This window comes from Pelodiscus sinensis, chromosome 22 (assembly GCF_052426305.1).
Source record: "Pelodiscus sinensis isolate ZL-2025 chromosome 22, ASM5242630v1, whole genome shotgun sequence".
In the NCBI taxonomy this organism is placed as follows: Eukaryota; Metazoa; Chordata; order Testudines; family Trionychidae; genus Pelodiscus; species Pelodiscus sinensis.
Genome location: NC_143073.1, coordinates 11132371 through 11202372, shown reverse-complemented (window position 1 = coordinate 11202372; position 70002 = coordinate 11132371). Strand labels below are relative to the sequence as shown.

The following is a 70002-nucleotide window of genomic DNA, read 5'->3' as shown; positions in this document are numbered from 1 at the left end:
GGCAGCTGCACAGCAACGTGTATGAAGCTGCAGAACACTGGGGCCAACTCCATGGGACTGTTACAACCATCACAACCTAAATTGTAGCATCACCAGTGGCACAGCGGCCCCTAGCGCCAAGAGATGGTATCGAATTACTGGCAACATCAACACTGCTTCCCTCCCCGGCTCCAACAGCCTCCAATATTAGGCTCCCCTGTCCTTGTTGGGCGGCTAGGCCCCATTTTCAGAAGAGCTGAGGGCCCAGCAGCTCCCACTGACTATATGGCATCCCTATTACAGTTCTATTTTCATCCTGTGCTCCTAGGGCAGTGGTCCCCAACCTTTTGGGGCTGCTGGGCGCCCAGGGGTGGGCCACTCACATGCCGGGCACCCGGGGGCAGGGCCGCACATGTTCCTGGGGCAGGGCTGAGCACACGCCCAGGGGCGGGGCCACCCATATGCTGCATGCCCAGTGCCGGTGCCACCCATGCGGTGCACTCCCTGTGCCGCACGCCCAGGAGCCAGCATCACCCGCACGCTGTGTGTCTGGAGCCGGCGCTGCTCCTGCGCTGCATGCCCAGGGGTGGGGATGCCCATATGCCGCACGCCTGGGGCTGGCACAGCCCATGCACCACATGCTCGGGGGTGGGGCCGCCCATGTGCTGCGCTCCCGGGACTGGCGCCACCTCTGTGCCACATACCCGGGGCCAGCGCCATGCCTGTGCTGTGTGCCCAGGGGCCGGCACCACCAATGCACCACGTGCCCGGGGGCGGGTCTGGCCCCGATCATTCGGCAGGCGCACAGAAATGGCCCTGTGGGCGCCATGGCGCCCGTAGGGGACCACTGTCCTATGGCATGGCCAAGAGACATCTCCTAGGCCACCGAAGCGCAGAAGAGGCACCTAGTGGTTAGAGCAAATTACTGGGAGCAAGGACACCTGGGTTCTATTTCTGATTTTTGCAACCAACTGACTGTGTGGCCATGAGAAAGTCACACTCTTCCTCCCTTCCCCCACTGCACAGTGCTTGGCTGGCGTGACCCACACTGCAGAGCAGGGGGATCAGTTCCCTTTTGTGGCTCACCAGTGTCCAGAGGTTTATCAGTCTGGTACAAAATTCACTCTGCTCCAGATGGCCCCTAAGCTTGGGCAGTAGAGGCTCCTGTTTTGGAGCAATCTATGCTGCAAAATCAGACCTGTGGCACAGCCACAACTGGCCTGGGTCAGCTGACAGACTGGTAGGCTTCGGCTGCAGGGCTAAAATGCAGCCCGGACTAGTGCCTGGGCTTTGAGACCCCATAAGTGGGAAGGGTCTGAGGCTGGGCTCCAGCCCAAACCCATATGCCTACACGGCTATTTTTAGCCCCACAGTCCAAGCCTTGCAAACCAAGTCAGCTGACCCAGGCTGTGAGACACAATGCCAAGGGAGTTTTATTCCACTGTAGGTGTAGCCTTAGAGCTAGAGGAGCTGGGTTCAATCCCCAGGTATAATAGATGCTAACCTGTATTGTACTGTTCAATGGCAAAGCGGCATTGTGTGTAAAATACCTTATTCAAATGCGCCTCAGCCAGACTTGACAGAACAGTAAAGAACCTTACCATGAACACAACTGGGATGGATAAGTGAGCGCTGTAGACAGGTCAGATCTGAGACAGAAGTACATGTCCCAGTGTCAGGAGAAAACTAAGATCAGAAACAGAAGGGAAACAGCAGCAAAGTTTATGGGATCTCATCAACATGCTGCTCTGTAATGCCCCAGAAAACCTCACCTTTGACAAACCTTCACAATGCAAGCAGAATTTGGCAAGATTTTGCATTGCTACCATGCTGCATAAGAAACTGGAACTCTATACATGTCTTTTTAAATTCATACTACAGGGAAGCAGGCAGAGCACATCTTTAAATTCTTTGACTTGACTGCGGGCAGTCACAAAAATGACCATGAACGGATTCTGGCTGTTTCTGTTGCATGCCTTACATCTCTGAGAAATGTGGTTTACAAAAGAGCATGTTTTCACCCAGAGAAGTCAAGGACCAGGGGAAAATGTTGAATGTTTTATAAAAGCTCTGCAAATATCGACTATGGTTTGGGGAATGCAAAACATGAACATATCAGCGACAGGTTGGTTATTGGGTTAACAGACAAAAATTTTTCCCAGAAGTGACTACTGAAAAAGAATTTTAACACTAATCACAGCTATTCAAATAGCAAAGCAGCCTGAGTTGATGAGACAGCAAAACCAAGCGCAATTTGCCAAACATGAAAACAAGAAATTGGCTTAGATGCCTTTAACAGATAGTGTATGAATGCTCAGTCATTCCTATAAAATCCCTGAGGCAAGGAGAGAGAACTCAAAGGGTATGTCTATACTACAACGTTAATTCGAACTAACTTAGTTCGAATTAGTTAATTCGAACTAAGCGAATTCGAACTAACGCATCTAGAACTAAAAACTAGTTCGAATTAGCGTTTTGCTAATTCGAACTAGCAAGTCCACATTGAGTGGACCCTGAACCGGGCTTAAGGATGGCCGGAAGCAGTGCCGGCAGGGCATCACAGGAGGACTTAGAGCGTGGAGATGCTGTGTCAGGCTAGCTGAGGGCTGCGCTTAAAGGGACCCGACCCCCACCCCGGACAGACAGTTCTCAGGGGTGCCCCGCTTGCAAACCAGTCCTGGCTTGGAGTGCCCGGAGTGCCCACACTGGGCACATCACACCACTCAGCCATCAGCCTGGCTGCACTTGCCGCAGGCTGCCATCTGGGGAGAGAGGGCAATTGGGGGGCTGCAGGAGAGCTTCCACCCCCAGAAGCCCGCAGAGCCATCCCAGTCCTCCCCATCGGGGGCTCGTACCCCATTCCTCCCTCACCTCCTTCCACTTACCCTTCCCTAGCCCCCCTTCCTGATGTACAAAATAAAGTACAATTGTGTTCAAAAATAGAATCTCTCTTTATTGAACAAAACTGGGGGAGACTGGGAAAAGGAGGTGGGAGAGGGGAAGAGAGAGGGTGGGAGAGGGGAGGGCAACTACAATGATCAGGGGTTGGGAACAGGTCCCATATGAAGAGAGGCTAAAGAGACTGGGACTTTTCAGCTTAGAAAAGAGGAGACGGAGGGGGGACAGGATAGAGGTCTCTAAAAGCAGGAGTTGGGTGGAGAGGGTGCATACAGAAAAGTTCTTCATTAGTTCCCATAAAGAAGGACTAGAGGACACCAAAGGAAAGGAATGGGTAGCAGGCTTCAAACTAGTAACAGAAAGTTGTTCTTCACAAAACAAAGAGTCAACCTGTGGAACTCCTTGCTGCAGGAGGCTGTGAAGGCTAGAACTGGAACAGAGTTTAAAGGGATGTGAGATCAAGTCATAGAGGCTGGGTCCATGGAGTGCTATTAGCCAGGGGGTAGGAGTGGTGTCCCTGCCCAAGGTTTGTGGAAGGCTGGAGAGGGATGGCACGAGACAAATGGCTTGGTCACTGTCTTCGGTCCATCCCCTCCAAGGTCCCTAGGGTTGGCCGCTGTCGGCAGACAGGCTACTGGGTAGATGGACCTTTGGTCTGACCCAGGACGGCCATTGTAAGCTCAGGGCTCAGGGTCGGGGGGTCTCAGTGGACTCCCTTGATTTTCATGCACACCTGCTCCTGGGTGGCCAGGCTGGCAGCTCTCCTGCCCTAGACGGCCACTTTCCTGTGCCACTTTCCTGTGCCTAGTGCGGAGATCGTGGACGAGCCGTGCCAGGTGCAGGGTCTGCTGGCTGGGTGCTGGCAGGCTTGCACCTGGCACGGGCACCATAGCCAGCCCGTGCCCCTTTAAGAGGTCCGGGGCCGGGAGGGGGGCAGACGAGTTTCCCTGGTGTTGGCCAGAGTGGCCACCAGGGAAACCTGGGGAGGGCTAGCCTCCCACTAGTTCGAATTAAGGGTCTACACAGCCCTTAATTCGAACTAGTAAGTTCGAACTAGGCTTAATCCTCGTAAAATGAGGATTACCTAGTTCGAACTAAGCGCTCCGCTAGTTCGAATTAAGTTCGAACTAGCGGAGCGCTAGTGTAGCGCCTATGAAAGTTAGTTCGAACTAACGTCTGTTAGTTCGAACTAACTCTGTAGTGTAGACATACCCTCAGGCTAATATGGGCAAATTCTACAAGTACAGGGTGAGGGAAAAGTCATACCCCGAGAGATGATGTATGTCTAGCCATGGTGTAATGAATGCATGAAATATGAACATTTTACAGCTGCTTGCCTCACCAAAGCGGACAGCAAGTCAACTCATATTACAATCCAGAGAAGTTATTCCTGGGATCTGTCACTGGTGACAATGCAGAGCTTGCCTGGAGAGTGAAACTCTGTATTCCTGGCAAGACCATTGACTTTGAAAATGACTCAGGTGCCAATGTCAGTCACCTCAGAAGAGCCCTACAATCACCTTCAACCTTTCCCATAGCTGAAGTCACTTGGCACAACTTTGACTAGCCCTGGCGGGATTCTGAACTGCATGGTCCAGTTCAGCATGGAACCAACCTACAAAAAGATAAAAGCTTTGCATGCAGATTGCGTGTGATCAAAGGATCAAAGACTACAGTCTTCTCAGACACAATGTGGCTGTCATGATGGGCCTGAGGAAGAACTTGATGGAGGATTTGATTATATTGGACTTTTGAAAGGAGATCCAGTACAAATCAATATGAGACAATGCTGAGACATACAGTGTACAAACATCCCAACTAGAGAGATCTTTGTAGTCACTAGCTGCAGACTTAAGGAAATTCAGAGAACATTGTTATCTGGTTAGTGAGGACTGCTATTTTTCCAGGTATACAGAAATAGTGCACTTGAAAGATATAACATGTCATAGTCTTATTAAGAAATTGAATTGCATTTTTTATTCCAGACAGTGATGGACAGAGGACCACAATTCACTGCAGCAGAATTTGTCTTTCTGATGAAATATGAATTTGATCATATTATTAGCACCCTTCATTATCCATAAATGAGTGGCGAGACTGAGAAAGCTGTACAGAAAACCAAGAAAACCAAGCCTACAGCAGGAAGATCTATTCCTTGTTCTTCGGATCAATAGTGGCTACAGGATACAATCTAGCACAGTTCTTCATGAGAAGACACCTCAGATCTACTGCTCCAGCCTTGTAAAATAATGTGTCTCCAAAGTGCCAGACATGAAGATGGTAAGCAAATGGGAGGAAAAGGCTAAAAGAGCTTATGAAGCCTTTTATACCCAGAGAACTGCTCAGCCTAGGAGCTCGTGATCATGTTCACATCTAATTGGATGGAGAAAAATTTGTCATAAAGAAAAAAAAATCAGCACCCATGTCACATGTGGTCAAGACAAGCAATAGAAAGTTCAGAAGAAACCATCAGCATTTACACTTTGTTCCTCAGAAGGAACAATCCACAGAGCAAACTCTACAGAGGGCAGATGCAGAACAAGAAGATACTTCAAGGGGGAGATGTCTCCGAGGGGTAGCCATGTTACTCTGTTTCTGCAAGATCAGCGGCGGATTTAGGGCAGGGCGAGCGGGGCGGCTGCCCCGGCCCTGCACTTCCCAAGGCCCCACGCATGCGCCGTGTCAAAGGAGGGGCCCCGCAAAATTTCGCTGCCCGGGGCCCCGCGGTGCTGCCCTGGGCTCCGCGGCACACTCATCCGCCCCTGTGCAAGCTCAATGAGGTTTCCTGTGACACCCTGAATATTAACAGATTTATTGGGACATAAGTTTTAGTGGGCAAAGACCCACTTTGTCAGAGGCATTCATCTCAAGGGGGAAATGTAATGGAACGTCAAACTGTATTACACTGCCGTGTTAGTCTGTAACTGGAAAAACTTTAAAAACAACAAATAGTCTAGCAGCACCTTAAAGACTAGCAAAACATGTAGAAGGTATCATGAGCTTTTGTGGGCACAACCCACTTCTTCAGATGAATGGAGTTAATAAAGGTCCAGTTCCAAAATAAATAGGGAATGAGGGGAGGGAGGAAAAAGGGGGAAAGAAATAGTCAGTGTGTTCATGTACTGTATTATACTATTTAGCCACTAGGTAGCGCGGTATGTACAATACAGTATTTAAATGAGCCTCAGCCATACTGGGCAGAGCATTAAAAGACCTGTGGCTGGGCCCAGCTGGGGCGGACAAGCAATGAACCAGGCCAGATTTGGTACAATGAAACATGACACTGCATGTTTGAGATCCGCAGGTGCAAGGGGTTGAAGGGAGCAGCGTATGATCAACCCAAGGGGGGTCTTTCATCTGTGTCCCCGCTGCCTCTCCCCCTCACCCTCAGCCTGGCTGGGAACTTTTGCTCTCCAGATGTTCAGGGCAAACAGTTTGGGAAGCACAGAGTGTCCTGTTCCCTACATGCAAAGGGCAGCAGGGGCTCTCAGCTGGGGACAAATGTTATTTCAGAGTAAGGAAAACAACAAAGAGAGGACATAGGTAAAGTCTCAGCAAGAGAGCTGATTCCCCCCACCATTCAGCCCCCCTCTTCCCCTCCATTTAAAGGGACAGACCCAGAGCCGCCTCCCCAACTAGCAGGTTGAAGAAACAAACAGAGAAAGGAATTGCCCAGAGATCTGGCCATTGAGCTATTGAGGGCTCAGCTTTCCCCAAGCACTCAGTTCCCCTGGAGGCACCCTAAGGAAGGAGGCCAGCTTCCACAAGATCTTCGGGCTCTTGAGCAGTCAGGAGGGGGCACTGGGCTGCTCTGAAAACATCGGATGGGAGCTGCTGGAACCGGGAGCTGAGCACTGGATCGGATCCTCCCCAAAGGCACAGCAAGGAGTCACCCTCATTGAGGTTCTGTGCCTTGGCTTTTCTGGGGGTCTTAATGGCAACAGAGGGGCAATCCACACCTGATGGAGGGTACAGAGCCCCTGGAAATCTGAGCGCTGAGCACTTTGGAAAACTCAGCTCACAGCACAATGCCCAGTCCCAGCACCATCTCCTAAGAGAGGCCAGAGCCTCCTGGTACTGGACAGCAGTGGGTCTGGCATCCATTGGAACAGCTAATGGTGAACTCTCTGGTGGCACTCGCTGTGTTCTGTGTCCAACATGCTAGCCACATGTGGCTATTTGGCAGGTTGCGTGTGGCTATTTGGCTTGAACAATGTGGGTATCTGGCCAACTGAGTGTGGCTAGTTCGCTATAACAGTAGCCACTATTGTGGCTACTGCTTCAGAACTGATTGGACACCACGGCTTTAGAAGCTCTTCAGTCTTCTTTGAACTTAACTATCTTGAGCGGGTTTGTATATGCAAATTTTCCACCTTACTGTTTACCCCTTTCTCCAGATCATTTATGAATATGTTGAATAGGACTGGTCCAAGTGTGGGGACCGTTGAAGGATACCTCTTTGCAGTCTGAAAACTAACTGTTTATTCCTACCCTTTGTTTCTTTTAACCAATTATGAGTCCATGGGTATGTCTAGACTACATGCCTCCGTCGACGGAGGCATGTAGATTAGCCAGATCGGCAGAGGGAAATGAAGCCGCGATTAAAATAATCGCGGCTTCATTTAAATTTAAATGGCTGCCCCGCTCTGCCGATCAGCTGTTTGTCGGCAGATCGGGGCAGTCTGGACGCGACGCGCCGACAAAGAAGCCTTTCTTGATCGGCACAGGTAAACCTGGTTTCACGAGGCATACCTGTGCCGATCAAGAAAGGCTTCTTTGTCGGCGCGTCGCGTCCAGACTGCCCCGATCTGCCGACAAACAGCTGATCGGCAGAGCGGGGCAGCCATTTAAATTTAAATGAAGCCGTGATTATTTTAATCGCGGCTTCATTTCCCTCTGCCGATCTGGCTAATCTACATGCCTCTGTCGACGGAGGCATGTAGTCTAGACACACCCCATGAGAGGACCTTCCCTCTTATCCCATGACAGCTATCTTTGCTTAAGAGCCTTTGGTGAGGGACCTTAGCAAAGGCTTTCTGGAAATCTAAGTACACTATATCCACTGGATCCCCCTTGTCCACATGCTTGTTGACCCCCTCAAAGAATTCTAATAGATTGGTGAAGCAAGATTTCCCTTTACAGAAACCATGTTGACTCTTCTCCAACAAATTACGTTCGTCTATGTGTTTGGCAAGTCTGTTCTTTGTTACAATTTCAACCCATCTGCCCAGTATTGACGGCCTGTAGCAGCCAGGATTGCCTCTAGAGACCTTTTTACAAATTAGCATTGCATTATCCTTCTGTCATTTGTACAGAAGATGGTTTAAAGGGTAAGTTACAAACCACAGTGAGTAGTTCTGCAATTTCACATTTTAAGTTCTTTCAAAACTTGTGGGTGATGCCAACTGGTCCTGGTGACTTGTTAGTGTTTAGTTTACCGAATGTACCTGCTCCTCTGCAGGGATGCATCAGGGGTATGTGGGTCCTGGAATGGCTGATTCCTGGGGGATATGGGGGCGGATTTTCACTCACATCTCGGTTAGGGGGAGATCCTGCTTTGGGGTTGGGAAGTACAGGGGTGCTTGGCTCAGCTCTGACGCTCTTCATAGAGCTGTGTGCTGCCTTTATCACTCTTCACAGAACAAACTGAGAAACTGTGTGGGCTAGGCTGGTGCTCCAATGGCCCCGAGACCTGACTGCGCACACACAAACTGCCTGGAGATGTGCATACGGCATGGCGCTGCCTGCCTTCAGTCCTAGGGAACACAGACACCGCCCTGAGAGAACTCACCAATTGTTTAAGGGATGATTTTTTTTCAACTGCCCTATCACCACCACACTCTAAAAAGAGGGGAAGGTGAAGTGGTTTGGCTTCCAAAAAGGTACGAAAATACTTGAAATGTGACCGAAAAATATGGCAAAATGGGCCCAGACTGAAATGGCTCGATTGTCATTATGACTTAACAATAATAACAAACAATCTTTTCCATTGGAGCCTTGTCACAGAGCGGGATTGCCAGGCGCTGTACAAACACAGAACAAACAGCCCCTGCCTCAAAGTCTAAGAAGCCATTTTGAACTAGAAACCCCAGCGGATGACCATTTCCCAGCTCTGAAATTCAGTGTCAGGGAGGGGTGGGGATCAAATCAAGACCTATCACTCCCCCTCGTGCTCTGCCAGCCCAGCAATTGGACTTCTAGAGAGGACCATGCCTGGCTGGGGCAGGCTGTGAGGCCAGAGCCACTTGGGTTGATACAGGGTGACTCTGTCTTACAACACCATACGGGCACAGCTGGGCTCAGTATAGACACCACCGCAAAGGGTGAGGTTCTCCATCTCCCGAGAGGCAATTGCTAGGTAGGCAGAAGAATTCTCCCATCTACCTAGCACTGTCTACACTGGGGTCAGGTTGCTATGGCTACACGGCATGGAGGCGGAGGGGCTGGATTTTTCACGGCCTTGAGAGGCCACTTTTCAGTGTAGCCCAGCCCTGAGAAGCAGCTGGGCCTGATCCCTACCACCACCACGCCCTCTTAGCCCAGTTGTTGTGCCGAGGTATGGGGCATGGGGGAGAGAGGCTGACGGGACCGGCAATGCCCTCACGGAGCTGGGCACATTCCTCTACCCACACATGAATGCAGCTGCCACATGCCCGGGCAGCCCACTGGGATTCCAGTAGCTTGCCTAGGATGACCACAGGCCATCCCTCCCTACAGCATGGCAGCAGGGGTGGCCCTAGACTAGCTGCCAGCAACTGGCGCCCTAGGCGAACCGTGGCCCCCACCTCCAAACCCCTCAATGATATTGCGCCACCATTTGTCGTCCCATTTAACTTGGCACCCTAGGCGACCGCCTAGTTTGCCTATATGGACGAGCCACCCCTGTATGGCAGGGACCCATTTCCACTCCGCTCCAGTGGGAACCTGCTTTGCACGGGCATGAGCGAAGGGAGGCAGCAAGGGTGGGGAGCTGGCAGGCCCAAGAGGCATTCAGCAGCTGTACCAGGCTGGCAGGAGACTCCCAGTGCCGATAAAGCCCGCCCAGCGTCCTGTGACGTGTGTCCTTAGGGAGCAGCTTGGGGAAAGGGCAGGCAGGGAACCAGGAAAGCTAGGCCCAATCCTGCCCTGCTGCCATTGTTGTGACTGGAGCTGGGCCCTGATTCAGCAAGGTTTTCAGGGCTGTCTTCAGTCAGACCAAGCCAAGTCCCCCAATTCATGGCATCAGGAAAGAATTTGGATCCTTCCTTAGTGATTCCTCGGTGGGGTTATAATAATCCATGGACACCTCCCCCCCCCCCAACCCATTTGCTGTTGAAGTGTCTGACTGGGAAGCTAAAGGCAGCCTCCTCTGTCATCTCAATATGCTTCACAAAGGGTGTAAGCCTCCCCGCAGCCCTGAGTGCAAAATGGGGAAACGGAGGCAGGAAGCAGTGGCGGGACTTGCCGTGACAGAGCTGGGAATCGAGCCCAGTTAAAATGTGAGGAGATTGTGGAGCCAGGAACCTCCAACACACACGGCGAGTGAGGGGAGCGGCCCCTCAGCCGTACTGGGGTTTGAGCTCTTTGCATTTGAGTGTCCACCCAGGAAATACAAGTCCCCTTTCCTGGTTCTCTGCAGAGCCCCAGAGCTTTGTACCCACCCTGGAGGTGTCCCCCCTGGGTTGGGGCATTATTATGGGAGGCTGCCACACTGGTCCCCTTCTTTGGGGTAGGAGTAGGAGGAAAGAAAGGCTCATGTGGGCCAGATATGCAGGATCCCACCGCCCCATCATCCCCCTGCCCCTGAGTGGCCAAGGGCAGCTAAGTCCACTCTGAAAGCTGCTCCTTTGCACTTGTGGATCAGGAAACCCTCAGGTAGGAGGGGCACTGTGGAGTGGGGATAGGTGGAGGAGGTAGCACTCCCTAAAGGGGAGAGCATGTCTGGGACCTAGTCACAGCAGGATTCAAGGAGGAGGGGGCATTAGCTCAGAAAATAAGGGGATAAATCCCAAAAGTTCCTTCACTGGATCGATCTATCTTTTCTCTCTGTCCTTCTTGCAGTTCACCCCATCTCCTCTAACCCCCACCACTCTACTGTTCCTCAATCCCTGTATCTCCCCAGCTCTGCCCCCCTCCTTCCAGTCCCTTCTGGGCCCTGCAACTTTGAGATGCCCTTGAGCTTCAGTGCTCTGGGGCCAGTTTCCATGGAGACTAAACCAGCTGAACTCCACAGGGAGCCAACACAGCCAGGAAATAAGGGAGGAGGACAGCCTGAGACGCAGGGAGGGGAACCGCATCACAGCCACAATTTTGTGGGTCATTTGACCCCTTCAGCCCCAGTGCTAGGTGCTATAATATGGCAGCATAGCCTGGAAATCAGGACTCCTGGGTTCTAGCCCAGCTCTGGGAAGGGGATGGTGGTGTCTAGTGGTTATTATTAGAGTGTGTCGGGGCTGGGATTCCTGGGTTTTTTCCTAGATTAGGGAGGGAGAGTGGGGTCTAGTGAATTAAAGCAAGAAGGGTGCCCAGTCAGGACTCCTGGGGTTCATTCCGAGCTCCAGGTGGGAAACAGGGCCTAGTGGTTAGAGCCAGTCCTAAGCCCAGCTCTGATGCTGATTCTCTGGGTGCTCTGGGGCCAGTCTCTGCCCATCCCACTGTGGGATGAGCTTGTGAGTACAACAGCCTGCCTGGGTTCTGCGTGGATGTTGGCATTAGCCCATGGATGGAGCTGGCCCTTTCTGAAGGAGTCTGAGCTGTTGGCATTGGTCCACCCCACCCCGCGGGGGCCCTGGGGAGACATAGCCTTTCTTGACAGCCAGAGCCTATTCTCACGGTCACAGAGCAGAGGACTCTCAAAGGAGGGAATTTTTCCTATTCAAGCTCAGTGAACCTGACAAGCATGAGGATGTTGGCTCGGGGGAGGGGAGGGACCTTCCCCCCTCAATCCTGCCAGTCCCCAACTCTTTGGCTCCTGAGCACTTTCCCTTCCTCCATCCTGAAGCCTCCACTCCTGCTGCCCCCTTGCCCTTTGCAGGGGCCAGGGCAGGGCTAGGAAGCAACTCCCCCACTGGAATATAGGGAGCATGAGCTCCAGTCTCCCTTAGATTTGTGTTCCACTCAGAAACGGGGGGTTGGGAACCTCCCTGCTTATAACCTGGAGCTGCCAAGGCTGCCGTGTCCTGGACAAGGCGTTTTCAATGGTCAGGGTGGAAGCGGCTTCATCTCCCAGCAAATCAGGCCTGAGTGTCTCTTAAAGTGACCAGGATCAAACCTCCTGCTTTAGGGCCACTATTAATGGAGGTCGGGGGGGGGGGGGGGGGGGGAGGGGGACTGCCTTGGAGCAGGTTCTCCATGCCCTGTGGTGGCTGGTACCAGTTACTGCCAGAGACAGGATCCTGGGCAGGATGGAGCCCTGCTCTGATCCAGTGTGGCATTCCCTGTGCCCCTCAATCTCCAGTCTTCCATTGAGTCCTCTGGGCTAGACAAGACCTCCATGTGAGGGGCCAGATCTTGCACAGATACAGCACAGGGGGTACAGCTCAAGGGGGAAGACTAAAGGGGGCTTTGGGCTGTGGGTTGCTGCAGAAGCCAGAATGCCCCCTAGTGTACGTTAGAACGGCCCCAGGATTGCTTTAGGCTGTGCAGCCTCTCAGAAGCCCCTTAGCAGTGAATGCTCTGACTAGTCCCTCTCGTAGCCCCACAGGGTAGCTTGCATCAGCCCTGTGCTTCTGCCTGGAAGGATTTCCCCAGCCTTATTTGCCTTCACAGCTGCCCAGGAGCCTGAATCATCACCCTAGAGAATATAAAATGCCAGTTGACTTTTATATCTCTGATAGGGTTGCCAGATGGTTGAAACAAAAATACTGAACATCCCTCCACACACCCCGCAAAAAAAAAAAAAAAAAAAAAAAACACCAGGAAAAAATTCTGTTGAAGAAAAAAGGGGGGGGAGAGACCAAAGTTGTTGGGGGGGGGGGGGGGGAGGGACTCCAAGGACTTATTAAGCCAAAAATAAAAAAAAATAAAAATAAAACAGCATTAAAACAGCATGCCCCCTTTAAGGGTGAGTGCAGGGATAGGAACAGGGGAGCGGTTGAGCACTAAGATCCAGGATAAGCATTCCCCTAGGTCTTTTGGCTGGCAGCCATTGTGTGCTAGCAGCCTTGGGGAACCAGGTAAGCATGGGGGCTGGGGTCAGGGGGTTGAGGGTGTTGGGGGCCAGAGAGGGTTCTGTGGGGGGGGGCTGGGCACTGAGTGTGTGTACGGTTGTCAGGTGCCCGGCATTTTCGCCTCCTGGCCGGGGATAAAGTCAGAAAATACCGGACATCTCAGATGGTATTGATCTCAGGCATCCAGACTCTACTGCCCCGTTAAAGAAATAACCAGCCCCAGGTAGCAGCTGAAGTAGGCTTTTATCCTCTGCTAGGGTGCTGCGGGAGGGCGACATGGTGCTGTTAGTGGGGCTGAGAGTCACAGGGTGCTTGGGTCCCAGCAGTGGGGCTCAGTACCCTCGCGGCATGAGCATAACCCTACCTGAGACTCCTTTTCAACTGTGAACCAAGAGCCCCCGAATGCCAACTGGCCAGGGCATCACAGGAATGATCAGGTTGTGGTGTGTCCATGCTGGCACAGGCAGTGGGTGAACCTAGGACTTAGGGAGGCAGCTCCCTAGCCCTGCCAGAAGAAGCCATCGGTCCCGCCATGTGGGGTTGCATGGGCTACGCACTGCTCACTGCAAAAGCACGCCTTGCTGTGGCTTATATTCCTGCTGTGTTCATCATAAGACAAAGCCACCCTCTCCACGTGCTGTCAGTGGTAATGCCTATGACAAACCAGGGCATCAGGAGAGATGCAGGGGAGCCCTGGGTTGGGATAGCAGGGGGCTATGATCGGGATCAAGAGGCACCCGCAGAGGTGTGTGAGCAGAGCATGCCTAGCACCTGCCAGCCCTATGCTTGCCTCTGCAAAGGGCTCGTTCTGACGGTCTTCAAGGCTGAACGCACGTCCCAGCCTCCTGCTGCTGCAACCGGACTGCAGGCTTCCGCAAAGGGCCAGGGCCGGGTAAACAGACACTCCCTGCCCCTGGGAGCCTCTGGCGCTAATTATAGACCCTGCCACATTTAGATTTGCTCTTTAGTGATGCACACAGAATCTGGCTGAGTGGTGTCTCCGCCCAATGACAGTCCATGGCACCTGTAACTCTAGCACCGACCCCTCCCAGGTGTATGCAGGGTGGGAGGGGGTCTATTGATCAGCCACATGATAGAGGCAGGCCTCCAAGTACCTGCCCCCCCCCCCCCCCCAAGGGTCGGAGGTCTCCTGAGCCCCTAGCCCATTAGGGCCAAAAGGCAATGGGGAAATAGTGATGAACTGGAAAAGTCCCAGGGAGCTGGGCAGGGGTGAAACAAAGGAGGATGGGGGGGAGGGCTCACCTTTGCCCTTTGTAGTTCCCTGCCCTAGTCCCAGAAGACCCCACATGTGACATGGCCCCAGTAGCTTCTGCTCCACCAGAAAGGCCCCAAAACTGCCAAAGTGGGAGGAGCTGGGTCAGGCTGGCGTGGGTTTGATAGAGCTCAGACAAGGGGGAGGCTTGGATGTGGGTGACAGAGCAGGGTGGGGAAAGCCACAGGCCAGCCTCCACCCAGCCCTCCGGGAAGATGAAGAAGAGAGAACAGGCCTCGCTCGAGGTGCTGGTGTTATCCTCTCACACACATCCCTTTCACCCCCCAACAACCTCACCAAACACGCACAATGCACGATTATATCCCCCAGACCGCTAGTACATACCCAACATCCCTTCCATCCTCACCGCACACTCGTATACGCCCTGTGCATCCCAGACTCTGCACACATCCAGCACCCTCAATACATACACAGACAACACTCCCCATTGCAGATACGTCCTCTGACCCTCCACGCTCATCCCCACAGCCTGCGAGAGAGCCCTAGCCAGGGCCCTTTGAGCATGGGATCCTTGTGGGGTGAAACACACCTCCGGCTGTCTCCCCCCTGCAAAGCATTTGGAGATTAAGAACCAAGTTTCCTCCAGCATGGGGGAGGGAAGCCTGTGGGGCCACAATACAGTCCTGACCCCTCAAGTGGTCCTATGGGTAGAATAGCAGCTGTGGCCTCTCTAGGCCCCAGGCAAAGGAACCATGTGAGCCATTCTGCAGGAGGAGATGATCATGCCACCCTCTGTGGGGTGCTTCTGGATCATGGCAAGGGGGCCCTGGGACTGATCAGCAGCAGAGCCTCAACTAAAACCTGGAGGTTCTGCAGCCCTTGCCCAGGGGCCCAGCAAGGCTGTTCCCTCTCCTAGCGGCAAGATAGGAGGCCAGATTTCCGAAAGTACTCAACACAAGAGGTTCTGCAAAGTGTGGCTTAATATGTTTAAATAAGTACCCACACAAAATCACCCAACTCCCTCTCCTTTGATAGGCTAACAAGATTATTGCAAGAAAGAAAGAAAGAAAGAAAGAAAGAAAGAAAGAAAGAAAGAAAGAAAGAAAGAAAGAAAGAATAAGGATCAGGGGATTACAGTGGATGAGAAGCAGGATATGAATCAACAGTGTGCCCTTGTAGGCAAGAAGGCTAACAGCATAATGGGGTGCATTAGTAGGAGCATTGCCAGCAGAACTAGGGAAGTAATTATTCTCCTTTATTTAGCACTGGTGAGGCCCCACCTGGGCTAGGTCTACCCTATAGCTGTTTTTCGGGAAAAGCTAGGCAAAATGCGCTACGGATTTTGTGAAGCTTTTTCTGATTTTTTTTCGGAGGAGGCTTTTCTGAAATTTGGCCCGTCTACACTGGGCCAAATTTCAGAAAATCCCCCTCTTTCGAAAGATCCCTTCTTCCTCATAGAATGAGGAAGACAGGGCTTCTGAAAGAGTGCATTTGCACTTCCACACGCACAAAAAAAGCAAAAGAGCAAACGTGTTCCCTGGATGTGGCAGAGTTTTTCCGGGCAGTGTAGACGTACCCCTGGAGTATGGCATCCAAGTCTGGGTCCCCCCTTTACAGAAAGGAGGTGCACACATTGGAAAGAGTCCAGCGGAAGGCAATGAAAGTGATTAGGGGGCTGGAGCACATGACTTATGAGAAGAGGCTGAGGAATTTAGGCTTATTTAGTCTACAGAAGAGAAGAGTGAGGGGGGTTTGATAGCAGCCTTCAACTTCCTGAAGGGAGGTTCCAAAGAAGATGCAGAGAGGCTGTTCTCAGTGGTGGCAGATGACAGAATGAGAAACAAAGGTCTCAAGTTGCAGTGGGGGAAGTCTAGGTCAGATATTAGGAAAAACTATTTCACTGGGAGGGGGATGAAGCACTGGGATGGTTTCCTTAGGGAGGTGGTGAAATTTCCATCCCTGAGGTTTTGAAGTCCCAGCTTGACAACTCCCTGGCTGGAATGATTGAGTTGGGTTGGTCCTGCTTTGGGCAGGAGGGTGGACTTGATGACCCCCTGAGGTCTCTTCCAGCCCTAGGATTCTATTATTAGATAGATAGATAGATAGATAGATAGATAGATAGATAGATAGATAGATAGATAGATAGATAGATAAGCAAAGGTTTTATTCTCATTTATGCTAAGAGCCCTTTGATCCAGCAATGTAAAGGGGGCATAAATTACCATGACACTCACTGTCAGGCCTTTGACACAGACAGCATAAAGAGTAATAGGGCCCCTCTGAACTGATGTTTCAAGCCGTAACATAGTACAAGCCAATATGTATTTGCTGTTTAAATTTGTGATCCTGCTGCTGCAGAGCCTCTGCAACATTTTGTGGATTTCACCTGGCTGTGCCATGAACACTGGTTGCCAGGCACTTCCCCCGCCAGTGAGAAAGGGCCGGGCCACTTTAGACATCCAACTCCAAGAGAGGGCTCACTGCTGTTCATATCAAGTGGAGGGAGATGCCTGCATTTCTTTGATTGTGGGACTTAGCCTCTCCCTCCTCCCCGCCCCAGCATTTCCTATTGGCTAGTTGTGGCAACTCCCCACTCAGGACTGGCTTGAGGAATCAGATTCATAGGTGTCCGACCCTTCCCTTGCATTGCACAGGGAGCCAAACCAGGGGCTGTCCTGGGCTGCTGGACACCTAGTCGTGGAGCTCCATCATGCCACGCCTGTGGCCCCTGTGTGGATCTGGCCCCCTGTGGCAGAGACCAGCTGAGATACTCATGGAGTCTGCTAGAAGAGAGCCACTTGGGCCCTCATGGCTCAACCCCCCTACCTCCCAGTATCCCATCATAAGAGCCCCTAAGCTTAAGCACCTGCCCTGCTCAGAGCAGGTTGGCAGGGGAGGGAGGAACAGCTATTTTGTAGCCAGGGGATCTCCCCTCCAGGAAGCTGTTAATTGCTTCCTGATTCCCGCCTCTGTCTCTGCTGGGATAGCAGGTGATGCGGGGTAGGGGAGGCCAGGGCTGGAGCAACCCTCAGAGAAAGGCAGTTCAGAGAAACCACAGGCAGCCAGTCCAGAGCTCAGCTGAACCTGAGCGGGTGAGCTTGTTCTGCTCTGCTTGCATTGGTGTGGCTGGGGGGCTTGCCAAGCCAGGCCAGCACACAGAGGATGATGAGCTCTGAGTAGTTTAATGCAGCAGATCAGAGGATGGGGCAGGATGGGCCAATGGTTAGAGCACTCTCTGGGGAGACCTGGCTTCCAACCCCCACCCCGCTGCAGATGCCCAGGCCAGAATGGCCACCAAGGCACTTGTGCTTTTTCCTCTTTCCTTTTCTAGTGAAAGAACTCCCTCTTCCCTGTCCACACCCACCTTTTTCTGAAAGAGCTCTTTTGGGAAAAGGCTTCCTCCTCGTAGAAAGAGGTTTACCAATGTCTGAAAAACCCCTCCGTTCTTTCGATATTTTTTTCGAAAGAACATGATTGCAGTGTGGATGTAGTGACGTTTTTTTCAGAAAAACTCTGCCGTGTAAACATTGGATCTGTGAACCTGAGCCCAGCTGCAATCACAAGCCACCTGCACCTTATGGTCATTGAAGTCAAATGAAGGAAGGTGCCCGATGCCCTTTGGCAAAAGAAAATGAGCCTTTTCCTAAGAGAGTTGCTGCAGGAGGCTGGGGAGGCTGGCACAGAGCTTGGCATGATGATTCTGTTTCCATCAGATCCAGTGGGCACTGAGCCCCAGTGCCAGGGCCATTCCCCTCCTTGAGTATTCCCAGCACACAGCGAGCCTTAATCCCCAGTGCTTGTTAAGCACTAATCTAAAGAGAGCCAGCAAGGGGCAGGATGGAAGAGGGATTCGTGCCAGGGCCCTTGGGATAGGAGCCTTTTGAAAAGCAGGGGCACGAGGCAGGGGAGTAAAAGAGTGCACATGGGGGTGGGGGGGGGGGATAGCCCATAAGATTAAGTTGCTAGCATACTTTTCTTGGGTTCATTTACACTAATTTGTCATTCGATCCTGCTGTAGCCGGATCATATTTTCGGGGGCCTTGTTTTATTCACCAGCTGGGCTGCGTCTAGACTGGCATGATTTTCTGGAAATGCTTTTAACGGAAAAGTTTTCCGTTAAAAGCATTTTCGGAACAGAGCGTCTAGATTGGCACAGATGCTTTTCCGCAAAAGCACTTTTTACAGAAAAGCGTCCGTGGCCAATCTAGACGCGCTTTTCCGCAAAAAAGCCCTGATCGCTATTTTCGCGATTGGGGCTTTTTTGCGGGAAACAAATCGGAGCTGTCTACGCTGACTCTTTTGTGCAAAAGCTTTGCGCAAAAGGGACTTTTGCCTGAATGGGAGCAGAATAGTATTTCCGCAAGAAGCACTGATTTCTTACAGTAGGAAGTCAGTGCTTTTGCGGAAATTCAAGCGGCCAGTGTAGACAGCTGGCAGGTTTTTCCGGAAAAGCGGCTGATTTTCCGGAAAAACTGGCCAGTCTAGACACAGCCCAGAGGTATTCAGAGTGATCCACAGGATTAGGCTGCCATGCAAGAAGCCTACAGGCCGATGTTCCTTGAGCTGCTAAAACACGTCAGTAAGTAAGTTAGTATAAGCACGTGTAACCTTTGGCATAGGCAAAAATGCCTACTGGTGGCTCCTAGACCTTGGAGTCCACAGTGGGGGAACCAAACTTAAAAGTGAGCCAGTTCATCTGGTGCCCAGAATGCATCAGTAACCACAGGGCATATGGCAGAGCAGGGAAGCTGCAAGGACGGCCAAAGGGAATGGTGTAGGGAATGAGACAGTCCTTATTGATATGTAGGAATTTGTGTCATACTATCTTAACCTATAGACCTGTGGTGTCCAGCAGGCTAGCCCCTAGCCACATGTGGCTATTTGGCCTGTTGAGTGTGGCTAGTTGGCTATAGCAGTATTTTCGCCTCCTGGCAGGGAAAAAAGATCAGAAAATACCGAACATTTTAGGTGTCTGGTATTTTCTGATTTTTTTTACGGCCAGGAAGTGAAAATACCTGACACCTGGCAACCCTAGGTTTGAATCCTTGGGATCGAGGCACGCCCCAACAGGAAGCAGGAAAACTGGAATTGGGGACAAACTCCTCGCTCCTACACTTTAAGTAACAAACTACAGACTAAAACTATTAAAACTACTAATAGGGTTGCCAGATGGTTTCAGAAAAAATACCTTGCATATGAATTTCCCTTGGCACCTTCCACTTGCACATCTCAAGACATTTCCTCAACAATTAGCCAGCTGCCTGGGAGATAAGTCAGTCTATGAGATGGAGAAACTGAGGCACAGACAGCAAAAGTGACTTGGCCAAGCTCGCATGGCAGTAGAGCTGGGAATAGAGCCCACGGGTTCCGGCTGTTGTCCTGCCTGCTCTGGCCACTGCCCCGGGTTATGTCCCTGAACAGTGCACACCAGAAGGAGAAAAGAACCACTGAGGGTAAGTCCCACCCATGTCTGTCTAGGAGCTTTTCATGGAGGAGGTCACCTGAAATGGAGCCAGCACTTTGCAGATACCTAGGCCCAGATCTAATGATTCCAATGGGAGTTAGGAGCCCAAATACCTCTGAGCTTCTGGGCCCTGCCCCAAGTCAGGAGAACCACAGCCCGGAGACTACCCAGAACTTCTTAAAAGGCATCGCCACCTCCCCAGCCCCTTGCATGGCTCCAGGAAGTCGTCGGCCCCGCCTGAGCTCTTGTTAGTGCCTTAGAGAAATGGTGCGGCTGAGGGATGGAAAATCCCCAACCAATGCTCGGAGGGGGGTCATTCTTGGAGGGGATTTAATAAAAAGCAAACAAATTAAAACCAGATTTGGGAAGCCAACGCTGAATTCCACAGCTCCTGGGGCTAATCTCCCCCCAGACAGCGGGGCAGCCGGGGTTTAATTAAAGCCGGGGAAATGTGCCTGTTGCTTCCAGCAGCTCCCTTCTGAGTCAGAAAGAGGGGTTGGGAAAGCAGCTATGGACTTTCCCATCAGTGGTCCCCCGATTTCCGTACTTCCGGCTCAGTGACACCAGCCTTGTCTACACGGGAAAGCTGCCCCACTTTCATAAAACCGGTTTCGATCTGCTGCAGTGCAGAGCCTTTCCCAGCCCACCTCCCCACCTGGGCATGCACCTGTATCAGGGGAAGAGGTCCTGGCATCCACAGGCCTTATCTTGACTCCAGCAGGCAGCACTACAGCTGAAGTCGTAACTTCACTCTGGGCCGGAAGATGCCGTGTGTACGCGCCCTCCCGCCAACATAGCTAACACCCTTCACCTAAGGGGAATAGCTACGCCGATGGGAGAGCACTTTCCTGTCTCCCCCAGGCAGGCTGTAGCATTAGCCTGACCCTCTGGGACTGGCGCTCTGAAACCGCAATGGGCTGGGCTGGGTCACGCAAAGAGGGATCGATGCTGCCTTTACAGCATCCGTTTTAAAACTGCTTGCAGTAAATCTGTGCTGCTGCTTTTTCAGGGCTCGGGGGCTGTGGCCGTCATAGGCTGAGCTGCTTTGGGGAGGATACAGAACCCACAAGGCGGTAAAGAAAGAGCTGCTTTAACAAGAGTCTTCTAAGGCTGCCGGCCTGGCCCCTGCTGACTGCCAGGGCCATCCTTAAGATTTATAGGGCCCTACACAGTATATTTCATAGAATCATAGAACACTAGAACTGGAAGGGAGCTCGAGAGATTGAGTCCAGTCCCCTGCCCACACAGCAGGATGAAGCACTGTCTAAATTATCCCTGACAGGTGTCTATCCAACCTGCTCTTAAATAGCTCCAGTGATGGAGATTCCACAACGTCCCGAGGCAATTTATTCCAGTGTTTAACCGCCCTGGCAGGAAATTTTTCCTAAAGTCCAACCTAAACCTCCCTTGCTGGAGTTTAAGCCCATTGCTTCTTGTCCTATCCTCCGAGAGCAAGGAGAACAATTTCTCCTCCTCCTCCCTGTGATGCCCTTTTAGATACTTGAAAACCGCTCTCATGTCCCCTCTCCGTCTTCTCTGTTCCAAACTAAACTGGTGCCTCTCTGCCTGACGGCAGCCAGGGAAAGAGGGGGGGCAATTTTTTGAGAGATGTGATGTTATAACCTTCAGCAACACACTAATGAAATGCCACAATAAAATTGTTCTGCCACCCAGCGTCTTGTTGTTTTTGTAGTGAATTTAGAAAGGGACTTCACATACCTAGGCTTGGCTAATGCCTGTGAGATGACTTCGTTACCGCTCGGATGGCTCTTTCAGGGGTTCTGCTAATACAGGGATCTCCAACTTTTTTAAGCACAAGATCACTTTTTGAATTTGTCAGTCCTGGATCTACCTCAAACCCCAATACACCTGTCCCCACCCCTTCTCCAAGGCCCTGCCCCTGCCCTGCCCCTTCACTCTGTGAAGATAGGGTACAGGAGAGAGGGACAGAGTGATATCAGCACTCCCCTGCCTCTGTCTCCCCACAGCAAACAGGAGTCTCCCAGGAGTAGCTCTGAGGCTTTGGGCCACAGGGCAGTAGGGGGAGAGACAGCTGAAGTGCCAACACTTGACAGCCTCCCAGCCAAACCTGTCAATCACCTGTCAGAGGCTCCAAGATCTGCCAATAGATCCAGATCTACTGGTTGGTGACCACTGTACTAATAGCTCTGGCAGGCTTTGTCCCTGTTGAGTGAACTGGATTCTCTCCGGAGCATGCAGAGTCACAGATCAGGTATAGAAAGAGGTGGGTGGGTGGGCATTGAGACCCAGTGGTGCCCCAGATTTTCGGGCGTCCTACGTGGTTGCATATGGGTAAGCTTGGCTCTAATGGGGATGGCAGGCTGGGTTCTCAGCTTCATGCACCAGCAGAGCCAGCAAGCCCACGTCTGCTGTGACGATACCATTCACAGGGTGTGCAGGCTAACACAGAACTGCGGCCTCGGCAGGGCAGCCCTGCCCAGCTTTCTCCGCTGATTGCCGGAGAGGCAGCAAGGCTAGTGGCTTCAGGATGAGTTGGAGTCAGGACTTCTGGGTTCTGTACCCAGCCCTGGGAACGTAGCTAGGGGCTAGAATAGAAGTCAGGATGTAGTCACTGCCTCATGTGGGCAAGTCACTTCGCCTCTCCATGCCTCAGTTTCCCCATTTGAAATACAGGGTAACTACACTGAACTCCCACCCCCCCCATACACAGACAGCCGGGCTGTGTGGCCCAGCTAATGCACAGCCTTGAGCTGCTCAGATGAATTGTTACCAAGTCTGGCTTTCTCCCACACATCTGCCCCCAACCCATGGAGAATCTACAGCTAGGATGAGAATCTCCTCTCCTGTGACTACTTCCTCAGCGCATCATCCCTTTGTTATGTTCATGGCACACTCCCAGAGACAGGGCTAAAAATACTATCAGGGCAGGTGGTGATGTAACCCCGCTTTCACTCACCTCCCCCAGCAGGGTAGGAGGCAGTAACCTGAATCCCATACCCAGGGTCCATCTGGTTGCTGTATGTGGGGTCAGGAAGGAATTTTCCTGTGGGTCAAACTGGCAGAGAGCTTGGGGGTTTCTTGCCCTCCTCTGCAGCGTGGGGCAGGGTCGCTTGCTGGCTGGAAGTGGCGTAAATGGGGGATTGTCTGTAACTTTAAATCATTCCATCACAGACTTCAGTAACTCAGCCAGAGACTCTAGGCCCCGTGGCAGAGCGGGCAGGTGGGTTCTCTGGCCTGTCATGTGTAGGAGGTCGGGCTGGTGTCTCCGGTGGCTCTTTGCAGCACGTGGTATTAAAACACGGGTGTGATTTAAGCCTTGACCACTCAGGCTGCTTTGACTATGTTAGTAATTGATTAAGATGGGGGTGCAGAACCTATTTTGGGTTGGGGGCTCCTGGCCCCTAGCAAGTGAATGTTGTGTGCTCCAGCCCCAGGGGAGGGGGGGGATCGTGACGGGACTGGAGTGCCCACGCAGGCTCTCCAGTGCTGGGGGCAGGGAGCCCTGAGTCTCAGGGGCCAGATCCAGGCAAGCTGGGGGCTGCAGGTTCCCCACCCCGGGTTAAGATATCAGCTGTTATTCATGTACTTGCCCCGAGAACTATATATATGTGAATGGAACATGTCCCCTGCACACTATTAAAGGGACAGCGTCCTCCCTACTCTGCACCTGCAGATGCTGCAACCCCCTTCGCTTGGGTGCTGATGGTTTGCGGCTGGTTTCCCCCAAGCAGCAGGGGCCTTGTGTATCCTCAGCCAGCCCAAGCAACCAGAGCAGCTGGTCCACCTGTGAGAAGAGCCTCCTGCAAGGAAGGGGCTTCGGCAGTGGGGTGGGGAGAGAGAACAGCCCTCAGCACTTCACTAGCCACTACCAGCACAGGGCTCTTCATATATAGGAACTGATTAAACCACGGGTACTCCCTGTCAGGGCAATGGGGAAACTGAGGCACAAAGCAAGCAGGCAACTGCCCCAAAGCAGAAGAGCCACGAGTTCAGCTCAGATATCCTGATTCCCTCCCTTGGGCTCCACCCAGCAGATGGGCCTGGCTCAGACGCTAGCAGAACAGGGTCTTTGATTGGGTGTCCACACAGCAGGGATAACTCAGGTAGCAACCGAGCAGCTCCATAGACAGCACAGGAACCTGGGCTCAGTCCCTGAGCCATTCCCAGAGCGTGGGCCCAGCTCCTGAGCTGTTCCCAGAGTGTGGGCCCAGCTCTTGAGCCGTTCCCAGAGCCTGGGCCCAGCCCCTGAGCCATTCCCAGAGACTGGACCCAGCCCCTGAGCCGTTCCCAGAGCGCGGGCCCAGCCCCTGAGCCATTCCCAGAGCCTGGGCCCAGTCCTTGCACCTTTCCCAGGCTCCTGGGACAGGTGAACCTGATGAGATGAGCTCTGCTGTGTATTTACCTATAACCATCCCTGCCAATCCCAGCGCTGTGGCTAGCTAGAGAGGGGTGACGATGCTGGTGGAAGGATGGACCGGAGAATGCTGAGTTAGTGCATTGTCCGCTTCACGCATTCTGTGCGCCCCCATTGCTCACACAGACCTATATCCCAGACTTGGCAAACAGACAGCAGCCTGTTCCTCTCAGGAAGTGCATAACAAGCCCTGGGTAAGCCCCTGAGTGTGAAGGCTGGGTCCCTCTGGAGAGCTTCATTTATCACAGTCAGCTGGAGCAAAAGGGGACTTTATGCAGCCCTTTGACTTCCCAAACAGAGCTGTGCCTTCCAGCCAGCAGGCAGGCGCAGCGGGTGGGGGTGGGCTGCTTTGCTGGGTGTATATCATGACACTACACAGCACATTGCTGGCCCCGGGTCCTCCCCAGCGCGCGGAGCAGAGACACACGGCATCGGGGTGGGGAGGTGGGGCTGGCGGGCTGGGGAGTGAAAGAAAGGGGTGGGTGGAGGGTGGAGTTTCTCTCAACCCAAGCTCCTGTTTCAACAAGTGACCCTGTCCAGAGAAGGAGAGGGGCGAAGGAGGGAGCTATTTAAAGAAAGAATCGAGCGATCCCGATCCATGCCGGTGCGTTCGTAGAGGAACTGGGAAGTCTCCTCCATTGGCAGATCCTGCCTTCCCTCCATCCCTCGGCGCCCCGGGCTGACGAAGATGGGAAAAGGGGTGAGTAGGAGGCGTTGGGCGCATTTTAAGATGAGCGCTGGGGGAATGGCTCAAAGGGACGGCAGGCGACAGGGGCGCCTAAACTCACCTTCCCGTTCCCCAAAGGAGAGGCGGGAGGACTCCATTTGCCCTCTGCCACACCCCCCGGGGAGCGAGGGTCTGGAGAGACGGGCAGGGGGGACCTGGGCGTGTATCTTTCCGGGGCTTGTTTGCGCGGCTCAGGGCAGGCAGGGCCATGCGGAGCTGCAGCACCTCTGGGCTTGACAGTTCGTAGCCCCGGTCCTTCTGGCCTCGACGCGTCACTTACGCACGTAAAAAACACGCTGGAGCCCTGGCAGCAATTTCATCGCAAATGAACCACGGGGCAGCCAGCCCCCCATTGTGCTCGGCCGGGTCTCTCATTCCATAATTGCCACCCCGCTTGCTGCAGGGAACGGTGCGACGGAGGGTGCCGCTGACCAAACAATGTGACGGCTGGGTAAACTGCCCCCTCGCCAGGGCTGGGTCAGAGTCCTGGTGAGGGGGGTGAAGGAGTTGGCCGAGGTCCTGGCCCGGAGGATTATTTGGAGACGGAGGCTGCGTTCCAAAAGCAAAATAAGCTCCGCATGGCGCAGGCCGCATCAGAGAGCTGGCCCAGCCTGGCTGTTTGTTTGCATCAAGCGGGGTCCCCACCCCCCTGGCGATTTCAGCTCCAGACAGTCTCTTCTGGAACTTTTTGCAGCTGGCGTTAAAAACTATCCCGACTGGTGCGAGCTGGCTGCGCTCCGCTGCCCATTCCGCTTCCTTGGCCTCCCGAACGCTGTCGAGACGCGAGGGACGGAAGGAGCAAGCCCTTTCCCAGCCCAGCTGTCGAATGGCTTTGCAGCATCGCCGTCTGGGAAGCGGGGGGGGGGGGGGGGTCATGCACCCCACATCCCTTGACAGGCAGCACAGAATTCCTGCAACGGAAAACTCCTCGCTCTGCTTTGCTCATTGGTTCCCCTGGATTTATGTTTGTAGAATGGCCAGACCTGTAGGAAATGCCAGAGCCTGGGAACCTTTGTAGAGCAAGGGATGGAACATGAATTCATTATTTATACACTGCTCCTAATACACTACTGGTGGGAAACTGAAAGAAGCCATAGTGGAACGTGCCGTTCAGCAAACTGTGCTTAGCAAAGGCACTGATGAAGTGCGGGTTTAGGGGGCAAATGAGTAGTATGGGGAATTGGCCCTCAGGACTCCTGGGTTCTAGTCCCAGTGCTGGAAAGAGACTGGGGTCTAGGGATCAGAGCAGGGCTCTGGTTGCCAGGACTCGTGGATTCTGTCTAGGAGAGAGTAGAGTCTAGTGGCCATAGCTGAGCTGTCAGGACTCATGGGTTTTGTTTCCAATCCTGTCACTGACTTTTGGTGTGACCTTAGACAAGCCACTTCAGTGACACCAACTGGCTAATGTGTATGTCTCCCTCTGCTGGCTGGATCCAGAAGCGATCAGCTGTGTATCCTAGACCCTATAGTGCTTGTGGAGATTCACCTTTGGCTCAGCTTGTGGGGCAATACCTGGAAAGGTGTGGTTTCAATCCCTGCTATGCCTCTGAAGTCCCCTCTGCAGCAGAACCATAGCTGGGAAGTTCCCAGATGACCAGTTTTGTTACAATTCCCAGTTACCTTCTAAGTTCCCAGGTGGGAGGCCCCATGGAGGGGCAAAGAGCTGTTTGCAGAAGGATTCTTTTAATACCATATTTACAGCCAAGCCACAATCTTATGCAGAAGAGAGAACGGAAATCACATAGGCTGAAAAATAACTCTTCCCTTCAAATAGCGTCAATGGCAAAAACAGCTTCCTGTGCCCACAGGAAGTCTCAGAATGGAGACAAGCCTAGACAGCATCTAGGGCTGAGAATGGTCACAACCCCACAATGAGTTCTGCCTAGGGGTTAGAACCGGGGCTGTGAGGACACAGAGAACTGCCCACCAGGAGCTCAGCACAGGAGCAGCGCCTGCATAGAGCATTTGTCGGTCTATTGTTATCTGGAGTCCTTTGACAAGGTTTGCCCTATGCCGTGTTCTAGCTGTAAGAATTAGGGCTGGTTGAAAATTTTCTGTTGAAATTGTTTTTCAGCGGAAACTTGGGTTTTTGACTCACCAAAACGTTTTGCACAGATGATCGGCTTTCTGTGCATTTTTGGTGCCTCTTCTGCTGAAAAAAACAAACACCTGAAAACAAAATCACTATTTCTGTTTGCTGAGGATGTTTTTTTGGCGTTTAAATGTCTGCTGTGAAAATGTAAGTTTTCCTTGGGAAAACGTGTCTGCAAGGGAATTTTCAGCCTGTTTTCATCCACGTTTTCCATGGCAAAAACTCCCATGTTTGGCGCAGCTCCATGAATAACTTAGAGCAACAATTTGCATTGATATACCGCACCTTGCCTAAAGGCCCTTCACAGCCATTGATGCGCTGAGACTTTTGGCATCAGAGGAAACATAAATGAAGTAGAGTGGCATTTTTCATATTCTTTCTCAATGAGAACTGTCACAGCTGTCACATTCCTGCATCCTGTGGCACCCCGGAAAACTTCACATCCACCTGCTTGGAACTAAACGAGAAGCCCCCTTACCTAGGAGCAGTATGGGGTCTATGACACACAGCTAATTAGTTGGGATCCCAGCCGTTAGAAGACAGTCATGCACAGATGCATTAGCCGGCTCATTGCACTGTAGAAAATGACCATGGGCCAGAGAGAGGCCGCAGCAAAAGGAATATTTACATGAACATACTCCAGTATCCTCAGGGTATCAGGGCTGTCCAGGGATGAAAGAAGAGGCATGACTTACCCCCTGCCTCCAGTTCAGAGACTCCACGCCAGGGTCATGCAGAGACAGGATTTGACAGGTCTGACTGCAGGGCTGGGCCTTGCTGGCAGACGTGACCCCTGAAGTTCAAGTCTGGTACCTCACTCACAACCCTCTGTGCATGGCACTTGCCTGCCAAGAGATGCCAGCTAGGAAGAAGAACAGGAAAGGGGGGAGGGAGCAGCAAGCCACGGGATCACATCTTGAGCCCCTCCCTGGGAATCATCAGCATAGGCCAGAGCTGCAGAAAGGTAGAGCAGGTAGTCATGGAGCCACAGGGCTCAGGTGCGGATTTGGCTCCAGAGTCCCCCTGTAGGCCCGGCTCCGGCTGCCAGAGTCCCAGGGGTGAATGAAATGAGATGCTAATGAGGGCATGGGCCCTTCTCAGCCCCCTCCCTGTGAGAGTCTAAGCTCCCTACCCAGATGTTAATTAAACCCCACAGCAACTGCCTGGGAAAACCAAAGCCATGGATCTCTGTTCCCAACCCATAACTGCGATCGCCCGTACCTACGGAGGCACAGGTAAATACAGCAGCAGCAGCCCACCAGGCGCTAACCTGGTGAACCACGGCCATTTATTGCCCACCCCAGTGCGAGACCCTGCTTCTCCCTCCCCCCCCCCCCGCGACTCCTCTATAGGTCTCTGCCCCATCCCATCACCTGCCAGAGGCAAGGCCAACCTGGGGCTGTGTGTGTGTGTGTGTGTGTGTGGCGGGGGTGGGGAGGGGGATGTCCAGGACTTGTCTTCTGGGCCATTGGGCCCATGTAACCCCAGCCTGGAGCTCTGTGTCTCCCTCTAGTGTTGGGGATCAGAACTGCAGCCCTATGAGCAATTCTGGATTGGCCCCCATCCTGTGGTACCCAAAACTCCTGTGGAGATGGGGCGGGGGAGCGGTGGGGAGGACACAAGATGCTCAGAATTGGGCCTAGAGCAGCTACCTCACTTTTGCCATTAATTAGAGGCTCATTCTAGCTGCTTGACAGTCCCCCTGCAGCGCATCACTTGGCACTTAGAGGCTGGGAGGGAGGAGGGAGACAATCGGGGGAGGTGGATATCCCCAGAAATATACCAGAGATGTGATAATCCAGCCCCTCTGATTGATAGGGGCTCCTGCCTGCACTAGCCTAGCTTTGGGGGGTGCTCTCCTGCCCTCAACCCAGAGCATCCAAAGCAGGGCAGGGTCCGTGCTGACTTTTTTTGGCGGGGGAGGGGGGAAGTGCTGCCAATTGTGGCAGGAATGGATGGCTGCTAGTGCCATCTTTAAAGATCCAAGGCCGCTTATGGCATGATCCAGCGTGTCAACCCTGGCAACTCTGCCCACACACCCCCTGCAGCGGGGCATGACATTCTGTTCCACTTGGCTGCTGCATCCCACCCCAGAGGGGACTGCACTTGGACAGCTGGGGCAGCAGCTCCTGGAAGGGGCTTTGGGATCTTTGCGGAGAGCGAGGGGTTATCCAGCCGACAGCTCCTCAGCTGGCAGAAGCCCATCTCCTCTGCGCATGGCAAAGGATCCCGAAGAGCCATGGAAACCACAGGCAAGATGCTGGACTCATGAATCCAGCTGAGAAGTGCCAGGGCTATTCAGCCCTTTATGCGGAGCAGAAAAGAGTCTCTATTCTCCCTTCCCCATTCACAGCCTGAGAGACGCTTTCTTCCTCCTCTCTTTCTTCCCACAGGGGGCTTTTGGCTCAGACTCCCCTCCGGTCTCTGGAGACAGACATGACTTCCCCTCCAGACCAGGGCCTGCTGGCATCACCCGAGGGAGGGGGGAGGAAGAGGCAATTCCTTGCTGCCCTGATCATAAACCCCAAGGAATTGTTCCTGAATTGGGTAGGCGTGGCCAAGACAAATAGGACCCACTCAAGAGCGGCCCCTGTCTGTGCTGTGAAACTAACTGAGTCACCCTAGGGACCAGCTGCATCCCAAGAGCATGTGATTTGGTCTAGTGGGCTACCAGGGGTTCCCCCACACCTGCACGGGCAGAGCCAAAAAGGGCTGGAGATATTTTTGTAAAATGCAAAAGGGGTCAAGATTGGGGTGGTTGACTCTCATGCTGCAGGGCAGAAAGCTTCAGGGGTCAGGAAGGATCCCCCTTTGCCTATGTGGCCAGGTGCAGGGGGAGGAGGGTGTTGGGGGGGGAGCCAAGGTACTGCATGTATGACCCAATGGCCTACTCGGAGGTGGAAGATGATGGGCGACCGGGACAGAGGCGCAGGGGCCTAATCCAACAGAGGGGGGAGCTGGGTTAGATGAACCTGATCTGGGCTAGGAGGATCCTGGGTTATATGGGCCAGAGGTGGCAAATCTGAGACTCTTTAAGATGGGGCACACCAGCCTCCTACCCTGTCTCCTTAAGGAGCCAGCTGTCCAGATCCAGGCTCAGAGCAGGATATGCCGTGAGTTCCGTACCTTGGGGAGGGGGGTGAGCAGACAGGCTGGGGCTGCCTCTGAAATGGTTGGCTTTCTCCAGTGATACAGGGCAAAGGGAAAGGCCCAGAGCCTGGTGCAGAAATTAGAGAAGCCTGTGCAGTGTGCCCCCCAAGATCACACTGGGGCTGGGCAGAATGTGCCCTCAGTCACAGGGTGGGACGTGTTGAGTGCCCCCCAAGATCACACTGGGGCTGGGCAGAATGTGCCCTCAGTCACAGGGTGGGACGTGTTGAGTGCCCCCGAAGATCACACTGGGGCTGGGCAGAATGTGCCCTCAGTCACAGGGTGGGACGTGTTGAGTGCCCCCCAAGATCACACTGGGGCTGGGCAGAATGTGCCCTCAGTCACAGGGTGGGACGTGTTGAGTGCCCCCGAAAATCACACTGGGGCTGGGCAGAATGTGCCCTCAGTCACGGGGTGGGGCATGTTGAGTGCCCCCCAAGATCTCACTGGGGCTGGGCAGAATGTGCCCTCAGTCATGGGGTGGGGCATGTTGAGTGCCCCCGAAGATCACACTGGGGCTGGGCAGAATGTGCCCTCAGTCACAGGGTGGGGCGTGTTGAGTGCCCCCCAAGATCACACTGGGGCTGGGCAGAATGTGCCCTCAGTCACGGGGTGGGGCGTGTTGAGTGCCCCCCCCAAGATCACACTGGGGCTGGACAGAATGTGCCCTCAGTCACGGGGTGGGGCGTGTTGAGTGCCCCCCCCAAGATCACACTGGGGCTGGGCAGAATGTGCCCTCAGTCACAGGGTGGGGCGTGTTGAGTGCCCCCCAAGATCACACTGGGGCTGGGCAGAATGTGCCCTCAGTCACGGGGTGGGGCGTGTTGAGTGCCCCCCCCAAGATCACACTGGGGCTGGACAGAATGTGCCCTCAGTCACAGGGTAGGGCATGTTGAGTGCCCCCCTCCCCAAGATCACACTGGGGCTGGGCAGAATGTGCCCTGCCAGTGTGGCTGGGGGGAGGGAGCCATGCTCAGAAAATGCATCATTGTGACAGATGGGGGGTAATACTCGGCTGGCTGGCTTTGCCCCAGGGACTGTCCCCAAATTGGGCCTGCTTTAAGGGTTCCTAATGGTTTCAATGCCTCTCTTCCATTCTCCTTTCCTCCTCCCCCCTCCACCCCTCGCCCGTAACCTGACCCTTTACTCACAGCAGTTGTTCTTGGCACTGGGGGGACTTTTCCATGACAGCAGAGAGCTGAGCTCCTCTTTATTTTCTGCCTTTGAATACATGCTGCTCTCCCGCCTGCCTGGCCCCGCTCCCACAATCTGTGCTCCGGTCCCCGTTTTCCATCCCACCTCACCTGTGGGGGCCATACCCTGCTGGGTTCCCTTGTGCCCTGCTGGCCTGGGGAGAGAGGGGGCATGACAGTCTCTTCCCCAGCCCCCCCCTCCCAGCCCTTCAATCCAGCTGGCAACCTGCACTAAGGACCCCAAGAGCCTCCCAAGGCACAGCCACTGGCCCAGAGCAGCAGGAACCAGGGGAGTGTGTCCCTGCTTTGGCTGAGCTTCCCTGGGGAGGGTGAAGTCACTGGCATAGCATCCAGGGCACAGCTGTCCATGTCAGGACAGCAGGGTCCCACACAGCACTGTCCTGAGCCCTCCATGTGTTGCTTGCTTAGCGTGAGGTGAATTGGAGGGACTAGGCTCACAGACCAGGGCAGGCAGCTCCGGAGAGCAGGAATCCTGTTGCAGTTTCCAGCTGTGCTTGGGGATGCTGCAATAGGAATAGCCTCTCTCCTGGCACTCAGGCCCTGGGGCTTCTGCATGGAGCTGTCTGCCATTGCTAGAGCATCACTATCAGACCATGGGGGCAGGGCCACCAGGAATGCCAACCTCCGTCTGGCTGAGGATCTCAAAGCACTTCCCACAATGCACCAGCTGAGCCTCACCCCCCAGGAAAGGAATCAGGATCACCTTCACTGTACAGAGTGGAGAAACTGAGGCACAGAGCATCACAGTGACTCACCTGAGTCACAAGTCAGTGGCAGAGCTCAGAGGCAAACTCAGGAGTTTGGCCCACGACCCAGCCCCAGGTGTTAGTGTCAAGCCCTGCATGAGGGAGGAAGTTGCCAAAATCTAAGCTCAACTCCAGTTTGAGTGTTGGGGTGAGGGCATGGAGGAGGGGAACCTAGCCGTGACAACCTGAGCCCCTAGAGTAACGATCCCCTGGCTCTTAGCGTGTTTTTCAGGCTTCGCTCTCAAAGCACATTAGAGGTAAGGGTGGGATCGCTATTTCCGTATGGGGAAACTGAGGCACGGGAGGGCCAGTACGTAAGGACCTACCAAAGATAGGGTCCCCTTGTGCCGTACAAACTCAGAGTAGGGGAGAGCCAGCAGGTGAGCCAATAACAGAACCCCTATCCCCCACAGCCCACTTCTTAGCCAGCTGCAGCTTGGTCCCCCTGGTCCTCTTCATGGAGATGCCCCTGCTCTGCCCTCCTCACTCTGCTGAGCGCCTAGCAACAGCCTGAGTGCAGGCCAGTGTTGCTGGCCATTCTTGGCCCTGAGACATTGGTCCAAAGGACTGTGAGGGGACAACTGGCCCCATCCCAAACTAGAGATCACAGTAAAGATCCAGGGCCCGCTCGTCTCATCTGAGCACCACAGACCCCACTGTGAGGCGGTTGGGGGGGGGTCATAGTATAATCCACCCCCACACACACCCTGTTCGTTCCACGGGGAAGGTCAGTGGCCCGTGGCATTGTGTACAAGGCAGAAATGCTGCAATCCCAGCTCTCACACAGGTCAGCTCCGATCCTCAGGCTCCATTTAGGGTGTGTTTTGGGGGCTGGGTTAAAATGCCCAGGGGGCACAGGAGCTGGCTGGTGCAGGGGCAAGTCAGGGGGTGGACATGAGAGGGGCCTTTTCCCGTCTGGGGCTGCCAGCTCTGATCCAGCTCCAGGACAGGGGATTGGCTGCTGTAAGTGTGGGGGACCACAGGCCTTTCCCCTTTAAGGGGCTGTGCCGGGCCTGGACCGTGACACGAGTTGGCAGGTCTCAACCTGGTGTGTTGGGGCAAAACCCTCCACAACACCCAATCCTGAGTGGCAGAGAGGCCATGGAGTGAGCAGGCCCTGGAGACTTGCTCCCTTCTCTAGCACCGTGATGCGGCGATTGGGGCTGAGGGGAGTCAACCCTGGGGACGCAGAGAGCCTCCTTTCCGGGCCTGTCGAACGAGAGTCCTTCACCAGAGCCCAATGGTTATGATTAGTCACTGTGTTATGGTAGCGGTGCAGAGCCCCAGACATGCACCAGGAGCCCTCAGAACTACGCACTGTGGGTTATTTATTAGGTGCATTGCGGTTCGTGTCGGAGCCCCAGCCACAGAGCAGCCACACGCACAGCCCCGCGCTAGGCACTGTACATTATTTATTAGGTGTATTACAGGAGCACCTCAGTGCCCTGCCCAGGGACCAGGCCCCGGTGGCACTAGGAGCTGCACAGACACAGAACTAAAGAGACAATCCCTGCCCCAAACAGCTTTCACTCTAAGCGCGAGGGGAGAGGGCGGCGGCGCAGAGACCCACAGCCGGGGCAGCTCGAGGAAACACCCATTCCCTGCTCCTGGCGGTGCTCCCCCTTTTCTGATCTCTTGCAGACAGGTGGGGAGAGGGAACACGACTCTCCCTCTTCCACTCATGAGTCTCCTGTATGTGTCTTCCCCTCCACTGGCCTGACCCTCCATGGCGAGTGTGGGGGAGAGAAACCAGGAATCTCAGTCTCTCCACCGGGCTGCCGGAGAAGCTGCCCCCGGGAGACCTGCTTCGGTTTAATCTGAGGACCAAAGCCTCCGGGGGCAGGGCCCTTGGGCTGCCGGGTGGCTGGAGCTGGGTTCTCTTGGGCACTGACGTCCCATCTGGGGACCTGGAGGGGCGTGGTCTGCCCTGAGCCCATTCCCACTTGGCATCCAGCGCCTTCTGCCGGGCGATGCTCCGGCTTGGTCCTGGATCAGAACATCGCCAAAGCGTTTTGGCTCTGCCAGAGATGGGGGAGGGGCTCAGCTTCCACATAGGCCTCTGAATGTCAGGGCCCCCCAAATGCAGCCTGGCCCCCCCTTGCCCACCAATGGGTGGCCACAACCCAGCCAGTCCCAGGCTCCCATGCGTGGTCATGACCCTGGTGCCACATGGCTGCCAAAACCCCCCTGCTCCTCCTTGGTCTATGTGGCATGCAGGGTCCCCTTCCCACTAAGGTAATGACACCCCCTTTCTCACCCCCTCCCCGGCAGGCTGGGCGGGAATATTCGCCGGCGGCAACCACCTCAGAGAATGGCGGCGGCAAGAAGAAGCAGAAGGAGAAGGAGCTGGACGAGCTGAAAAAGGAGGTGAACATGGTAAGGATCTGCTCTATCCCATGGGCACTGGTGGGGGGCTGGGCTGCCAGTGCCTGGTTTGGGATGGTCTTAGACCTGTGGCCTTCTCAAGGTAGGACATCCCCATGCTTAAGTGACCGTGAGGTTGTTTCCTCCCATTCTTCCCCGATCTTGCTCATTACCCCGGAGATTGGCACCTAGCGTCAGACACCAAGGAGCTTGGAGGCAGAAACAGCAGATGGAAGGATGAATGGATGGTGCAGGTGGATGGATGGATGGACAGATGGTGTAGGTGACTTGCTGGCTGGATTCTACAAATACATTAGAAGCAAGAGGAAGACCAAGGACAGGGCATGACCACTACTCAGTGAGGGGGGGGGGAAAGGAGGAAATGGCAGAAGTGCTAAATGACTTTTTTGTTTCAGTTTTCACTGAAAAGGTTAATAGGAATTGGGCATCTAACATGGGGAATGCCCGTGAAAATGAGGCACGAGCTGAAGTGAAAATGGGGAATGAACAAGTTGGAAATTATGTAGACATTTTAGAGGTCTTCAGATCACCAGGACCTGATGAAATACATCCTCAATTTGTCAAGCCAACTGAGGAGATATTTGAACCATTAGCAATTACCTTCAAAAAGTCATGGAAGTTGGGAGAGATTCCAGAAGACTGGAAAAGAGCAGGTCTAGTGCCCATCTATAAAAAAGGACAACCAGGGGGAATTACAGACTAGTTGTCTTAAAGTCAATACTGGCAAAGATAATGGAGCATATAATTAAACAATCAGTTTGCAAACACCTGGAAGATAATGAGGTGATAAATAACAGCATAGATTAGTCAAGAACAAATCATGTCAAATCAACCTAACATCTTTCCTTGACAGGCTAACCAAGCCTTGTGAATGGAGGGAGTGGTAACGTGGTGTATCTTGACTTTAGTAAAGCTTTTGATACAGTCTCACAGGACCTTCTCAGAAACAAACCAGGGAAATACAATGAAGATACTATACAGTAGGTGCAAAACTGGTTGGGAAACTCTCAGGGTACAGCTACACTAGGGAGGGGTTCGGGATACCAGAGGTATCCCAAAAAAACTCCACCGTGTCCAGGGAATGTGTTTGCTTGTCTGCTTTTTTTTTTGCAAAAGAGCAAACTCGCTCTTTCAGAAGCCCCTGTATTCCATGTTCTTCGAGGAAGAAGGGGGCTTCCGAAAGAGGGTTTTTTTTCCAACATTTGGCCCAGTCTAGACGGGCCAAATGTCGGAAAAGCCTCTTCCAACAAAAGAATCAGGAAAAGGTACACAAAATATGGAGTGCATTTTGCATACCTTTTTCCAACAAAAACTTGTTGTCTAGCCTCAGAGGAGTAGCCATGTTAGCCTGTATCTGCAAAACCAACCAGAGGGTAGTTATCAGCTGTTCATAGTCAAAGTGGAAGGGCATATCATGTAGGGAACATCCGAAGAACTTTCTGGGTCCAATTCTGTTCAATATCTTCATCAGTGGAGTAGATAACATGGCGGGGGGGAGGGCTAGCCAGGCAGCTGCCCGGGGCGACAACCTACGGGGGCACCTGATGGCACCTCTAAGGGGCGTCATGCGCCCGGGGTCAGGGGCTGCACAGTGCCCCTTAGAGCTGCAATCAGGAGCCGCACGACTGATTGTAGCTATAAGGTGTGCCGTGCGCCGGGGGGGGGGCAGGGCCACGCATGCACCAGACACCCAGGGGCGGAGCTGCGCATGCGTCATGCGCCCACTGCCCGTGGCACAGGAATGGTTCGAGCCAGCCTTGTTGATCAGGAGTGCGGAACCTTTTTTGGGTTGGGGGTCACTGATCCACAGAAAAATCAGTCAGAGGCCACACACAAGTGAGAAGCAAGAAAAAAAAACCTCACTGACATGGCCCCTGACTGAGAAGGAGAAAGATACTAAGACATTCCCCACATTCCCCTCCCACACCAGAGCTTAGAGGGGCCCAGCCTAGTAGATTCTGTGTGCTCCAGCCCTGTAGTAGGGCAGTAGAGGGGCTGGAGCGCAGGCTCCCCAGTGCAGGGGGGGGCCCTAAGCCTCCAGGGCCAGATCCAGGCAAGCTGGGGGAACTACCCCACCCCTGCTGTAGATGATATCACGCTGGGAGGAGTTGCAAGTGCTTTGGAGGATAAAGTTAATATTCAAAATGATCTGGACAAGCTGGAGAAATGGTCAGAAGGAAAGAGGGTGAAATTCAATAAGGACAAATGCAAAGTACTCCACTTAGCGTACGTCTACACTGCAGGGTTTAAACCCCGCCACATCCAGGGAACACGTCTGCTCTTCCTTTTTTTTTTTTTGCAGAAGAGCAGGTGCGCTCTTTCGTGGCGTCCTGTATTCCTTATTTCACGAGGAATAAGGGCTCCTCCGAAAGAGGCTTTTCCGCCATTTGGCCCCGTCTACAAAAAAGCCTCTTCCACAAAACCAATCAGAGCGCAATTTGCATAGCTTTTTGCGAAAAAGAGTTGTAGTGTAGACCTAGCCTTAGGAAGGAACAATCCGTTTCACACATAGAGAATGGGAAATGGCTGTCTAGGAAGGATGAATGGGGAAAAGAATGTGGGGGTCATAGTGGACCACAGGCTAAATATGGATCAACAGTGTAACACTGCTGCAAAAAAGCAAACATGATTCTGGGATGTGTTGTAAGTAAGACACAAGAAATAATTCTTCTGCTCTAGTCCACGCTGACCTCAGCTGGGCTATGTCTAGACTGCAAGCCTCTTTCGAAAGAGGCTCTTTCGAAAGAGAGCGTCTAGACTGCACGTTGAACTTTCGAAAAAGCGGCTTGCTTTTTCGAAAGAAAGCATCCAGTGAGTCTGGATGCTCTCTTTCGAAGAAGCCCTATTTACATTGAAGAACGCCTTCTTTCGAAAGAGGAACTTTTGAAAGAAGGCGTTCTTCCTCGTGAAATGAGGTTTACCGCCATCGAAAGAAAAGCCGCGTTCTTTCGATTTAATTTCGAAAGAACGCGGCTTGAGTCTGGACGCAGGGGAAGTTTTTTCGGAAAAAGGCTACTTTTCCCGAAAAAAACCCTGAGTCTGGACACAGCCCTGGTGAATTGAGACCACTTCTGGGCACCACATTGCAGGAAAGATGTGGACAAACTGGAAAAAGTCCATAGAAGAGGAACAAAAATGATTAAAGGTCTGGAAAACACGAGGTATGAGGGAATAGTGAAAAATGAGATTTTTTAAGTCAGGAGGAGACTGAAAGGGGACATGATAACAGTGTTCAAGTAAGATTGTTACAAGGAGGAGGGAGTAAAACTATTTTCATTAACCGGTGCTGATAGGACAAGAAGCAATGGACTTAAGCTGGCACAAGAGAGGTTTAGGTTGGTCATTAGGAAACTCTTCCTACCTGTCAGGGTAGTTAAGCATTGGAATAAATTATCTAGGGAGGTTGTGGAATTTCTGTCACTGGAGATTGTTAAGAGCAAGTTAGACAGTCACCTGCCAGGGATGGTCTAGTTCAGGGGATGAGGAACCATTTTTGGGTCAGGGGCTGCTGGCGCACAGAAAAATCAGTTGGGGGCTGCACACAAGCAAGAAGCAAAAGCAAAACAAAAAACAAAAAAAACACCCCAAATCCTCACTCACGTGGTCCCTGACCGAGAAGAAGAAAGACACTCCCCACATTCCCCTCACACTCCAAGTGCGCCCAGGCTCCAGGTGGCCCCCAACGTGCGACGTGATTGGTTCCTGGGGACGCATCACAAGTCGGGGGCGTCGTAACTCGAACCTTCATTTACGATAGGCGTCGTTGTAAATGTGGACCAAGGACATAAGTCGGGGGTTTTCAGCCCCTTCTGCACTTAAAAAAATGGTTGTAAGTGCGGGGGGTCGTAACTCGGGTGGTTGGAAGTTGGGGGGTTCCTGTAGTAGTTTTAGTGTGTTCTAGTCCTGTGGTGAGGCAGTGCGGGGGCGGCTGGAGTCCTGAGCCTCAGGGGCCAGATCCAGGCAAACTGGGGGCCTCATTCGGCCCCCGAGCCTGAGGTTCCCCACCCTTGATCTAGATAACACTCAGTCCTGCTGTGAGGCAGGGGACTGGACTAAATGACCTCTTGAGGTCCCTTCCAGTCCTGCAACTCTTTTCTTTGATTCTATGGATGGTTCAGAAGACTGGCTGAATAGATGGATGGATGGAGCAGGTGGGTGAGTGGATGAAGGAGAGTTCCACAGGTGAACAATGTCTCCTACACTCCAAACGTGCTTACCCTGTGTCCTGTGGGTGGCTGGGCTCTCCCTGCCCTGTAGCTCAGAGTGACAGCTTCGCCCCAGGAAGTCCTGGACAGCAGGCACCAATGGGCCAGGGGCCAGCGCTCTGCCGGAATGGCCTTTCGGATCTGATTCCATTCCCAGGACATTCAGCTGCCTTGCTAGGCTCTCGCTGACCCTGACCTTCCCTCACCTCTCCCCTGGCAGGACGATCACAAGCTGTCTCTGGATGAAGTGAGCAGGAGATACCAGGTGGATCTGTCCAGGGTAAGTTGGGACGTATCAGTTCTCACTTCTCCTCGCCTGGCCTAGCATCCCTTGCTCCCTGCCTTCTGCCTTCCACCACTGCCTGAGGGCAATCGCAGCAGCACCAGCCATCCCAGGTACCCTTGTGCTGCTCCCCCCCGCCCCAGATCTTCACCGCCTGGCAGTCTTGGAAGAATTTGCCCTCAACTCTCCCTTAGGTGGGAGTCAGCTTGGGGCCTGAGCCTCCGGCAGTCTGGGCCCTTGTTCCCACGCTTCTGGGGTGCAGGTTCTGAGCCGGCCCCTGAGTCTAGGCGACTCCATCCACCTGCTGCTTGGAAATGCAGGGAAGGGTCCCCCCAGAAGCCCCAGTGGGAGAGGGATTCCTTGCCCAGAAGCCCCTTCCCCCGCCAGTATGGGTGATTTGGCAGACTGTAGGTGGGGCAAGGTGACTCCCCCCCCCCCCCCCCACAAGCCTGGCAGTACTGGAGCCCCAGGGCTCTGCTGTGCAAGGGGAGAAGCCATGGGTAGCTGTGGCTTGTGGGAGACCAGCGCCCCAACTCCATTGTGTGGTGGGGGAGGGGCCAAAAGTGTGATATGCCCAGGATGGGAGAGTGGGGGAGGCCGTGTGGCCTGTAGATGCTTTGGATCCTGGCAGGACATAATTGGCTCTTTCCCTCTGTCCCCATCCTCCTTCCCTCCTGTTTCCTCATTCCTCTGGGTTCTCCATCGCTCTGTCTCTCCCTCCCATCCCTCTGAACACCGCCGCCCTCCCAATCTGGGCAGGGTCTAACGAACACCCGCGCAGCTGAGATCCTGGCGCAGGACGGCCCCAATGCCCTGACACCACCCCCAACCACCCCTGAGTGGGTCAAGTTCTGCCGCCAGCTCTTCGGGGGCTTCTCCATCCTGCTGTGGATCGGCGCCATCCTCTGCTTCCTGGCCTACAGCATTCAGGCCGTGATGGAGGACGAGCCGGCCAATGACAATGTGAGCCACATGGCCTGGGGTGGATCATAGCAGGGCGGGGGAAACCGAGTCACTCTGGTCCGCATTCCAGGGCTGGGAACAAGCCGTCTCTCTGGGTTGGGTCTATCTGGATTCTCCGCTGCACACCTGGAGTTCGGGGGAGGAGGGGAGGGAGGGTTGAACATACCTCTAACTTCATTGAAACTCCCTGTCTTCTCTCCTTGGTCTTACCCAAGGGGTGTCCTGGTTTTGCATAGCAGGGCCCCAGAATTTCATCCCAGCCTCCCAGAGATCTCTGAGAACCCAGGCTGGGCTCAGGCTCCATGGGTCTCATCCCCAACGTTGCATGCAGCTCTGGAGTTTGATTCACCAAACTCAACCCAGACCAAGTAAGGAGCATCTGCCTCCTGGCCGAGGCAGGTGGAGATGGGCTGAACTGGGCCCACCCAGACATTGGGGGATGGGTAGGGAACAGGTCACTGTCCCCCTGCCCTAAAGGCAGCTTCCAAAATAACTCAGCAGCCTTGTTTCCTAAATAAGAGCTCCAGTAACATGAGCTGGGCCACTCAGCCTTGGCAGCTGTCCCACCCCAGAGCTGGTCTCCTACAGCAGACCTGCAAGTGCTGCAGTGAGCAGGAAGGAGGTTCAGTAGGGGGCGCTCTCCCCTCACTGGCACCGCTGGCCCCACTACTCCAGGGTGTGCTAGGGGGCGCTATTCTCCAGGGAATGAGAAGGGTGTTCCACTAGGGGGTGCTCTCCCTATGGAGCTAGGGCTGAGCGCAGTGGTGAGGAGTTCTCTGCTGCCCCAGGCCTCACCTTCCCGATGAGACACAAGCAAAATCCCAACTACTTCCCATTGTTAAAGAACCAACTTGTTATGCAAGTTGGGGTATTAGACATTGGGTCCTGGGCAAACTCCAGCTCCAGGAAGTACCTACTGCCCCTCACAGGCTCAGATATTTGTCACTCCCTGTCCTAAATGGCAGGGCAATGTCGCTATTCAGCTGTTAAGCAGCTGCCATGTCCCACCCCAGCAGTGGCTGCATTGCAGCAGTAGGTGAAGGAATCCCCTCTGTCTGAGCAATCTCCTTCTCTCCCCAGCTGTACCTGGGCGTGGTGTTAGCAGCCGTCGTTATAGTCACTGGCTGCTTCTCCTACTACCAAGAGGCCAAGAGCTCCAAGATTATGGACTCCTTCAAAAACATGGTGCCGCAGGTAAGAGCCCCCAGTACCCATCCGCCAGCATCACATGGCATGGAAAAGGAGCACCAACAAAGGGAGGAGACAAAGGCAGCTCAGGGTCGAAGAGCCATGGCCAAGCTACAAAACATTGGTTGTAAAAACCCACCACTACCTAGGACTGCTCACTTCAGGGGGATAGAACTGCTCTGGGATTGTCCTGCTCCTAAGGCCCAGCCTCCTGAGCTCCAGAAAGATCCTCACTGACTGCTAGCACTATAGGGCCTATGACACACAGACAGGTTTTTCCGATTTCATCCAACAGAGGGAAGAATTTTCCCCTCTAAGTCTGCCTTGTGACCCTAAACCTCCTTGCCAGGAGAGACAGACAGAAGCAGCACAAGTGGGATCTGGATTGGGGACACCTTTAAAGGCTTGGAGCAGGGTCTGCACTGAGGTTTTGGTCCATTTGGGAAATGTGTGTCCAAGTCCAGTTTCAGGGTGTTAGTATCTCAGCCAGGGCCTTGCAGTGGGTAATACAGCCAGCGTGGTTCCCTGGCTCCCTCTAGTGGCAGTCAACCCACAAATAAGCATTGACGAGCCTGGAAGGGCAGGGGAATCGGCCTTTTAGCTACATAACGGGTGATGTCTTTAGACCCAAAGCGATTAGATTCAATCCCTGCTGCTAACAACCAGCCCGGGGGCATGGCATCGCAAGAACTGATGCAGAAATATGCCAGCCTGTCGCTGAGCCATGCGGGAAGAGAATACAGAGCACGAAGCCCCCCAGGGATCCATGAATCCATCTGGGGCATCCATCTCCTCCCAGACACGGGGCCATTTCACAGTCTGGACACAACTGTGCCTAGCTTATCATTTTGTCCCAACCCCTGTGGCCTCCGTGCTTCCTCCCTCCAGCCAGCCTCTGAACCACTGTCCCGATGAGCTAGCTCCCCCTCTCCCACTGGTAGAAACTGGGTGTCACTCCACTGAAGTTGAAAGCCTGGGACATGAGTGAGAACAGAATCAGGCCCATGCCAGGTCTGGCCTGGCCAACAGCAGGAGTGCCCCGAGACAGCTGTTCCCAGCCTGAGAGAGAGGTATCAATGCAGCAGCCAAACTGTCCTGGTTGTAGAGTGCTAGGGGTGGTGAGAGGAGACAGAAGAGCAGCTGCAGTGGTGGATGGGCAGCAATGTTCTCTTTATTTTTTTACATCGCCGTGCAGAATAAATTTTGTCCTGTGCACCAAGGTAGGATCAGATGTGCACCATCAGTAGAAACACATGTTGCCAGCTGTAGGTGCTCTGCGAATGAGCTGGGCAGCATTTGAATCTCTCCAGGGTGCCCAACCGCTCAACTTACAGGGAACACTAGGTAGCACGTCCATCTGCCAGCTGGAAGAGGGCACAGCTGTGACCCCATCATGAGTCCTTGCTGCAGCAGAACTCCAGTGGGAGTGTCACCCAAGCCCAGCAGCAGGCTGAGAGCCAGGGGTGGACTCAGGACATGCTGGTGCAAACTCATAGCTTTCACTGGCAGGGCCATTCTGCAGGGCTCCCCCAAAAGGGGCTGGGACCCTTCAGGTCAGACAGGGATCAGTGGCATGCAGCAAGCTGGGGGGTTACAGGGTGCTCCTGGGGTGGGGAGCCAGGTGCGGATCTTGCATTTCACTCTCTTTCTGGTTCACTTCTCCTTCTTTGGGCAGCAAGCCCTGGTGATCCGGGAGGGCGAGAAGATCCAGATCAACGCAGAGAACGTGGTGGTGGGAGACCTGGTGGAGGTGAAGGGGGGAGACCGGGTCCCTGCTGACCTGCGCATCATCTCCTCCCACGGCTGCAAGGTACGGATGGCGAGGCTGTGTCACAGGCTGGCACGGGGGCCCCATAGGGCAGAGGAAGGGGAGGCGTGGCTGGCTGTCAGGCAGCCTGTGCTGCTCTGTTTGGACGCACGGAGAGAGCAGACAGGCCAGCTGGACAGAGGGATCCCAGGGGCACCTAGCTTTGTCAATCACACATGAAAAAGCTCATTCAGCCTTGTTGGTCTCGTGGCTCTAGGAAAGCTACCTGCAGGGCCATAGAAGGGGATATTGGTACCTGGTTTTGGGGGTGCTGTGGCACTCCCCTGGGTCTCTATAAAGACCCCCACAGTGGGAGGCATGTAGGTGGGTCCCGGCTCCTGTCTGATTCCCATGGGCAGCAGGCTGGGTCAGGACAGCCTGGGGGAGGTTGCAGGGTCTCAGCCTGGGTGAGTCTCCAGGTCCCATGAGAAGGCAGGGCTCCCTGCTAGGATGGAAAGGGAGATTGTGCTGTCCCTGTGTGGCCAGCCACTTGAGGGAGTGGCATTGGCAGCCCAAGCCCAGGCACTCTCGGAAACCCCCAGTCCTCCCTGAAAAGGGCCCCAACTCCTGCCCTACACTGGTAACCACCCAGGATCCAGCCCTCCCCTCTCTAGCTGCTGAACACCCGCCCCCCCACACACACTTTCATCCCCAAGCCCAGGTGTCCACATGCTCCACCCTCCCTCCAGCAGTGATGCTGCCAGCAGCGTGGGGTAAGGGCCCCCGCCGTCAGCCCAGGCGTTGCTAGAGAGGCCCATGTGAACTATTGCAGGGCTTGGGGGCACTCGAGGAGTGGGACATGGGAGCCTGAGAGTTGGGCGGAGTGGGGGGGGGGGCAGGAATCTGTCTGTCAGTCTATTAGGGCAGAGCCGGGGCTTATCAGCTGATGTCAGTGAGGGAGACAGGGGGCTGACAGTGATGGAGGCAGACAGCTCCCGTGCTGTTGTCTGTCTGTCTCCTCCTCCCATCTCTGTCTCTCGTGGGCCCCTGTTGCCTCGGCAGGTGGATAACTCCTCGCTGACGGGCGAGTCGGAGCCGCAGACCCGCTCCCCCGAGTTCACCCATGAAAATCCCCTGGAGACCCGCAACATCTGCTTCTTCTCCACCAACTGCGTGGAAGGTGAAGGGGGGAGGGGGCCTCCCAGTCTGCCGGATTTAGGGTCTGTCCCTGGATCTGCAGGGCTGTCCATGTGCCCCGCCCCACCCAGGCTCTGATTATAGAGCATTGCAATGGGAAGGGGCAGGATGAGGGGGTGGGGACCAAGCCAAGTGGAATTTAAATGGCCCGACCGAGCTGGGGAAATGAGAAGGGTTTTTACCCCCCAGGGCAGCCTAGTCCCAATATTTCAGGGATAGGGTGCCTGTGTAGGTGCCAGGTCATGATGCTAGGAAGGTCTGGCCATGATGCACAGATGCCTATGCTGGGAGATGGGCCATAGAGGAAGCTTGGGGGCCCATTGCTCAGGGATGGGTCCAACCTCACAGAGGAGCCAAACCTCACCTCCTGGCCAGGCCTCAATGGGTGGCACACACTTGCCTGCTAGCAGTGAGGGGCCTGGTCCAGTCCTGATGCTGCCAACCAGGGGCCAGCCAGGTGGGATGGGCTGAGACCCCTAAAGCTCATTGCCCAAAATGGCCACCAGGCAGGGTTCGAGGGGAGGCACAAAGCTCCTGAGCCCTGAGCCATGGACTAAGTCTGCTGGCCCAGGGCTGAGAGGATGCCCAGAGCCCACACAAGCCATGCATGGGGAAACTGCTACATTGTGGGGGCCCTCAATCTGTCCTTTACCAGAGCTGTTCCTGAGTCCCCTCCCAGCCCCCTTCCCCAGTTTCAGTCTCCCCCACAGAAGTACATGCAATACTTGTCTGCCCTCCCCCATTTCTGCACTAGGTACTGCCCGGGGCATCGTCATATCAACTGGGGACCGCACAGTGATGGGCCGCATCGCCTCCCTGGCTTCCGGGCTGGAGGTAGGCCGCACCCCCATCGCCATGGAGATCGAGCACTTCATCCAGCTCATCACCGGTGTGGCCGTCTTCCTGGGCCTCTCCTTCTTCATCCTCTCCCTCATCCTCGGCTACACTTGGCTGGAGGCCGTCATCTTTCTCATCGGCATCATCGTGGCCAACGTCCCTGAGGGGCTGCTGGCAACTGTCACGGTAACGGAGTCTACTCGAGGAAGGTTCCTGTATAACCCACCCACCTAGTGTGGTTCACAGTCCCAGGTAGTGACACTTAGACCACTTAGAGTGAGAGATAAGAGCAAGGGAGCTCTGTAGCCTAAGCTAAGAGCCAGCTGGCTTGTAGCGTAAGTTCCCGAGGGCTCATATTCAAATCTACGCCATGTGGGGCTCATTTGGGATTTCAACTGGGTCTCTGATGTGCAGGCTGTGCTTCCACAGCTAGAGGAAGTATGTAACCCGCACACCTAGGCTATGTCTACACTGGTAGGTTCTTGCACTAGAAATATGCAAATAAGGCTAAATGTAGAATATTGCTGAGCCTCATTTGCATACCTAATGAGCTGCCATTTTTACGGAAGAGGCTCTTGCACCAGAAGTAGCTGTCTACACTGCCCCTTCTTGCACAAGAAAAACCCTCTTTGCAATGCCGCTACGCTGATTATTTTCAGGAATAACGGCATTGCGCAAGAGGGTTTTTCTTGCGTAAGAAGGGGCAGTGTAGACCCTCCTTCTGGCACAAGAGCCTCTTCCGCAAAAATGGCGGCTCATTAGGTATGCAAATGAGGCTCAGCGATATTCCATGCTTAGCCTCATTTGCCAGTGTAGACATAGCCCTAGTGTGGTTCACTGTCCCATGTAGTAGCACTTACAGTGAGAGATAAGGGAACTCTACTGCCTAAGCTGAGAACTAGCTGTTTTTATAGCTCAAGCTGTAGAGGATCCTATACTAAGCTCCAGAGGTCCCAGGTTCAAATCTGCCCAGTGGCTGTTACACCTGCACTGCCCAAGAGTGGTAATGGGTGTACGGCATGGGCAGGGCTGGGTGCAAATCCTGGTCTACCCTGACTCCTCCCTCTCTGGCCCGCAGGTGTGTCTGACCCTCACAGCCAAGCGCATGGCACGCAAGAACTGCCTGGTGAAGAATCTGGAGGCAGTGGAGACGCTGGGCTCCACCTCCACCATCTGCTCCGACAAGACGGGCACCCTGACCCAGAACCGTATGACAGTTGCCCACATGTGGTTTGACAACCAGATCCACGAGGCTGATACCACTGAGGACCAGTCTGGTGAGGGGTGCAGCCCGTTATTTTTAATTACAGTGGCTTTTAGTGCTGGTCAGTACACGACGGAGGCGGCTGGTCTCAACGTCCGCAGAGGGATCTCTGCTTTTAGCTCTAGAGCTCATAGGGACACGACAGGCAAGTAACACAAAGTAACAAGTAACACAAACACAAGGGCAGGTCCACTCTCTTGTATCAGTTACTAGCAGACTTACCCAGCACTGCCTGGGTCCCTCAGGGCAGGTGGCTGGTGGTGTAGTGAGTGCAGGACTCAGGGCAGGGCCTTGGGGATGTGTGTGGGGAGCAATGCAGGAGGCTGGGGGAGTGAGGGTTGGGGGGTGAGGAGGGGCTCAGGACAGGAGGTCCTGGCATCTAGGAGCCTTTTTTCTCCCCCCAGACCCTTCCAGTCACCAGGAGCGTTTTTTCTCCCCTCAGTCTCCTGCAACAGCCAAGGGCCTTTTTTCTGCCCCCCTTAGGCGCTGCAGCCAAGGTCCAGGAGGAACAGGGAGAGGCTACTTACCCTGTGTCTTGGCAGGCAAGATGGCAGAGCCCCAACACTGCTGGCTACTCCCTTGGTGGTGTGGCTGCCCCTAGTGGACACGCTACATATAACTCTCCCCCGAGGGCTCACTGCCTCCAGCAGCCACTCTCATATTGTGTCCCTCTGAACAGCAGCCTCTCCCTTTGCATGTTATGGAAAACAGTCCTTTTCACAGGGCTTCTGGTTGTCCTGGCACAACCAAACCCTGACCTTGCTTTAAGTTAGGAGAAGAGGAAGCTGCCTACCGGATTTGGTGGTCCTAGCTCTAACAGTTTAGGAGCCGTTCTTGAAAAGTGCTCGCAGATGGATAGATGGACGCACTCTAAAATAGATCGAGAGATGCCAAAGTTCCCAACCCAGTTATGAATGTCCCAGCACACACAGCTCCTAGACATGGCCCCACACCTGTTCAAGCTACAGACATACTCACATCCTCCTCCAGCGTGAGGCAGACTATCTGCACCACCCGGACACCCCTAACTCATCATCTTGTATGTCCCCTGCCCAGCTGTCCTTGCCTCCTCCTGCATCTGCCTAACTCCGTTAGGGCGCCGTTTATGAGAGGCTGGGGGACAGTAGCCCTCTCCCGAGGTTGAACCCTCTGGATTTCATACTTGAAGTCTGCTTGAAGCCGCATGCCCTGACTCCAGAGCAGTTCTTAAATGCAACAGAGTTTGAGCTGCTTGCAGCTTTGCCTTTGTGGCACGGAGTTTGTTATAAACAGAGGGAGGCAGGGTGATTAAGAATAACAAAAGGCTGGTGGGCATTCCAGTAACTGAAGGATCCTTAGATCATCATGTAAACATTGCAGAGTACTCCACTTAAAAGGGGGGGGAAGAGTAGGAATGAGTGTTATGCTGCAGGAATCTGCATTTGGATCACTGTTAAACATACAAATGTTCTTGAAAAAGGGGTGAACAGGGACTAATCCAAAGCTGACCGCAAAGAGCTACAAAGGCATTTCACAAAAAAAGTGGGTGATTGGGCAACACAAGGGCAAATGGAATTCCGTGTTGAGAAGTGCAAAGTAATGCCCATGGGAAAATATAATCCCAACTATAGATACAAAATAGCTGTTACCACTCAAGAAAGAGATCTTGGAATCATTGTGGATAGTTCCCTGAAAATATCTGTTCAATATGCAAAGGTAGTGCACTTCCATTCCAAAGCTGAGATAGAGCTAATAGAATATTGTGAATCATTAGGAAAGGAATAGAAAATAAGACAAAATATCATATTGCCTCTACATAAAGTCACTGTATGCCCACATCTTGAATACTGTATGCAGATCTGGTCACCCCCATCTAAAAAAAGATCTATTGGATTTAGAAAAGGTACAAAAAGGGCAACAGAAATGAGTAGGGGTAAGGAACAGCTTCCATAGGAGGAAAGATTAAGAAGACTTTTCAGCTTGGAAAATAAATGACTAAAGGATGGGGGATATGTTAGATGTCTAGAAAATCATGAATGGTGTGGAAAAATAGAATAAGGAAATGTTATTTATTCCTTCACTGACATAACACAAGAAGCTGACCCAATTATATTTATAGGCAGCAGATTTAAAACAAACAAAAATTATTTTTTCACAATCTACTTGTGGTACTCTTTGCCAGGACAGATGGTGGAATAGCCCAAACTATAACAGGGTTCCAATAAGAACAAAATAAGTTCAAGGAGGACAGGTCCATCAAAGGCGACTAGCCAGAATGGGCAGAGATGGTGTCCCTAGCTTCTGTTTTCCAGAAGCTGGGAATGGGCGACGGGATGGATCATGATGATTGCCGCTTCTGTTTATTCCTTCTGAAGCACCTGGCATTGGCCACTGTTGGAAGACAGGATACATGGCTAGAAGGACCAGTGATCTGACCTAGTATGGCCTTTCTGATGTTTTTACAGAGAGCTGAAATGTATCTGCCCCCTTGTGTAACCCACTAGACCCCACTCCCCTTTCAAAGCTGAGATAGAGCCCACGAGTCCTGACGGGGTTGCTCTCTCACCACAGAGTTAGTAGCAAAGTAAGACTATACATTTCAAGGCTAACCAGTGTCCCCTAAAGTGACTTGCCACAAGATGTCAGAATATGTGTTAGAGCTGAGTGGGTCTAATATGTATTTAATTTTCTTTCTTTTGTATAGGAATTAGATTCAGTGTTCTTGTCAGCTATCTGTTAAGTTATCTGCCAAAAAAAGAGTTTTCCAGTACCTTGGTAGCTCCTGGATAGAGATAATGCATGTGGCGGGAGGGTGGATGGGGTTGGTTCCCCCCCTCCCCATTTAGTGCTTGGCTTGTATTGAGCATGCTCAGTAACACTGCTGAAGCCTCTGTCCTCAGTCCTCCCCCATGATTTCACTCTCTTCCCTCTCTCCCCCATCATGGCATGCATGGGTCAGCGCTCCCTACCAATATCTGTATTGGTGCCCCTGTCGGAGACCTGAAGCAAGCTGCAGATGGGGGTGCTGTAGGGGGCAGGGGAGGAGCACTGACTGTGGAGGGAGCACCTGGCTACTACAGTTCCAGCCTCTGCCAGCAGGGGGCACTGTGGGGGCAGGAGCATTGGCTGTGGGGGGAGCTCCTGGCTGTTCTATCCCAGCAGGGGGCACTGTGGGGGCAGGAGCACTGGCTGTGGAGGGAGCTCCCTGCTGTTTTATCCCAGCAGAGGGCACTGTGGGGGCAGGAGCATTGGCTGTGGAGGGAGCTCCCTGCTGTTTTACCCCAGCAGGGGGCACTGCAGACGCAATGCTGCAGCCAGGCAGTGGGGCTCTGCTCCAGCCCCATGGTTGAGTTTGGTGTGAGGTCATGTGGCTGACTGGCATGTCTCCTTCCAGGTGCGACATTTGACAAGCGCTCACCCACCTGGGCAGCCCTGGCCCGCATCGCCGGCCTGTGCAACCGAGCTGTCTTCAAGCCAGGCCAAGAGAACGTCTGCATCTCCAAGGCAGGCTGCGTTCCCTCCCCACCCCTCAGACTCCCTGCAGTGAAATGGGCCCAGATGTGGTGTGCACCAGACTCACTGGGGAATATGGGCTCTGCAGGGCACTCCCCACACACACACCATCATTCCCACGTTCTGATCCTCACCCAAGGCCCCATGTGAGCACGAGGAGGGGGCTGTGAGGAGCTGGGCATCACTGATGGCTGCAGCCAGACGGGCTCAGGTTTCCTGGGGTCCTGGATGGCCCATAGCCTTTTCAAGGCCTCCAGAGCTCTGCCTTCCTGGACCCCCACCAGAGAGCTGGGCCCCGAGCACACAGTCCTGTGCAGCTCCCCCTCAGCTACAGGCCCAGCCTGGGGACCAAGCAGGGCCGACTTATCCATTAGGCACAGTAGGCACAGTGCCTAGGGCCCACGAAAATGTTTTAATTTCTTTTAAAAGCAGCAGAAGAAAAATGAACTTTTAGGGTCGAAGAAAATGTTTTAATTTTTTTCTCACATCAGAAAAACATGAAAATTAGGGCCCAAGAAAATCTATTCAATTTTGCCTAAAACAGAAAAAAAAAAGTTGACGTATTTAAAGTTATATCAAAAATAATTTTTAATATTGATATTATTGTGGTGGGAGGGGCCCACGAAGGCAAAAGTGCCTAGGGCCCTCGAAAGTCATAATTCACTCCTTGGGCAGGATCCCAGAGCCAGCGGCTGTTCAGTCTGACCCACAGCTCATGGCTGGGTTGTCCGCTGCCTCGGCAGGCTGGTCAGTCTCAGGTCAAAGCCCAGCGAGCCCCATAAGCACTCAGCCAGCTGCGCCAGGCCGAAGCAATGCCCAGGGAGCCTCAGATCCCGTCTGCCAGATGGGAGCAGTGACCAGTTAGACTGATAATCCCATCTTTGCCTTAGCAAGGCAGAGATCTGGCCCGTGTCCCCCCATGTCTCTGGCTCTGCCACCCGGAATCAGAGCCTTGTACCCAACCAGTCCATTATCCCCCTGCTATGTTGGTTCAGCCCAATTAAGATCAGTGTCCCCAGCATCCAGAGCACTGGCCTCATGGATTAGGTCTCCTGCAGCGTCCAAGACCCCATATTTTAGACCTAAGGTCCCCAAACTTTCTCATAGTGTGGTACATGCTACACCTCCCTTCCCATTAGCCAGGGCCACAAGCCCACAGCTGCATCCCTCCTTCCTATTGGCCATCACCCAGCCACTCCTCCCCACTCATTGGCCAGGAACCCACTATCCTGGCCATGCCTCCACCCTCATTGGCCATCACCTTGCCCTTCCTCTGCAGCCACTGGTCACAGCCTGGGCTCCTCTTCCATTGATAATGGACACAGACTGCCCTGGTCCAAGTCACAACACTCCCTCCCATTGGCCAGGGCCTCACTACCCCACCCGTCCCATTGGCCAGGGCCTCGCTATCCCACTGCACCTATTGGCCATGGTCATGACTGCTCTTCCATTGGCCAGGGCCCACTACCCCACCCCTCCCACTGGCAAAGACTTCACTACCCCACTCCTCCCATTGACCAAGAGTTCACTATCCCACCCCTCCCATTGGCCAGGGCTTCACTATTCCACCCCTCCCATTGGCCAGAGCCTCGCTATCCCACCACACCCCTTGGTCATGGTAATGACTGCCCTTCCATTGGCCCTGGCCCCAGCCACACCTCCCTCCCATTGGCCAGGGACCCACTACCCCACCCCATCCATTGGCCCTGGCCCCAGCTGCACCTCCCCTCTTTTCCATTCACCAGTCTGACCATCAGTGCCCCGTTGAGCTTCCCTCACCCCACACTGACAGCCCCTCTCCCCTTGCCAGCGGGACACGGCGGGCGATGCCTCCGAGTCGGCCCTGCTCAAGTGCATCCAGCTCTCCTGCGGCTCCGTCAAGAAGATGCGGGACAAGAACCCCAAAGTGACAGAGATCCCCTTCAACTCCACCAACAAGTACCAGGTGGGCTGGGCTGGGCTGGGGTATGGGCCCAGGCTGGGGTTAGGGCTCAGAATGGGCACCAGCTGGGCTGATAGGGGCATAGACCTGGAGCAGATGTGGGGCTGTCCAGTCAGTCTGCAGTTGTGAGGGAACCTGGCTGTGGCTTGTGTTGGCATTGGGGATAAGCATGGGGGGGAACGCAGTGGGCTTAAGGGAAAGTCGTGGCCTCTGGGAAAAGCTGCACAGTGGGGCGCTGGCCTCTGGGCTCCTGTCCCCACAATATCCCCAGTCCCCTTTGCTCTGGCCTCTGGGCTCCTGGCCCCACAGCATCCATAGCGGCCTAGGCTGATCTTGACTCTTGCAAATAATCAGTCAGAACATTCAATTCCCATGGATAACAGTTGGGCATAGACAGGAAGTTCCCGCCCATCCAGTGACCGGCTCCCACCCAGGAGCTGGAGGGAGCCAAGCCTGCCCAGGCTGTGTGTGCAGAGAAAGCAACCTGGGACAGAGGGTGGGGAGGAGGGATCAGGAGAGGCCCTGGGAGGGGAGCAGGCAGAGAGCAGGTGAAAAGATGGGAGGAGTTGGGGAGACAGGAAGGCGCTGGGGCGGGGGTGAGGTGGGGGGCTGTGGCAGCCTCCTCTCCTCCCCTTGTCTGGTCCCTGCCAGCAGGGCTCTACCCCCAGCTCTTGGGCACTGCCTGCCCAACCTCGGCCACTGGCACTAGGGACCCCGCCCTGTGGGGGGAGTGGCAGCTGGCTTGGCCCCTAGCAGGGTGCAGCGCTGGAGCAAAGCAATCAGCGTCCTTCCAGGGTGGCTCCCCCAGCCCAGTGTTTCTCAACCTTTTTTCATAAAGTGCCCCTTTCAAAAAAATTATAAGTATCCCCCAGTACCTATAGTTTTCAGACACCATTTTTTTTCTACCATGGCAACACATTTGTTTAAACAACTTAATCGTGGGTGGGCGATGAAATTTTTGGGTGTAAAAAGTACAAAAATAATCAAGCGCTGTAAAATTTAAAACAAAAATTCAGTTTTCTCCAAATTTCAGTTGTGTCGACGTACTCCCCAGACTTCTGTCGAGTACCCCTCAGGATACACGTACCACTGGGTGAGGGACACTGGCCTAGCCCACTCCCCCTTCCATTTCAGCTCTCCATCCACGAGCGTGAGGACAACCCCGAGGGCTACATGCTGGTGATGAAGGGCGCCCCGGAGCGCATCTTGGACCGCTGCTCCACCATCCTGGCGCAGGGCCAGGAGCTGCCCCTGGAGGAGGAGATGAGAGACGCCTTCCAGAACGCCTACCTGGAGCTGGGCGGGCTGGGGGAGCGAGTGCTGGGTGAGGGGGCCTGGGCACGGGGGAGGGGAAGCACTAGGGGTGAACAGGGGGTGATTGTGAATGAGCAAATCATATGAGCGTGCATGCGTGTGTGCGCGTGCGTATACAGAGCAGGGCCGATTGTGCCCGGGGACGTGTGTCCGGCTGCGGCTCACGCTGGCACTCTTGGCTCTCCCAGGCTTCTGCCACCTCTACCTGCCCCAAGACAAGTTTCCCCGGGGGTTTAAGTTTGACGCGGACGAGATCAACTTCCCCACCACCAACCTGTGCTTCGTGGGGCTCATGTCCATGATAGACCCGCCCCGGGCAGCTGTGCCAGACGCGGTGGGCAAGTGCCGGAGCGCAGGGATTAAGGTGAGGCCCCGAGGCAGAGGTGTCCCTGCAAATCAGGCCAACCTGTACTCAGCGCTGGGGGCAGAGCCGCCCAGACAGACAGCTATGCCTGCTCCCATGCTAGATACAAAGCCGGGGACCATGTACACCTCATAGCAGGCATGGTATGTGGGGCCAGCGGCTGCATTGTCAGGAGCAAAGAACCCAGGAGTCCTGGCTCATACTTCAACCACTACACTGTGCTCCCTGCTGCATGCAGGAGTCCTGACTCCCAGCCACCCTGCTCTAACCACTAGACCCTTCCCCCCCCCAACCCCCACAGTGCTGGCCCCCAGGCAACTAGCTTAAAAAACCCCCACACTCTGTGCTGCACCTAGGAGTCCTGACTCCCAGCCACCACCCCCGGTCAAGAAACTAGACCTCACTCCCCTCCCAGAGCTCGGAATAAAACCCAGGAGTCCCCGCTCCCAGCTGTGCTCCTCTAACCACTAGCCCCTACTCCTCTCAGAGCTGGGGACAGACCCCAAGGGTCCTGGCCCCAGCTCCATTCCCATGGCACTGGGCCCTGCCCGTCAGTGTCCATGCCTTGACTGCTGCATGGCTCCACCCCCAGGTGATCATGGTGACCGGGGACCACCCCATCACTGCCAAGGCCATCGCCAAGGGCGTGGGCATCATCTCCGAGGGCAACGAGACAGTGGAGGACATCGCAGCCCGGCTCAACATCCCCGTTAGCCAGGTCAACCCCAGGTAGGCGGGCCCCAGCTCCCGGGGCCCCCCAGCCCGTCTGTGGGGAGCTGGCCAGCCCTGACGCTGCTCTCGCCCTGCAGGGAAGCCAAGGCCTGCGTGGTGCATGGCTCTGACCTCAAGGACATGAGTGCGGAGCAGCTGGACGAGATCCTCAAGAACCACACGGAGATCGTCTTTGCCCGCACCTCCCCGCAGCAGAAGCTCATCATTGTGGAGGGCTGCCAGAGGCAGGTGGGGGCTCTGTCAGCACCCAGCCTGCCCCCTGCTGGCCAGCCTTGGCCAGTGCCTCCCTCCGCCCCAAGCTGCATGCCCCTGTGGCCAGCTCTCCCCCCTTGTCCTGAACAGCTGCTTAGCCAGGATGCAGAAAGCTGGGGGGCGGGGGGGGAGAAATGACTCTGCCCTGCCGAAATCAGCTGCCTAGTAGAGCCTGGGACTCAAGGGGAGTTGCCATGGATACAACAGCCTGGCGTGTCCATGGGTTGAGCCGGCAGGAAGAGTCCATCCCAGGCTGCTCTGCTCCCCTCCAAATGCATTTCTGTCCAGCATTAGATCCCAGGAGTCCTCCCTCTCAGCCCCCCACGGGGTAACCACTAGGCCCCACTCCTGCGGGGTAGGAAACAGAACCCAGGTGTCCTGATGCCTCAGCCTCCCTGCTGCGTCCCGTACCTGCCAGTCCCCCCCTGGAGCTAGGAGTAGAACCCATGAGTATGGCTCCCTCCAGCCTTTCTTTTGCCCCCAGCCCATGCAGCCTCCTGCAGCTCAAAGACTCACTCACCAGCTCTGTCTCTTGGGGGAGGCAGGAGCCCCTCCTACCTAGCCCCAAGCCCTGCGGAGTATGGTGGGGTGACAGTCCCAAGATGAGTACAGTGTCCTAGGCCAAGTTTGGCCCATGGATAAGTATTATCCTGGCAGGATCGGGGTGTATGTCCCCCACCCCAGTTTCCCCTACACGTGGTTGTGCTATGGTGCCAGTACCCCCTGCTGAGTTACCCCCCAGCACCCTCCCTCTGGGGGTCTCCCACCCTGCCCAGACCCAGCTCCAGGGCCGGCCCTGCCCCCTCCTGGTGTGATCCTGCCTCTCTCTCTGTAGGGGGCCATCGTGGCCGTGACTGGGGATGGCGTGAATGACTCGCCTGCCCTGAAGAAGGCCGACATCGGCATCGCCATGGGCATCGCCGGCTCCGACGTCTCCAAGCAGGCAGCCGACATGATCCTGCTGGACGACAACTTCGCCTCCATCGTGACGGGGGTGGAGGAAGGTGAGAGCCCGGGCGGGTGCGGGGGAAGGGAGGTGGGTAGCGCCCTCCCCCCACCCCATGTCCCACCTCCTGCTCCCGCAGCCCAGCCGGTTTGTGATACGGGCCTGAGCCAAGCACTGGGCAGGCCCAGAATCCAGGCCACCCAAGTATGCGGAATGTGACTGGATCAGCTCCCTGCTGCCTTGGCTTCTCCTCAAATGAGGGATCCCCGGGCTGGTGCTGGTGGGATCGGAGCCCAGCCGGCGTCGTTGCCTCTGGGTCAGGCTGGCACCCGGCAGGCTGGGAGTGGCTTCGCCGCCCACCCCCCCACCGCTTGCCTCCCACCCATGATTCTGTCTTTGTTCTCTGCTCCCCCGGCCCAGCCCCCCACGGCCCCACGACTCTCGCTCTCCCTCTGCTCCCTCCTACCAGGCCGCCTCATCTTTGATAACCTCAAGAAATCCATCGCCTACACGCTGACCAGTAACATCCCCGAGATCACCCCCTTCCTGCTCTTCATCATCATCAACATCCCGCTGCCCCTGGGCACCGTCACCATCCTCTGCATCGACCTGGGCACTGACATGGTGAGTGGGCGCTGCCCGGCGGGGGAAGGGAGCCGGGGTGTGATAGAATCAGAGGGGTGTGAAATAGGAAACGGGGGAAGGGCAAATGAGAGCGGCAGGCAGGCACAGTGCTCCAGGCAGAGGGTGATCCCAAGAGGAGCTGCTGTGCCCATTCCCTTAGCCGTGGCCTTGTGGCAACACGTAGACCCACAGCTGAGCCCTGAGGGTGCCCCTTCACCTGCCCACAGATGGGGGATCTCTGTCTCCCGTGGGTACCAGGGCAAGGTAGGTGCAGGAGTCTGCCAAGTCCGCAGGTGTCCCATGGCTGTTCAGGGGATTAGGCCCTGCAGACACTGAGACCAATGGCTCCTTCTCCTGGCCCAGAGAGAAATACAGTGAGGCTTCAAACCTGGCTTCATTTGCACGGGGTTCCAGGCTCTGCCCCCTCCCCCCCCAAGCTCTGGGCAGGGACCTTGGCAGCTCAGCCTCACTCCCTACGTGCCAAGGCCGCTGTGCTGGTAGGGGGTAGTTGGAGCTGGAAGCACCAATCCCAGACTGGCAGCCCTATGGTTTGTGCCCAGTGCCACCAGAATGGCCTGAACATGATGGTGCCACATGGCCACATAATGCTTTGCAATGGTCTGGCTGTCGGTGGGTAGAGGGAGGGAAGGACAGACAGGTCAGTGAGAGGAGGGTGGGATGGACAGGAAAGTCAGTAGGTGGAGGGAGGGCAGGACCGGCAGTCAGTGGGTAGGGGGAGGCAAGGATAGGCGGGTCGGTGGGTGGAGGGGGGATGGACAGGCGGGTCAGTGAGAGTAGGGAGAATCTATAGATTGCTGCTATCTGAAGTTTGCAGACCCCTATCAGGGAAAGCGGAGGTGGGGCAGGTGGGGCTAGAGAACTAGGTGGTTGCAGTGAGCTCTGGAGGTCTGAGGCTGACTTCTGGTGACTTTTCCAAGCCCCAGTGTCTCTGGGGCTGTGGATTTATTTCCTCCCTGTGAGCATCATTACTGGCCAGTCCACACCATGCCAGAGATCACCCTCTCAGTACCACCCCAGACATCCTGCCCCGGGGCATGGGCCTCCTGAGGGCTCCCCATCCCTGCCAAGCTGGACCCCAGAGCCCAGCAAAGATCTTAGGCCTGGGTCTTAGTTCCTCGGGTTCCCTAGCTCTGTTGACCCCAGCCCCATTCACTCCCGGCTCCTCCTGCCTGCCAGGTCCCTGCAATCTCCCTGGCCTACGAAGCTGCAGAAAGCGACATCATGAAGAGGCAGCCGCGGAACCCCAAGACGGACAAGCTGGTGAACGAACGGCTCATCAGCATGGCCTACGGGCAGATCGGTGAGTGGGGCAGTGGGTGCTGTCTATTCAGCTTGGGGCTGCACCCTGGACTGACAGCCTCATCCCAGGGGCTGCAGGAAGCCATGTTAGGGGTTCAACCCCCTTCCCGAGTAGTGTGGAACCCAGTACCCCAGCCTGGCAGCAGGGGGCGCTGTCTGCAGGGAACAGAGGGATCAGCAGTGAGCAATACCCCAGCGTGGCACCAGGGGGCGCTGTGCTGCAGGGAACAGACGGGTTAGGAATGAGCAGTACCGCAGCGTGGCACCAGGGGGCACTGCGCTGCAGGAAGCAGAGGGGGTTAGCAGGGAGCAGTACCCCAGCGTGGCACCAGGGGGTGCTGTGCTGCAGGGAGCAGAGGGGTTAGCAGGGAGCAGTAAGTACCCCAGCGTGGCACCAGGGGGCGCTGCACTGCTGGAGGTGGCAGAGTCCAGGTGAAATGGCCCATCAGCTGAGCCAGGCCCTGGTTGGGAGGGAACGGGCAGTGCTGACAGGCCGTGTGAATGGCCGGGTGCTGGGCAGGTCCGTAGAGAGCAACATGCCAGGCTGGTGCTGTGCAACCAGGAAGGAAAGCGCATTTATGTGTCTCTGCTCCTCTCTCTCTCTCTCTCTGCTGCCCTCTCTCACCTACCCCCACAATTGCCCCATCCAGGTATGATCCAGGCCCTGGGTGGGTTCTTCACCTACTTTGTGATCTTGGCGGAGAACGGGTTCCTGCCGTCCACCCTGCTGGGCATCCGCCTGGACTGGGACGACCGCTCCAAAAATGACCTGGAGGACAGCTACGGGCAGGAGTGGGTGAGTGCGGCCCTGAGGTGGGGGCAGAGGGAGCAAGGTCCCACTTCTCCTGCTACAGCGTTCGCGGAGCTCTCGACGGCACCCTCACCGCTCGGGGGGCGCTTGGCCCCACAGGAGCTCAACTGTGGCGTGAGGCGCCGGGGGTCTGGCTGCACAAGGGAGCTGGCCTGGCGCTGGCTGCCCTCCCTCGCGCCCAGCGTCCGTGCCTCTCCCCACAGACCTACGAGCAGCGCAAGGTGGTGGAGTTCACGTGCCACACAGCCTTCTTCGCCAGCATCGTGGTGGTGCAGTGGGCCGACCTCATCATCTGCAAGACCCGGAGGAACTCGGTCTTCCAGCAGGGCATGAAGTGAGTCCCAGCTCCCAGCCCTGCACCCTCCTGCTCACGGGCCCTGCAGGACTTTTGTCCCCCTGTGCTGACGGGGACGGGCTTGGCCATGCTGTGGGGACAGGCGGTGGGGGGACGACTCTCTCCTCTGACCCAGAACTGGGCCCAGAGCCCAAGAGGTGTGTGGGACTCAGTAGGGGGCTTCTTGCTCACAGGTCGTGTTGGCCTCATTGTGGCACTAGGGGGCGCGGTGCTACTGGCCCATCCCTTGCTCAGAGGAGCCATAAGCCCACAGCTCTGCTCCTGCCTCCCAGTTGGCCAAATTCCGGATCTCAGCTGGCTTTGCCCATAGGGTGGCCAGACGGTTTCAACAAAAATACCGGATGCACTTGCCATTACATCACAACCTACAGTACATCTTGTTTAGAAAATACCGGACATTTCTATTTTCTCATTTCTATTTTCTCAATTTGTTTCCTGAACAGAAAGCTCAAATACTGGACTGTCCGGTTCAAAACTGGACACCTGCCAATCTATTTGCCCAGCCGCCCTCAGCTCACATCCAGCCCTCCACAATACCTTTCCCCCAAAGCCTTGTCCCTGAGACTCCTAGGACCTCCCCTTGGGCTGCTGCTGGCTGGGCCAAGCTCTCTGCCCCCACCCCCCATTCCTGTGTGTTGTTGATCTGTCCTCCAGGAACAAAATTCTGATTTTTGGCCTCCTCGAAGAGACGGCCCTGGCTGCCTTCCTGTCCTACTGCCCTGGCATGGGGGTGGCACTCCGGATGTACCCGCTCAAGTGAGTGACACACAGCAGGGGTGCAGGGCTCCAAAGGGCCCAGACCACAGGGAGCTGCTGCCCCCCTTGTGAGGTGATGGGCCCCTGCTTCTGTCTGGCTTCCCTCCCCTGTACAGTCATCAAGTAGCACAGTCCAGCACCCCGGCAGGGACCCCGGGCAACCTGGTCCCTAGTGCTCCCCGGCAGGGTCCCCTGAGCAACGCAGTCCCTAGTGCTCCCCCCAGGCAGGGTCCCCTAGGCAACGCAGTCCCTAGTGCTCCCCCCAGGCAGGGTCCCCTGGGCAACGCAGTCCCTAGTGCTCCCCGGCAGGGTCCCCTGGGCAACGCAGTCCCTAGTGCTCCCCCCAGGCAGGGTCCCCTAGGCAACGCAGTCCCTAGTGCTCCCCCCAGGCAGGGTCCCCTAGGCAACGCAGTCCCTAGTGCTCCCCGGCAGGGTCCCCTGGGCAACGCAGTCCCTAGTGCTCCCCGGCAGGGTCCCCTGAGCAACGCAGTCCCTAGTGCTCCCCAGCAGGGTCCCCTGGGCAACGCAGTCCCTAGTGCTCCCTGGCAGGGTCCCCTGGGCAACGCAGTCCCTAGTGCTCCCCGGCAGGGTCCCCTAGGCAACGCAGTCCCTAGTGCTCCCCCCAGGCAGGGTCCCCTGGGCAACGCAGTCCCTAGTGCTCCCCCCAGGCAGGGTCCCCTGGGCAACGCAGTCCCTAGTGCTCCCCCCAGGCAGGGTCCCCTGGGCAACGCAGTCCCTAGTGCTCCCCCCAGGCAGGGTCCCCTGGGCAACGCAGTCCCTAGTGCTCCCTGGCAGGGTCCCCTAGGCAACGCAGTCCCTAGTGCTCCCCCCAGGCAGGGTCCCCTGGGCAACGCAGTCCCTAGTGCTCCCCCCAGGCAGGGTCCCCTAGGCAACGCAGTCCCTAGTGCTCCCCCCAGGCAGGGTCCCCTGGGCAACGCAGTCCCTAGTGCTCCCCCCAGGCAGGGTCCCCTGGGCAACGCAGTCCCTAGTGCTCCCCGGCAGGGTCCCCTGGGCAACGCAGTCCCTAATGCTCCCCAGCAGGGTCCCCTGGGCAACGCAGTCCCTAGTGCTCCCCAGCAGGGTCCCCTGGGCAACGCAGTCCCTAGTGCTCCCCCCAGACAGGGTCCCCTAGGCAACGCAGTCCCTAGTGCTCCCCCCAGACAGGGTCCCCTAGGCAACGCAGTCCCTAGTGCTCCCCCCAGGCAGGGTCCCCTAGGCAACGCAGTCCCTAGTGCTCCCCGGCAGGGTCCCCTGGGCAACGCAGTCCCTAGTGCTCCCCCCAGGCAGGGTCCCCTGGGCAACGCAGTCCCTAGTGCTCCCCGGCAGGGACCCCTGGGCAACGCAGTCCCTAGTGCTCCCCCCCCCCAGCAGGGTCCCCTGGGCAACGCAGTCCCTAGTGCTCCCCCCCCCAGCAGGGTCCCCTGGGCAACGCAGTCCCTAGTGCTCCCCGGCAGGATCCCCTGGGCAACGCAGTCCCTAGTGCTCCCCCCCCCAGCAGGGTCCCCTGGGCAACGCAGTCCCTAGTGCTCCCCGGCAGAGTCCCCTGGGCAACGCAGTCCCTAGTGCTCCCCCCAGGCAGGGTCCCCTGGGCAACGCAGTCCCTAGTGCTCCCCCCCCCCCAGCAGGGTCCCCTAGGCAACGCAGTCCCTAGTGCTCCCCGGCAGGGTCCCCTGAGCAACGCAGTCCCTAGTGCTCCCTGGCAGGGTCCCCTGAGCAACGCAGTCCCTAGTGCTCCCCCCCCCCAGCAGGGTCCCCTGGGCAACGCAGTCCCTAGTGCTCCCCCCCCCCAGCAGGGTCCCCTGGGCAACGCAGTCCCTAGTGCTCCCCGGCAGAGTCCCCTGGGCAACGCAGTCCCTAGTGCTCCCCGGCAGGGTCCCCTGAGCAACGCAGTCCCTAGTGCTCCCTGGCAGGGTCCCCTAGGCAACGCAGTCCCTAGTGCTCCCCCCCGGCAGGGTCCCCTGGGCAACGCAGTCCCTAGTGCTCCCCGGCAGGGTCCCCTGGGCAACGCAGTCCCTAGTGCTCCCCCCCCCAGCAGGGTCCCCTGGGCAACGCAGTCCCTAGTGTTCCCTGGCAGGGTCCCCTGAGCAACGCAGTCCCTAGTGCTCCCCCCAGGCAGGGTTTCCTAGGCAACGCAGTCCCTAGTGCTCCCCCCAGGCAGGGTCCCCTGGGCAACGCAGTCCCTAGTGCTCCCCGGCAGGGTCCCCTAGGCAACGCAGTCCCTAGTGCTCGCCGGCAGGGACCCCTGGGCAACGCAGTCCCTAGTGCTCCCCAGCAGGGTCCCCTAGGCAACGCAGTCCCTAGTGCTCCCCCCCCCAGCAGGGTCCCCTAGGCAGTGCGGTCCCTGTGCTCCCCGCGTCCTGCAGCACAGCCCCTGACACTCCCCTTGTCCCCCTGCAGGGTCACCTGGTGGTTCTGCGCCTTCCCCTACAGCCTGCTGATCTTTGTGTACGACGAAGTGCGGAAGCTGATCCTGCGGCGCTATCCTGGTGGTGAGCTCCTGCCTGCGCAGTGCCAGGGCTCCCCCCGCCCCTCCCACAGTGCCATCCATTCCCACCTATGCAGTGCCACACGCCCCCGCCCTCATCTGGGCTCTGCCACATACCCCTGCAGTGCCACCCATTTCCACCCACAGTGCCACCCGCTCCCATCCATGCAGTGTCACCCGCTCCCACGCACACAGTGCCACCCGCTCCCATCCATGCAGTGCCGCCCGCTCCCACGCACACAGTGCCACCCGCTCCCATCCATGCAGTGCCGCCCGCTCCTACGCACACAGTGCCACCCGCTCCCATCCATGCAGTGTCACCCGCTCCCACGCACACAGTGCCACCCGCTCCCATCCATGCAGTGCCACCCACTCCCACGCAGACAGTGCCACCCGCTCCCACGCAGACAAGCCACCCGCTCCCATGCATTCAGTGCCACCCGCTCCCACGCAGACAGTGCCACCCGCTCCCACGCAGACAGTGCCACCCGCTCCCATCCATGCAGTGCCACCCACTCCCACGCACACAGTGCCACCCGCTCCCATCCATGCAGTGCCGCCCGCTCCCACGCACACAGTGCCACCCGCTCCCATCCATGCAGTGCCGCCCGCTCCCACGCAGACAGTGCCATCCGCTCCCATCCATGCAGTGTCACCCGCTCCCAAGCACACAGTGCCACCCGCTCCCATCCATGCAGTGTCACCCGCTCCCAAGCACACAGTGCCACCCGCTCCCATCCATGCAGTGTCACCCTCTCCCAAGCACACAGTGCCACCCGCTCCCATCCATGCAGTGTCACCCGCTCCCAAGCACACAGTGCCGCCCGCTCCCACGCACACAGTGCCATCCGCTCCCATCCATGCAGTGCCGCCCTCTCCCACGCACACAGTGCCACCCGCTCCCACGCACACAGTGCCATCCGCTCCCATCCATGCAGTGTCACCCGCTCCCAAGCACACAGTGCCATCCGCTCCCATCCATGCAGTGTCACCCGCTCCCATGCAGACAGTGTCACCCGCTCCCACGCACACAGTGCCATCCGCTCCCATCCATGCAGTGTCACCCGCTCCCAAGCACACAGTGCCGCCCGCTCCCACGCACACAGTGTCATCCGCTCCCATCCATGCAGTGCCGCCCTCTCCCACGCACACAGTGCCATCCGCTCCCATGCATGCAGTGCCGCCCTCTCCCACGCACACAGTGCCGCCCGCTCCCATCCATGCAGTGTCACCCGCTCCCAAGCACACAGTGCCACCCGCTCTCATCCATGCAGTGTCGCCTGCTCCCACGCACACAGTGCCATCCGCTCCCACTCACACAGTGCCACCCTCTCCCGCTCAGACAGTGCCGCCCGCTCCCATCCATGCAGTGCCGCCCACTCCCACGCACACAGTGCCACCCGCTCCCATGCACACAGTGCCGCCCGCTCCCATCCATGCAGTGCAGCCCACTCCCATGCACACAGTGCCGCCCGCTCCCATGCATACAGTGCCACAGCCCCACCTGGGCTCTGCAGTGGGCCCTCACACATTGCCACAGCCCCCTCCGTACTGTCCAGGCTCTGCCACACTCCCACACAGTGTCATGGGCCCTTCCTCCTTCTCTGCCATGCTCTTCCCAGGCTGCATAGTGCCACCTGCTCAATGCCACAGTCCCCCCTCTGTGCTGTGCAACAGGCCCCCCTGCAATGCCACCCCTCCCACCCACACAGAGCCAGGGGCACCCCCACACTAGTGCTTTGCCACAGGGCTCCCCTGTGGGAAGGTGAAGGCAACAGACCCTGCTCCCCGGCGTTTGGCAGATGCTCGGCTCCTGATGCCCCGCTGTGGAGGCAGTCAGTGCCACGCAGGGAATGGATGTCAACCTCCCCCCCCCCCCCCCCCGTCCACAGCCCAGGCCCACGTCTGACCTGCTGCTCCTCTCGTCCCGCTCCAGCACCCCCTCCCCCAGCCATGTGGCACCCTGGAGCCGAGGGCACCTAACCCATCTGCTCCCCCCTTCTGCCAGCACTGACCAGCCTCTCTCCTTTCCTCTCTAGGCTGGGTGGAGAAGGAGACGTATTACTGAGCCCAGGTCTGGGCTGACCAGGCGGATCCTCTCTCCGTGTCCCCGGGGGGAGGGCGCTGCTCCGCCCAGGCCACCTGGCATCACCGCAAACCTTAGTGCTTAATGGGGAGGGAGGGAATCAGCAGCACACCTGTCCTGTGTAGATTTAATGCGTAGGCACTAACCTTGCTGGGTCGAAGGGACAGGACCCCGGAGCCCTGCCCCAGCTGCCCGGCCACACACGCTAGCTAGGCAGGAGCGAGGTGGAGCAGGCCTGCGCCCAATGGGCCCCTGCCGATTTGCATGTGGGGAGGGGCTGGTGGGAGGTGTCTCGATCTAGACACAAAGACCCTGGAAGAGGCGATAGGGGAGAGAGGGGACCCAGGGTGCTCTGAGGGGCTGGGCTGGACCCAGGACTCTGCCTTGGCCCTGCTCTAGGGAGTCCCAGCCAGACTCTGGGGAGCCAGCACCCTTGGCCAGGGAATGAGGACTCATGAACATGAGGGGGGCATGTAGGGCCCTGGTGTGAGGGTGAAAGATACCCCAGCCCCAGGTAGGGTGATGCTGGCAGAGCAGGGAGTGGGGCAGGGCTCCTGCACATGTTCAGCATTTGCCTTTTGCAAAGGCAGTCACCCTGCCCCAGGCCTGCCCTGCAGGGGCTCCCCACGGCTGCGAGTGGCTCCCCGGCCTCCACATGACACAGAAGCGGGGGGTTCTTTGCTGGGGCAGAAGAACTGGGGTCTGCCCGGGGAGAGGGTCCGGTCACTGCCCTGGGCTGGGGGGAGGGGACAGGGAGTCTGGTCACTGCCCTGGGCTAGGGGTGGAGGGGCAGTGAAGCCCCCAAAAGTAGGCGCCTCCTGTTTTGAAGACGTGCAATAAAATAATTTAACCCTTCCTGCCTCAGAGTTCCTTCAGCTCAGCCTGGGGAGCAGGGACTAGAACATGGGACTTGGCCCCTGGCTCCATCACCTCTGCCTCTGGGTTAATGGGGAGCACATGAGGCAGGGCTGCTCACCCCAAACAGGGCTAAACTCAAAATAAGCTACGCAACTTGAGCTATGCTAATTGAGTAGCTTACGTCGAAATAGCCGATTTCGAATTTGGGCACGTCTACACAGCACTTCCTTTGAAACAGAGCCCTCTTCCTCCAACTTCCCTTGCTCCTCGTACAATAAGGGTTATGGGAGTCAGAGTAAGAAGTCCTCCAGCCGGACAGTATTTCGACATTATGTCGAAATAACTGCTTGTTGTGTCGATGCACGCTTTGCTATTTCGAAATAACGGTGGTGTGTAGATGTGCCCTATACGAAGCAGTGGCTTAAGAATCCTGCTACGTGTGTGTACGCTGTATGGCTCTGATTTACACCTTTCAAAAGTCCAAGTTCACCAAATAGTGACTAGTCCATTGCAGTTTTCCACCGCTCTCACTAGGCCCATCGAGGCTGCCATACTGCGGCTCAGAAGGTTTCCGCCCTTTGATCACATGCACGCTGAATGCAAAGCTTTTGCCTTTATATGTTGTTGCTGTGGTCAATTGGCCCCTGCAGTTCAGAATCCCTCCAGAAATAGTCTGGACTAGGCTTCAGCTCTGGGAGGGGTTGAAGGTGGTTGTAGGACCCTTCTGAGGCTATGTCTAGATTACGGGGGTTTTCCGGGTTACCTCCGGTATTCTGGAAAAACTCCGCCACATCCAGGGAATGCATCTGCTCTTCTTCTTTTTTTGCAGAGGAGCAGACGCACTCTTTCGGAAGCTCTGTCTTCCTCCTCCCACAAGGAAGAAGGGCTCTTCCGAAAGAGTTTTTTTCCGAAATTTGGCCCAGTGCAGACAGGCCAAATTTTGGAAAACCTCTTCCAAAAAAGCTATCGGAAAAAGGTACACAGATTGCAGAGTGTAATTTGCGTACCTTTTTCCGATAAAGCCCCGTAGTCTAGACATAGCCAGAGCTGATTGTGACATCAGCTCCTGAGTCAATTTTAAACTCAATAGTCTTCCCAGGAATATTCAGTTTTACTGGCCAGGCAGGCTCTGTGTCTTCAAAGGTTATAGATCCCAGGAACAATGGCTCTTGATGGTCTGTGTGATATGAGTCTACTCCCGGAGTGCTTTGGTGTGGTACAGAGCTGCAGAATGTCCATATTTCATGCATTCATTGCTCCATGTGCCTCTGGCTGGACATACATCATCTCTTGGGATATGGCTTTTTCCTTATCTTGTGGATGTAGGTTGGAATTTCTTCCCTCTTAGCCTGGGAGTTCTCTCTTCTTGCCTTGGGTGTCCTATGAAAATGACTTAGCACTCAAGTTACATCTGTTAACAGGTTCTAAGCTAGTTTCTTGTTTTTCAAGTTTAGCAAGTTGCTCTTGGTTTTATTGCCTCACCATCTGTGACTGTTTTGCTATTTGAATAGCTGTGGCTACAGTCAAATCTCTCTTCAACTGTAGCTGCTGTGAAATGTTATTATTACACATTAACCCAATAATCAGCCTTTCTCTGAAATTTTCATGTTTTGCATTCCCAAAGTGACAGTGTCTGTAAAGCTCTGATAAAAAATTCAACATTTTCCCTTGGTCTTTGAATTCTCCGAGGGAAATATGCTCTTTCGTAAACCACTTTTTTCTGAGGGATAAAATATGCATCAAACGTATCAGACCCTTTCATTTGTGACTATCTTCATTGAACTCAACAGATTTAGAGATATGTTCTGCCTGCTTTCCCAGGTGCTAAAATAAAGATGAAATCTGCATATCCCCAGTTTATTGCTGCAGCTTGGTAACAATGCAGAATCTTGACAATTACAGCTTTCCATCTGTCCATTAGCTTCGGAGGTAGCCGAGTTAGTCTGTTACAGAAAAAAACAACAAATGGTCTGGTAGCACTTTATAGACTAACGAAACATGGAGATGGTGTCATGAGCTTTCGTGGGCACAGCCCACTTCTTCAGCTAGGCCCTGGAATCACAGTTCATCCACAAATTCAATTCACCTGCTAATGGACTCAATGGTGATATGGGCTGGTGGGGACACTACCTACTTAATACTCACGGAAGGTGCTAACAGCTCCCTGAGTGGTAGCCTTCCTGTCTTAGCGGCGAGGAGTCCTGTGTCACCTTATAGACTAACCGAAGTGTTGGAGCATAAGCTTTCGAGGGCAAAGACCCACTTCGTCAGATGCATGTAGTGGAAATTTCCAGAGGCAGGTATAAATATGCAGGCCATGCATCTGACGAAGTGGGTCTTTGCCCATGAAAGCTTATGCTCCAACACTTCGGTTAGTCTAGAAGGTGCCACAGGACTCGCCGCTTTTGCAGATTCAGACTAACATGGCTACCCCTCTGATACTTGACTTCCTGTCTTAGAAATCTATCTATTGACTTTGATTTTTATCTGCTTAGGTTTAAGTACCCATTCTCCAGATACTTAATGATGCTCTGTCTCCCACCCACCCTCTCCCTTTTTCTTTCTCTCCCTCTTCCCTTTCCCCTCTCCTATTTATTTCAAGTTTTCACATCCCAAACTCATAACTCCAGTCCTCTGAAGAAGTGGGCTGTGCCCACGAAAGCTCATGACGCCATCTATATGTTTTGTTAGTCTTTAATGTGCTACCAGACCATTTGTTGTTTTTGTCTGTCCATTGGGAAGGCTTGTCAAAGCTGAAATGCATTGAAAAGGGGTGTGCTGATGACATCCTGCCACCATTATTGCTGTTTTCTTCTTGTTTTTGTTCTTAGTTTACGCTTGACACCGTGCCATGTTCCGCTTTGCTAGATCTGGCCTGGCTACAGAGCTCACTTTTCCACCCCAAATGTAGTCATCGTAAGATCCCTTAATGCTCTGCCTTGGTCTCACTGAGCGTGGTTTAAATACAGTATTTTACACACCCTGCTACTTCACCTCTGAGCAGTCAAATACAATGTAGCATTGGGGTATGTGGGAGGGGTGGGGGATGGGGTTCCCCTCCCCCTTCAGTAATGCTCTTAAACCCCTCTGTTCCTATGCTCCCTGTGATGCTGTCACAGATAACCCCTTGGGGCAGTTCCCCGCTGTGCCGATTTAGCCACAGACACTCATCTTCTTGCTCTCTGGGCTCCCCACCACCCTGTGCTGCTGTGCCAATATTCTCTGCTCTCCCCCAGTCATGGCACAAAGCTGGGGTAACCGCCCCTCCCCCCCTGCAAAGAGCAAAGCAATCCCTGGGGCTAGCTCCCAGGAAACCAACCGCCAAAAAAGATCAAACCCCCAAATAAATCCGTCTTTCTCGGAGTAAAAGTTTTACGCAAGGAAAGCCCATGAGGATGTTCACCCTCTTTACCAATGTACAGTGATCCTTCCCCTAGATAACAATTATTTACCCAGGGCTTGGTAGTAAACAAAGACGACTTTATTAGTACGAACAGCAGGAGTTAAGTGGCTGTAAGTGAAAAGAGACAAAGTAAATTACAGAATTAAATTAAAAAAAAAAACCACACACATAGGTAGCTCTAATCACTAAAAACCTTATTACAAGCAGCCTCTTACGCTAAAGAGCTTGTTCTTATTTCAGGCCTGTCTTTAAGTCACAGCAATAGTCTAGCACGTGGGTTCCCAAACTGGGGGGCATGCCCCCCTGGGGGTGTGTGAAGAAATTCCAGGGGGGGGCACGAGGCAACCTAGCCTCCCCCCATCAAGTTTTGCTGCCCTGTTCAGTTCCCTTTTTTTCTTCTTCTTCTTTTTTGCTCAACAACTTTTGCTGCTATTTGGGGGGGGGAGGCATGAGGGTTTTTCAAAAATCAAAAAGGGAGGCGTGATGCCAAAAAGTTTGGATAGCAGCACCTTAAAAGCCAAGGAAACATGTAGCTGGTATCAAGTCACAGATGATTGTTTACTCTGAGTTGTGAACAAAGGGCTGGTTCCCTTTTGTTTCTCTTGAATCTTGAATGCAGGCCTCTCCCCAGGCTGGCCAAAGACAAAGGGACAGGCAGCTTCCCAGGGTTTTATAGATTTCACTCTGGGTGGGAATCTGTTGTTCTCTAGCCCCACCTTCCATGGAAAATTACCTGGTCAAACTGGTATCCTCCTACCAGGCAGTGTGGCTACATGTGTTCCCAGGACCAGCCACTGCTACCAGGGGTGAGGATCCTTTTTTGGGTTGGGGGCTGCTGCCCCACAGAAAAATCAGTCAAGGGCCGCACAGAAATAAGAAGCAAAAACACCAACCTCAAACCCTCACTGATGTGGCCCCAAAGTGAGAAGCAGAAAGATACTCCCCACATTCCCCTCACACACCAGAGTCTGGGGGGGCAGGCTAGTAGATTCTGTGTGCTCCAGCCCCACGGAGGGATGGTGGGGGGGCTGGAGCACCAGCATGGGCTCCCTAGTGTTGGAGGGGGGAGCCCTTAGCCTTGGGGGCCAGAACCAGGCAAGTTGAGGGCCGGATCCAGCCCCGGGTCCTTAGGTTCCTCACCTCTGGCTTAGATTTAAAGGACAAACAAGGATGTTGTCAAGTCATTAAGTTGATCAGCCAGTCATTAGGGCTTCTGGGGGACCACTCCTGAGGGCTCACATTTGGGCATTTAAAACCATAAACCATGTCCTACCTCGTATTGCTAACTTTCCATATAAGAATGATACATGCACCCAAATAAGACACACAGATCCAGCAGGTTGTGACCTTAAAGTTGAGAGGTGACATGAGGTATCCTGTCCAAAGCCGCCTCGAGTTGTGCATATTTATATTCACAAGTCAATTTCAGAAAGCCTGAGGGGGGGGTCGCCACAGTCCCCTGCCCTGGCCCTGGCCGTGGGGTGTGACCATGTTGGGCCTTGCGCCCATTAAGCTCTGCCGCATGGCTCCCACCCTTCGCCCCCTTTGCCAGAAACAGCCCTTGGCACCCCCTGTTGGCCGTCAGGTGAGGCTACTGCCCAAGCACTAGTCCTGGTAAGAGGAGCTGGGCTGCCGATTTAAAAATAAGCCTCTGGGTCAGCAGAAAGAGCTGAAACCAGCCGCGCCTGCTGCCAGGACCCCGGCATTTCGCACTGATTAAAATAAGAGCAGCTGTTGGGCTGCAGCCGCAGGCTTATAAATAGCGCCCGGGCATAGCTTGCCTTAAAGACCAGCGCTCCCTACAGCAAGAGGATTGCGACCTGTCTCGCCACCTGTCCACAGGCAGTCACCGTGGGGCACCTGGCCTTCCTTCCCCTGAGTCGCCCCTCCCCAGAGCTCTCAGGGGTGCAGGGCTCTGGCAGGCTCCGCAAAGCCAGAGTACTGTACAGGGGGTGCTAATTAATCATGAGAGTGGCGGTGATCAATTTACACGTGGCACTGGTGTAAGTGGCTGCTGGTGCATGGAAGGATTCACTCAGGCCAATAACGGAGCCAGGGGGAACACGAATGCCCATCTGGGCAGGCAGGTGATGGATGGCAGGTGGAGCAGTGTCACCGTGTCAGAGAGAAATCAGCCGTTTGCCT

General features: G+C 55.1%; 1 protein-coding gene across 1 annotated transcript; it reads left to right on the top strand.

The window, feature by feature from the left end:
• The first annotated feature begins 24628 nt into the window (after nucleotides 1-24628).
• Nucleotides 24629-64451, top strand: LOC102462326 (sodium/potassium-transporting ATPase subunit alpha-2). Its single transcript, XM_075906989.2, has 23 exons — nucleotides 24629-24819; nucleotides 34320-34424; nucleotides 38859-38918; nucleotides 39681-39884; nucleotides 40965-41078; nucleotides 42748-42882; nucleotides 43882-43999; nucleotides 44771-45039; nucleotides 45932-46130; nucleotides 49491-49600; nucleotides 51420-51554; nucleotides 52686-52875; nucleotides 53054-53229; nucleotides 53822-53958; nucleotides 54039-54189; nucleotides 55049-55217; nucleotides 55629-55783; nucleotides 56981-57104; nucleotides 57754-57899; nucleotides 58118-58248; nucleotides 58924-59025; nucleotides 61423-61514; nucleotides 63550-64451. The coding sequence occupies exons 1-23, from the start codon at nucleotides 24808-24810 to the stop codon at nucleotides 63576-63578; spliced, it is 3063 nt and encodes a 1020-aa protein (XP_075763104.1). The 5' UTR covers nucleotides 24629-24807; the 3' UTR covers nucleotides 63579-64451.
• The last annotated feature ends 5551 nt before the right edge of the window (nucleotides 64452-70002 follow it).

What these genes read in the sequence shown, in the direction of transcription:
- LOC102462326 (XM_075906989.2), top strand. An exon ending in TGGAGGGCTGCCAGAGGCAG is followed by an intron (nt 54,190 to 55,048) that starts GTGGGGGCTCTG and finishes CTCTCTCTGTAG; the next exon opens with GGGGCCATCGTGGCCGTGAC. An exon ending in CCTGCGGCGCTATCCTGGTG is followed by an intron (nt 61,515 to 63,549) that starts GTGAGCTCCTGC and finishes TTTCCTCTCTAG; the next exon opens with GCTGGGTGGAGAAGGAGACG.